This window comes from Akebia trifoliata, chromosome 4 (genome assembly GCF_017979445.1).
Source record: "Akebia trifoliata isolate Shusen 1 chromosome 4, ASM1797944v1, whole genome shotgun sequence".
Classification (NCBI taxonomy): Eukaryota; Viridiplantae; Streptophyta; class Magnoliopsida; order Ranunculales; family Lardizabalaceae; genus Akebia; species Akebia trifoliata.
The window spans coordinates 18291803-18362796 of record NC_141378.1 but is presented as its reverse complement, the minus strand read 5'-3'; the positions used below and the strand labels follow the sequence as shown (position 1 = coordinate 18362796).

The 70994-nt window shown below is 34.3% G+C and overlaps 7 protein-coding genes across 15 annotated transcripts; all 7 read left to right on the top strand.

Moving 5' to 3' along the window:
• The first annotated feature begins 532 nt into the window (after positions 1 to 532).
• Positions 533 to 8464, top strand: ABCG25 (ATP-binding cassette family G25). Its single transcript, XM_086440164.1, has 3 exons — positions 533 to 704; positions 1056 to 1899; positions 7037 to 8464. Exons 1-3 carry the CDS (start codon positions 585 to 587, stop codon positions 8089 to 8091), a joined length of 2019 nt encoding a protein of 672 aa, XP_086296290.1. The 5' UTR covers positions 533 to 584; the 3' UTR covers positions 8092 to 8464.
• A 4630-nt stretch (positions 8465 to 13094) lies between these two features.
• LOC147404289 (subtilisin-like protease SBT3.11) lies at positions 13095 to 17381 on the top strand. Its single transcript, XM_086440163.1, has 3 exons — positions 13095 to 13342; positions 13456 to 13553; positions 17115 to 17381. The coding sequence occupies exons 1-3, from the start codon at positions 13158 to 13160 to the stop codon at positions 17186 to 17188; spliced, it is 357 nt and encodes a 118-aa protein (XP_086296289.1). The 5' UTR covers positions 13095 to 13157; the 3' UTR covers positions 17189 to 17381.
• Positions 17382 to 17582: 201 nt separating this feature from the next.
• On the top strand, positions 17583 to 22152 carry LOC147404288 (disease resistance protein RPM1-like). The gene has a single exon (XM_086437834.1). It carries the CDS (start codon positions 19531 to 19533, stop codon positions 22150 to 22152), a length of 2622 nt encoding a protein of 873 aa, XP_086293960.1. The 5' UTR covers positions 17583 to 19530.
• Positions 22153 to 30718: 8566 nt separating this feature from the next.
• On the top strand, positions 30719 to 35226 carry LOC147404287 (subtilisin-like protease SBT3.11). Of its 6 annotated transcripts, none has more exons than XM_086440159.1 (4): positions 30719 to 30986; positions 31089 to 31170; positions 34686 to 34816; positions 34925 to 35226. In XM_086440159.1, exons 1-3 carry the CDS (start codon positions 30802 to 30804, stop codon positions 34809 to 34811), a joined length of 393 nt encoding a protein of 130 aa, XP_086296285.1. In that variant the 5' UTR covers positions 30719 to 30801; the 3' UTR covers positions 34812 to 34816; positions 34925 to 35226. The 6 variants fall into 6 exon arrangements, 4 of the variants coding, with proteins under 4 accessions (XP_086296285.1, XP_086296288.1, XP_086296287.1 ...); XR_015177727.1 differs by having other exon boundaries at positions 30723 to 30986; positions 31089 to 31186; XR_015177728.1 differs by having other exon boundaries at positions 30724 to 30986; positions 31089 to 31247.
• Positions 35227 to 43142: 7916 nt separating this feature from the next.
• Positions 43143 to 51900, top strand: LOC147404286 (disease resistance protein RPM1-like). 3 transcript variants are annotated; one of them, XM_086440158.1, is made up of 5 exons: positions 43143 to 46238; positions 46946 to 47095; positions 51112 to 51181; positions 51433 to 51531; positions 51620 to 51900. In XM_086440158.1, the coding sequence occupies exon 1, from the start codon at positions 43345 to 43347 to the stop codon at positions 46219 to 46221; it is 2877 nt and encodes a 958-aa protein (XP_086296284.1). In that variant the 5' UTR covers positions 43143 to 43344; the 3' UTR covers positions 46222 to 46238; positions 46946 to 47095; positions 51112 to 51181; positions 51433 to 51531; positions 51620 to 51900. The 3 variants fall into 3 exon arrangements, with proteins under 3 accessions (XP_086296284.1, XP_086296283.1, XP_086296282.1); XM_086440157.1 differs by having other exon boundaries at positions 51378 to 51531; XM_086440156.1 differs by having other exon boundaries at positions 51357 to 51531.
• A 5852-nt stretch (positions 51901 to 57752) lies between these two features.
• Positions 57753 to 61737, top strand: LOC147404285 (disease resistance protein RPM1-like). Of its 2 annotated transcripts, none has more exons than XM_086440155.1 (3): positions 57753 to 60819; positions 61197 to 61310; positions 61408 to 61737. In XM_086440155.1, exon 1 carries the CDS (start codon positions 57908 to 57910, stop codon positions 60800 to 60802), a length of 2895 nt encoding a protein of 964 aa, XP_086296281.1. In that variant the 5' UTR covers positions 57753 to 57907; the 3' UTR covers positions 60803 to 60819; positions 61197 to 61310; positions 61408 to 61737. The 2 variants fall into 2 exon arrangements, with proteins under 2 accessions (XP_086296281.1, XP_086296280.1); XM_086440154.1 differs by having other exon boundaries at positions 57754 to 60819; positions 61206 to 61310.
• A 4423-nt stretch (positions 61738 to 66160) lies between these two features.
• Positions 66161 to 70159, top strand: RPL21C (Ribosomal protein L21). Its single transcript, XM_086440153.1, has 5 exons — positions 66161 to 66539; positions 66639 to 66719; positions 69344 to 69445; positions 69529 to 69603; positions 69890 to 70159. Exons 1-5 carry the CDS (start codon positions 66213 to 66215, stop codon positions 69965 to 69967), a joined length of 663 nt encoding a protein of 220 aa, XP_086296279.1. The 5' UTR covers positions 66161 to 66212; the 3' UTR covers positions 69968 to 70159.
• Positions 70160 to 70994: the final 835 nt, after the last annotated feature.

Below are 70994 nucleotides of genomic sequence, written 5' to 3'. Positions count from 1 at the left end.
AATTAATTGAAGTTCATACTTGTCTACATCAGTTTTAAGGTTATCTAGCTTTAATATTGAGATGATGTTCATTACAAATTCTCATAATCCACGTGGCATTTCCTTTGTGAACCCACAGACCTACACACTTTATGATGTTTTCACCACACCACGTTCTTAGATCACCACACCAAAAACCGAACACTTTGCTAATCTCTTCTCACTAGCTTCGAGTAGTTAAAAAATCTGACGGTTAAAATGTCCCTGATTAAAGTTGCTTAAATCTGGCGGCTAGAAGCAAACAACGACACTGATTTTCAGTGGGTGAGCCAATCAGGTAAGTGGGTCACTTAAAAGGGTTTAGATTTTTTTTTTTTAAAGTACGGCGGCCGAATTGTGTAATTTTCCTAAATTCATTTTAAAGGTCCAGCTGACAGTAGAATGCCACGTAACAGTTTATGCTACAGCCGTTTCAGATTGACGTGGCAAGCATTGAGACCTTCGAACTTTATAAATAGGAGCTTGGCTTGTGCCTTTAGAGAGCCTAACTCTCTCTGTCTCTCTCTCTCTCTCTCTACCTCTATATCTCTCTCTCGTGTGGAAGAATGCCTGTGATCGATGAAGGTGAGGCTCCAAATGGGGGATCATCCAACGGTCCAGATCGATCGCAACATCGAATAAATTTGGATTCATTAATATCTTCTTGTCATCCGATTACTCTCAAGGTATTAGACATCCTAGGGATCTGTATTGTTAAAGAATCCTTCTCATCTCAACGACTCAACCGTTCGTTTAACATTACTTTTCTACCCTCAAACTTACGGGGGAATCAAAACAAAGATTTCCTTGGGATTCGTAATATTTGGAATCCCTTTGACTATCTTCTCATTTCCACCGTATGTTTGAGGCTTACATTTTCCCCTCCTTCTGTTTCTTTTGTTGACACTTGACAATGGCATATCCGAGTCACCGATTTGAATCGGACCTCACGACTCTTGACTCGCGAGTCGAGTTATGATTTGCTGTGGACTTAATTTTATTAACTTACCACCATTTAATCTCTATGTCTTTGACAGTTTATCGACATCTGTTACCGAATGAAGTTGGAGAAGAAAATCACAAGTGGTGGAATCGGACGAATGATTGGTGGTGGGCCCATACCGACTGATCAGAGAATGATCACTAGCATGGCCGAAGAACGAACGATTCTAAGTGGGATCACAGGAATGGTATCTCCAGGAGAGATCCTAGCCATCCTTGGTCCCTCTGGTTGCGGAAAATCAACGTTTCTAAACGCGGTAGCAGGAAGACTACAAGGAAACTGTTTCACGGGATCAATCCTCGCCAACAACCGGAAACTCACTAAATCGGTTTTTAGACGAACCGGGTTCGTAACTCAAGACGATGTTCTTTACCCACATCTCACAGTCAAAGAAACACTAGTCTTTTGTTCGCTCCTTCGCCTCCCAAACACACTATCAAAGAAAGAGAAAACCCAAGTGGCAGAATCGGTAATTTATGAGTTGGGTTTGGGCAATTGTGAGAATACAATAATTGGTAACAGTTTTATCAGAGGTGTTTCGGGAGGAGAGAGGAAACGAGTAAGTATCGGACACGAGATGCTAGTGAACCCGAGTCTACTCATCCTGGACGAGCCAACATCGGGTCTTGATTCAACCACAGCTCACCGATTGGTCTCGACATTAGGTTCATTGGCTCGTAAGGGTAAAACTATTGTGACATCGATGCACCAACCTTCTAGCCGAGTCTACCAGATGTTCGACTCGGTTCTTGTTTTATCTGAAGGGAGGTGTATTTACTTTGGGAAGAGTTCAAACGCTATGGAATATTTCAACTCGGTTGGTTTCTCTCCATCGTTCCCAGTCAACCCGGCTGATTTCATGCTCGATCTCGCTAATGGTACTTTTCTTTCCTCCCATTCATTCTTTGATAAGTCAGTAATTAGTTAATTAAGGATAACTCGAACGAGTCTGACTCGTTCGTGGCGAGATGACTTTGGTGAAGACGTCCCCATCAAAAATCTGAAGTGACACGTGAAAATTTTTTAAAGGGACCGTGTCGTAACGATCTCAAATGGTTCCACGTGCCAATTTGGATAGTTGTTGGGTTTGTTTTAGGCTGATTTAGACATACCCCCACCATTTGTGGGTGAATGTTTAGTGTATTTTCTATCTTCTCTTTTAAAAAATAATATTAAATCACCTAAGTACCCTCACCTTCATCCCCAAGTCAAAAAATTCATGATTCTTCTCTCAAAATTCATTTATTTCATAACTTTAATCATTTGTGACTCAATTTTTATCTAAAATTTCAATATTATCTATATTTTTTTCAAAAATTCTATCTTTTATTGGGATTTGAAGAAAGACAAATCATCCGTAAAGATGGAAAAATTTAAGATTTTAGGCTGCATTGAAGATAAGGGCATTCAAGTCATTTTGTAGTAGTGGACTTAACCTAAGGGGTACATACCATCAGTTTGAAAGTAAAGGAATATTTCAAATATTATTCAAAACTTAAGAGGGGGTATGTGTATAAGACCTTTTGTTTTTAACTTTATCAGGAAAGCTAATGACTTTGACATAAGGGAATGTTTGATCCATCCACGTTCCACTGAATAAAATACCTAATTTACTTTATATTTTTATAGAATTAAAAATTAAAAAATGATAGATTTGTCAAATAAAAAAATAATAAATAACATTGGGAAGCGTGGGTGGAAACTAAAGAGGGAAGTGGAAAATGCACTTCTGTGATAACGTAGTGGATAGACTCGACTAGAGAGAGACGTACTACCGTTGCTTCTGTTATGTTTAGTGGGAAATGATGCTTTGTTGCACCCCTCGTGCCCCTTCACTTGCTTTGGGCGGTTATTTAAAATTTTAATTTTCTTAATAAATTAATTTATTTTTAAATAATATATATTTAAAGAAATTAAATAATTAATTAAAGTTTTATTCACTTAACAAAATCGAAATCGAATTATATTAATTTTGATACATTCTTATTAATTTAAAATATTATGAATCGAACTTATTATATTTAACTAGAAAGGTGGCCTATGCAAACACACATGTATTACAGAAAGATTTCTTGTAATTTGAAATATTAATTTACGGGTTTTTGAAGACTATATAATAAAAAAACATGATTATAGGATTGTGGGAATGTAATTTATGTGATTATCTGACCAAAATGTTATATTAAGTTTAAATGTAAAGGTGGGGGTACTTGTAAGATCCAAATTTTGCCATCAAACCACTTTTACTCCTCCTTCTCTCATTATAGTCGTAAAGATATCGAGTTGTTTTTATTTAAATGTGAGAATTAGTTGGTGGGACACAAACCCCTAACCCTTAACAAGGGAAATGAGTACAAGGGGGATCATTTTGGGTTGTGGGGTTTGAATTACTAAATAGAGGATTCGTAACGTCACCTAGAGAAGAAACTTGCTTCATAGTAGTAGCCACTATCGCCAATATATGCTAGGACGTCATGTCATTGATTGTTAGAGAAAATGTGTCTCGTAGCATTAGGTGTTGGAATTGGAATAAATTTGAAAGTGGATTATGAAATCTCAATTATCTTCTCTATCCAATGAATGGGGATGTTTGTTTTGAAATCGTCATTCTTTGCACCCTCAAGCATATATTTTAGCAGGAATCATACATGAGTGGCATGATGTGTCAACAATAATGTATGGGAGACTGTCATGTTATGTCGACTTGTCTTAGACCATTGAATCTTATAGATTTTTATTTTTTTACTTGAATTATAAAATTTAATGGTGACATATATATATATATATATCAAATTCAAATACTGAGATCTAATAAGAAGACGATTTGAGAAAAGTTTAGTCCAAAAAATATATAGAATCGTTCCTGGCTCGACCCAATGAGTAGATTTTCTCATGTAGTTTTTTTTTTTTTTTTTTTTGGGTATAAATAGATTTAAATTGATGAATAAATATATACTTTTAATACAAGGTGTGGTTGGTGGGCCATTTTTTTTGTTTTTGGATTATAGAATTTGGTGGAGGGGCATTATCTTTTAAAACTAATGCACTTTAAGCAAAGGTGGTCAGCCTTGTTTAGAGATTTATATAATTTAATTTTCTTTGACACCATGATAGTAAGGTGGAGAAGGTGACGACATGGCTGACCAAGGTTTCCTTTATTTTCTAAAGGGGGGATTTGAAAAGGGAAACGTGTCAAAAACCAATTAGCTATAACTTCATTGGTTAATATTTTAGACAGGTGTTAACGGCAACTATAATGCTTGAAGAGTGTTTTAAGAAATTAAATAATTATTAGATTATTATTTATTTTTTACTAAATTAGGCTGCCCAACCAATGTTGCTTAAAGTACTAAGCATTTTTAGTAATATTGTACTAAAATGGCTAAGCATTTTACCAAAAACTAATAATAATATGACAAGCTATAAACGTAGTCGTATGTACATGCTAAGAAAAAGATCTATGATTCTGTACACTTGCCACATCAATCGTCATTTTATCAAACTCTTTACAAAAATTACTAGTTCGACCATATTTTTTAGAATCATGATAAATTAATACGTTAAAACATGAGCGATCTATACACGATTGACGTGAAAAGTGCATAGAATCTTAAATCTTTTTCTTTGAGATATACAAAAAAAAGATTTACGATTCTATGTACTTGTCATGTCAATTGTATTCGTGTTTAGTCAATGTTTTAAATTGAGAGTTTTTACTATCAAACCAAGTTTTTCTAATGCCATCCTTCGATGTGTGCTAATAATATTTATTTAAAAAATATGTATTTATATTCCACGTTTGTGAGGTTTTTTTTATTTATGCTCTTAGATGAGCTAGGATAGTTCGAAGTGAGGAACACGTGTCATCAACATAGCAATCACCCTAAAGTATAAATGTATAAGGTATCCTAGGCAAAGGAAAATGTTTTTAGTGGTCACGTGTCATGTTCTCATTAGTTGTTGGTCTGAATTATTACACGGATTTCAAGATACCTTTTGACCCTTCCCAAAAGCAGGTAGTCAGTCAGCTTCTTGAATTCCCTTTTTGAGTGGAAGATTTTCTTCAATGGAATCACTTCTGTAAAAGATTTTGATCATATTTCGTGAAGTGCTTTTTATGGGGATTAAAAAGCATAGGACCAGCCTATTGCACCCACCGCTTGTGCTCGCTGCACCCTCACGAAGCACATTTTGGGGTAGGATTTATAGAAGAAAGTGGGTCCATTGAGTATAAAAATAGAACGGCCCAAAAACATTTTTAAAAGCTATTGGATATTTGCCGGGAATCAATTAAAAAACTACTTCTTATGACAAGGAAGTGCGAAAATTGGGAAAAAAAATTAGTCGGGAATATTTGTCATTAACCATACAAGTGGAAATGTTTTACAATACCATTTTTGTTTGGAATGGTAGAAGTGGTTCGGCACCAAATTTGACTGGCAATAAATGCCCCTGCTTTTATATTTTAAAGTTAAAAAAAAAACCTAATAAATTTGTGAACCCACATCCCCATAATTGTATTGCTTGGTTTTCAAAATTATAAAATGTCCTTTTTACTATGTAATTTTTAAAATCCTTTAATCAATATTTTAAATTTCAAATAAACCCTTTTGATACATGTGCGTTTGCACATGCCACCTAGATATTGTTAAAGCGAGAAAAAGGTTTAATCAATTTTAATATATGGCTTTTTTTTTTTTTTTTGCTTTTGACCTTTGAATGGGTGAGAAAGCCAAGTGCTTAGCAAGCATGCTTTTGACTTTCGAAAAGTGATTTGATAGGTAGGAAACTAAAAGCCACCACTAAACCTTGTAGCAATCGCAATTTAAGTAGTGTTGAGTTTAGTCCCACATCGAACACTCATCACCTTGTCTCTCTCCTTATAAACTCTTGAGCCTCACTACTCATTGTTAATTAGGTTTGAGTTAGACCTCTAAACTTATCATGGTATCAGAGAGGGACTTTCTCTCTTTCTCGTCACCCAGTTCAGATCTCCACATACTTGACCCAATCCAACCCACACATGTGGGACATGTTGAGTTTAGTCCCACATTGGACACTCATTGCCTTGTCTCTCTCTTTATAAGCTCTTGGGCCTCTTCACTCATTGCCAATTGATTTTGAATTATACCCCCAAACTTATCAAGTAGTTTGAAAGGATTTTATTGTAAATTAACATATATAAGTGTTATGGATTGATCAAATAGTGTGTAGTGTTGGTGGTTAATCCAAAGGTTTTATTCTCAAATCTAATATAACAATGTATTTTGGTTAGGTGAAATGTCATTAAGGTTTAGGGTGAAGTCTCAAGTTTTAAATTTAAAATGGTACCAAAAATTGTGTATTATTTTAAAATTTTGAATCTTTTGAGTAAATATAACTCATTGTCGTAGACCTTTGCAACACTCATGCAAATGACCCGACGATGCTTGAGTAACTGTCATTCCAGTTTATATAGTTGACACATCTTAGAAACTAATACAAGTTCCTTCCTAAATATATCTTGTTTTATTTGGAGTGTTTATTGAGTGCTCGAGTGTCTCATTGAGTTGAGAGAACTCTAAAGAGTGTTGTAAGGTCAACTTGATTACATTGTAAAATTAGCTCGAGTTTTTAGTGGGCACAACCTGTTGAGAGATGAAGTAAATCTCTTTATTTTTTCAATTCTAAGTTTCTCATATTAAATTTGCTTTAGGAACATATGAAAATATATATGAGTTTTAAATAGATGTTTCTAAGAGTTGGTAGAATTGGTTGGGAGAAATCTAAAAGTAGCATAAATATGTGAATAAGGTTTATTATGACATTGTAACATTAAGATATGTTTTGGGTGCATGAAGCTTACTCAAATATTTAAAATTTTAAAAAATAAAACAAAATAAGAAACTTAGGTATCTTCTTCATGGGATAAGACTTTGATGATGATTTAATTTACTCTATCGCGATATTTTGTTTTGTTCATTGGAGTTTATTATCTATAATTTAATGATCAACGCATTGTTATAACTTATGCAGGGGTGTGTCAACTTGATGATCAAAGGGAGGAGAACAAGCCCAACATTAAGCAATCACTAATCTCCTCATACAACAACTTATTAGCTCCCAAGGTGAAGGCTTTAATGGATTCTACCACCACAATTGCCACCAAAGACAAAGTAGTCTTAGACAACAACCAAAGGAACAATGAAGAGAACAAGAGGTGTAGTAGTAGAAGTAACACCAACACCAACATCACAAGTTGGTTCAACCAATTCACCATTCTCCTCCAAAGAAGCCTAAGAGAAAGAAAACATGAATCATTCAATTCCCTAAGAGTCTTCCATGTGATATTTGCCGCATTATTAGTTGGTTTCATGTGGTGGAATTCCAGCATCCATGATGTTCAAGATCGCCTCGGCCTCCTTTTCTTCATGGCCATCTTTTGGGGAGTTATCCCAGCCTCCAATGCAGTTTTTGCCTTCCCTCAAGAACGTGCCGTCTTCATCAAGGAACGATCATCGGGCATGTACACACTTTCCTCCTATTTCATGGCTCAAATAGTCGGTGATTTGCCCATGGAGCTAATTCTTCCTACAGTTTTTATTTCCGCGACGTATTGGATGGCTGGACTAAAACCCGATGTGGGTGCCTTCTTGTTGACACTAGTAGTGGTTCTTGGATATGTCATGGTGGCTCAAGGGTTGGGGCTCGCACTCGGTGCAGCTATTATGGATGCCAAACAAGGATCGATGATGGTAACAGTCATAATGTTAGCCTTCGTGCTCACGGGGGGATTTTACGTGCAAAAGGTTCCAACTTGTATGGCTTGGATCAAGTATACTTCCTTTATTTTTTATTGTTATAGGCTTCTCATCGACATACAATTCGGGGAAGGGGACGAGATCTCGGCCCTATTAGGTTGCTCCCATCCTAGTAGCAACAAAGCCAGTTGCAAGTTTGTCAAAGAGCAAGTTCATCCTGGCGTGTGCATCGCTGCATTGGTTCTCATGTTTGTGGGCTATAGGTTACTAGCTTTCGCTGCCTTGAGACGCGTCAAAGCTTGTAATCAGCGACATGGATCAGGATTTTGAGCAAATTCTTGTTGTGACTCTATGTTCTTGATCAATGGGTTGTTAGTGGATCAAAAGATGTATCCATGCAACTTCAAGATTTGAATCCTTGTGTTGTTGTCGTCGTGATATTTTCTACTGGCAACATAAATGTGATTGCAACAAGGGAAATGAAATTGTTCGTGTAAATAAGCTATTGGAAAATGGTCAAGTATGAGGCAAGAGTTACTTGCTTAGTCAGAGTTAGATATCCATTTTGGTATTTATTTATTTTTACCAAAATGGATTGTAAGCTTTAAATAAAAGACAAATGTATTTTTCTTTTTTTTTTTTTACAAAATTATGAAAAAGTCATAACTATATTTGCAATTTATTTCAGGTAGAAAATAAAGATGTAAAAGTAAATTCAATTTAATGAGTTACGTAGGTACCCATTTTGATAAAAATGAAAAATGCCAAAATGGATATATCCCCATTTCAATAAATATTTCAATAATATTGGCAAAATACTTGACCGTTTTCGTCAAAAACTCATAAGTTATCGTGGGCGCTGTAAAATTCCACTACATCATAACGTAAATGTGAGGGACAAAATGACATGGACTGAATTAAATGGCAAATCGTTCATATATTCATGATAGCAAATAATCAATTATAAACAGAAAGAATCTTGATCGTGGATCAATAATAATTAGATTAGTCCCATGATTAAAGCTAAATCGTGGAATACAAGTCTTTAATTGCCCCCATTAAATCCTTAATTGAAGGACCGACCAACTCTCCCTTGTTCGAAGGATCATGGATAAAACCCAATTGACAATGAGTGAAGAGGCCCAAGAACTTATAAAGAGAGAGATAAGGCAATAAGCGTCCGATGTGGGATTAATCTCAACAGAACGAGAACAAGATTAAAAGAAAGGCACAACTTAATTGAACAAAATCAATTTGTAACAAAAATTTAAGAATCTCAACACTATAACATTGTAGGCCATGAATGGTTGCTAAATAAACTTTAAGAATTTTTTTTTTTTATTTGTTTTTAATGTTAAGGAACAACCTGCATACTCTAAGAAATAAACAAAACTTTTCATTGTGCCTAAAAAAAAATAAAATAAACAGAAATAAAAATAAAAATAAAAACTCCTCACACTCAACAATCATTAAGTCATCTTTAAGAATAAAAAACCTTTCGAAGTCTAGCATTATTTGGGATTATTCCGAATGATCCTTGATCGGACCATAAATAATATGTCAAGGCAACTATTCAAAGGCTAACTCAATGAGTAATAATTAGGCCAACGATAACGATAAAATAAACTGGTAGACAAACGATTAAAAATAACAGAACTAGGTCGTTCTAACAATGCTCCCATACTTAGGATTTTTCAAGTTTGATCCTCAATGTCCCCAGTGGAGTCGCCACTGAAAGCGCCCTCAATCCGCGGGGTGCGCGGATCCACTTTTGACCCTTGAGGTTTAGGAGTCGCCACCTAGTTATTGTGGTCTAGGAACCATACTAACTCTAACATGGATAAAAAGAACTAATCTACCATAAAAAATCTGAATTCGGGGATCAAGTTATGGGGTTGGAAGGTGTTAGGCACCAACCCCGCCCGGCCAAAGCCGGTCTCTACTAAATTCCCAAGTAAATTACATTGCTAAAACCTAGATAAAAAAATAAATAAAAATAAAAACTTACCTTTCCGATGGCAAGGACTTGGTTCCCTCAGATCTGACAAAAAGAGCTCCTTGTACCGTGCTCATTTGCTTCGTTCTGTTTCCGGATTTGACTTCGGATCTCCGAGGCAAGGTATCTCCTTGTTTTTGAATCTGAACTCTTCAAGTTCGTTGCGGATTTGGGGGTGTTTTTAGAAGGCTTTTGGGTGTTTTCTAGACTAAAATTGAAGGAGGGATGTTAGTTAAGGAGTTGGGGCTCCAAAACTAGGGTTTATGGGGGGCTAGGGGAGCTTCTAGACTTATTTCTCTTAGGGTTTATGATTTGATACGAAAATAGAGTGTGAGCACCTTTATTTATAGATATTTTTAGGGGTTGATTTGGATAGAGTTAGTGTTTAATTAGAAATCTTTTAATTAGAGTTGTGTTTTAGTTTGACTTGTTTTAGGTAGAATTGTGTTTTAATTAGAATTGTTTTAGGTAGAATTGTGTTTTAATTCAATTGTTTTAGGTAGAATTGTTTTTAAGTTAGAACTCTATTAGATAGAGTTATTATTTAATTAGATCTCTATTATGACTTTTGGTTTTATTTGATTGACTTTTAATGTTTTGACTTTAGTCTTAATTGATTGACTTTTAATATTTTGACTTCAGTCTTGCTTAATTGACTTTAATTTTGACTGTAGTCTCACTCGATTGACTTTAATACCTTGACTTCAGTCTTGCTTGATTTACTTTTAATTTTTGGAGAACCCCCTTCCATTATTTCTTTAATTCTTTGGACCCCCAAATGGAGGGGTCCTTAAAGAAATATCCCACGAACCCTCAACAATTTTGAGAAATTTTTTTTTATCAAAATAAATTTTGTTTAAAATGTCTTTTATTGAGTTTGCAACTAAAAATTATTAAAAAGAGTGATTATTCAGGCATACCCCTTTTGGTCACATACCCATAACTCAATATACTTTTGGGGCCAAATGGATAATAAATACTTGGGTTTTCTTTAATAGGCTATATGAATCTTATTCTCCATTCATCATTGTCATGGCCAAAATGGTCAATAACTCTTAATAAAACCCTTCATGGGCAATAACTCAATATTTCGGTGTTGTAGAAACTTGGAAGAAGCACTTGAATTTTAGAAACATTTTGGCGGTTTTCAGATTTTTTTGAGGGTGTATTTAATTGTCATTTTTTTTTTCGTACCTAGAAATCATTCAAACAAGAGCCTTGATCGTTGGTATTATTGTCAAAAATTTGAAAGAAATAAAAGAAAATGTGTCAAATGATAATGCACTTAGACACAACAAATTAGTCAAATTGATAATGAGCTTTAAACCCAATGTTTTCATGTATGAGATTAGAGTCATCTCGACTTGAACGAACCTAATTATTCTTCATGTTTAAATTCTTTATTATAAGGTTGATTAGTATATGCTCCGTTACAAAATCATATTTCGTAAAATATAAACATTTAAATTACTAAAATAATTAAATATTTTACATTAAAAAAATAAAATCAGATTGACTTGGTCAATTTTTCTTTAACTTGGCCAACATTTTCAAAATATTTCACAAAATATATCTCATACATTGTAGGAGCCTTTCTATTCTTGGATAGAGCTAATATTGGGCTCTGCGCACAAGCCCACCAATTGCTCCAAATCGGCCCATATTCCATGTCGACTCTCCTTTGGATCATAATTATTTAAATAATTATAATATTTTTCTTATTATGTTGGTGTTCTATCACTCTTATTTTTGTATAAATAAAATTATTATTATTATTTATTATAAAAATATAAAATCTAATGGACACAATCGGGTCAATTTATGGTCCAACTCCAGACGGACCATTATTATATTATAAAAATATAAAATCTAGTTGATCCAATCGGGTCAATTTATGGTCCAACTCGAGAACGTTTCTAGTCCAAATGTCGAAAAAGTATGCCACGTGACATTTCTAAGAAGCGACGGAAACTCCGAGACAAACAAGAGTTAGGATATATAAATGGAAAAAAAACAAAAACAGAGGGTGATTTAGATATACCCCTCTATATTTTGATGAATATTAGAGATACCCCCCTGTGTGTTTAAATGGATGACATAACGCTTGGCCTAGCACTTCTACTCTTAAGACTATTTTAATGACCTAAATGCCCTCATTTTTTAATCTCCACCCAAAAATCCCTTGATTTTCTCTCAAATTTGGTCATCTTCAACTTTCTTACTTTCATTTTGAAGATTACGATTTTAGGTTTATTTGAAAAATGAAGTTGAACGAAAATTGACAATTCTTACAAGTTGCTAAATATTAATTTATCTTCTCCAACCTTTAAATCTCAAGAATTGGACAAGAGTGTGTTTGAAAAGCAAAAATTGAATGTGAGATTGGATAACTCTTGCGAGTAACTAAAGATTGAATGTTTTGAAGGCTCAATAAAAAATCCCTTGGTTTATTTTTATTTCTTCTTAAACTCAATTAGTTGTATCCTGTTATTTATGTTATTTACCTTCATTTTCAACCTAAGATTCTATCTTCTTTAACATTCGAATCTCGAGAATAAGATAATTCTTCTTAGAGAAGTAGAATGATAAAATTTTGAGTAAAATTGAAAATATTTTTGTAAAAAAATAAAAAAAACTAAAAAAGATGGATCGAATGTTAAAATAAGTTTATTCTCAAAATTCACAACTTGAAAATGACAAACTCGTATGTAGAATAAGATAACATTTTTAGATATGAACTATAGATTTTTTATTAAAAAAATAAGGATCTTTTGTAAAGATATTGAATATGATCGATTGAAAACAAGATTGAATAGGTTAAAAATAATTTTTCATAGATGTTAACATCTTCACGATGAAAATTTTTGGGGATGAAAAATTAGGGGTGGCAATGGGTCATTTGTGTGTGATGTTTTTGTCATTTTGAGGTAAGGGTGTTTGAAAATTTACCCAACCCCGAAGCTCACTCATTTATTAAATGGATTATATACCAATCAGATTGTATATAGGTTAATACGACACACTTATAAAATAGGTTGACGTCCCTAGCCAGACATGATTTGTTTAATAATTTGGTTAGACGAGTCGACACGATTAGGCTCAACCCAAACACCCCAACTTCTTGTCTTTTTCGAGTCGTGTTGATGGATTGTGGTAGAATTGCCACCCTTATGAAAAATATCCTCATTGGCTAGATGTTAAAGACAAGGGTATTTAGGTCATTTTTTGATAATCTCTCAAGCAAAACCAAGGTCAAGGAGGCATGCCATCAAATTAAAAAATTACAGGGGACTCCCTCTAATATTGACCAAAATGAAGAGTTTTAAAGTTACAGATAGCTTCGTCACGAAGTCTATAAAACAAATAAATAGAGGGAGAAATCGAAGAGCCAAGAACACAGATGCAGAGAAATTTGTTGATTTCTTCGTCGTTTTTGTTGATATCTTTGTTGTTTCTGATTTCGATCATGGCGGGCACTGTTTCTGGTAATGAAGAAGCTGCTGTTCACATCGTTTACACAGAGAAACCAGAGGGAGAAGAACCAAAAGCTTTCCATATCAGAACCCTTGCTTCTGTTCTCGGCAGGTTCTGTTCTCTCTATCTCTCTCTCTCTCTGAAATTAGGGTTCGGGTTAGTTTCTTTAGGGTTTATGTTTGTTGAAATGTTCTTCGGTTTGATTTGTTTGATGTGTTTGTTAGTGAAGAGAGTGCCAAAGACGCTTTAATTTACAGTTACAGCAACGCTGCTATGGGGTTCTCTGCTAAGCTTACTCCTGAACAGGTTTCAAAAATCTCAAGTAATCATCTCTCTCTGTCACTGTTTAATCATCGAATTTCTTTGGGATTCTCAAGTAATCATCTCTCTCTTTGTTTTGTGTAAAAGATGTTATTTGATGGTTGTTAATCGAATTCTCTCCAATGGTCCATAGAAGTGACTGGAGATTGATGAAATTTGGACACGTGGGTGTTTGTCTGGTTAAAAAATTGTTATAGAAATGGTAGTGTAGGAAAATTTAGTTTGAGTAGAATTCTGTGGGCAAATTATCATTTTAGAGTTTTGAATCGTGGTGTATTAAGAATTGGGTGTTTTTGAGGGAACCTCTTGCTTATAGAACAGTTGGGACTCTAGAGCGTTGAGAGAGCATTTTGTGATTGTTTTTTCATCTTATGAACTTGTGGATTAGCTCTAAAGCATTTGCTGCTGCTTGGGGCTTCAGAGTGCTATTGCTCTCATGCTTTGGTATTTCAAAAAAGTTGGTATTTTTGGTCTATAACACCCTTTAAGGTCTTTTTGGTTTAGCTTTAACTTTTGTAGGGGTAAAATCCAAGCTCACCCTTGACACCTGAAGCTGTGGCTTCAATGTTGTGACCTCCTTCTTTGCCAAGCTATGGCTGTGGTGTGGTACTTAGATGATTCTTGGAGACAAATATGCCGTAAAACAATAGATGTCTAATTCTTCTACCACCCAAAAAGTCCGTTCTTCAGTGGTCTCTTCCCTTTTTATAGGCAATTTTCTTTCCTTAACTCGTACCCTTTGCTATGTAATCCCTTTCCTTACTTTGAGGGATTTGGAATTATGCTATCCCAAAATCTCAGGGATGTGGGAATAATCTTCTCCCAATAAAGGAGTCCGTTAGTGGAAAGAATCCCTAATTTGGAAGCTATCCATTTGGGAAAGGGTGTGATTTTATTTTTTTGATATCGTGGGTATCCCCACCCTTCGGGTAGGACTAATCCTGCAGTCACACGCACTGCCCCCTTGGAAAGTCCTACGTGCAACAAGTTGAATCAAGGGTCCATTGGACCCTGGAGGGTGGCCGCAAGAAATTCATAGCTTCGTGGGGTTTCGAACACTTGACCTACGCTTCCTGAGTAGCTTATCAAGACTCGGCTTGCCACTTGGCCAACTCCTTATGGTTAAGTAAGGGTGTGATTGATGTGGTCAATCACTCCTAGATTCTCGAAATACTCTATCCATTTCTCTACTTAGAGAAGGGGAGAGCTTATCTTGGGCCTCTGCCCTACTCGACTCTACACAAGCTAGACAAAGTGGCTACTCATCTCGATTCAGCTACCATGCTGAACAGCGCTTCCTGCAAAACAAGGTACCACGGGTTTGGGATATATGGAAAACTACCCTGCTCGGTTTTCAAGCCCTTCTCAGATCACGCCACGTGTAGGATCAGGATTCAATTGGAATTCTGCCCTGTATACAACTTTCTTTGTCTCTTTTGCCTTGGGCTTCTGGTATTTTCTTAAACCCTTCATATTTAAATGATAATTTGTCAAATAAATTAATTTATTGTGTTACTTGTTCCTATGGATTGTCGTGCTTATACTATATTTTTATACATGAGATTTTCCTACTATTGGCACAAAATCTTTGTTTAGTAGATAACTATTTTTTGGTAGTTCTCTTTTGTTGGAATCATCAACTATAGTAATTTAATTTGCAGAAGAAAGTTATCTATGTAATGTTGCACCATGGTACTACATGCAAATAATAAGCATAAATGTAGAGTTGGTTTTGTTTGATGCAATGATAAAAGAAATATTAGGCTGCTTATCAAGGAACAAGAAGATTAAGCTTACTTAATAAATTAAAATTAAAATTTTGGCCATTGCTTACTCCACCCATGGGAGTCAATCTCGAGATATCAGACTTTGCATGCACACATTAAAACCCACTAGTCTGCCTTTTTATTGTAAGGGCATGTCTTTGTACGGGCAATCAGATCCACTCTCTACATAAAGAGAATATGAAGAACCTCTTGACTTTGTAATTAGAAGAAGCCTTTTTAACTATTTCTTTACGTATTGTAGAGTTGAATGGGCCCTATCTAGGCCATGAACCCCTCAACCAAATTCCCTTCTTGTTAGTATTAAATTTACTAACAATAACATCAGCTGAAACCACTTTAACTGAAAGTGTAATTGGAAAATCATGCAGATCAATGATCCAGTTGTCGAGGTATTCTGATGTGGTGTTATAAGATGGTCCCAATTCCAACATTCTTTAGTGGCTGTGAGTAATGTGAATAGGCCAGTCTGCTTCTCTATCTTGCTTACATTAACCCATGCTTCCCAATATGAAGGATCTGGGTTATCGTAACTCCTCCAGTGTATGCATATCAACTTAATAGATCAGAAAAGTGGAATTATGAAATAATATGTTATTTAAATAATAATCTCATATACATATATATATAAAGCATGAAGTGAATAAATAGCTCAAATCTATTAAGTAAGATTAATAGAGATTGGCACTCTAATTCTCGCGTTCTAAAATAACATTAAACAACTTTAAAACTAAAAATAACATAAAATTTCACTAAAAGCTAATTGAATTATCAACTGGAAGCTTCATAAAATACACAGAAAACTCTTAATCGAGTATGATTTTTCACGAAGCTTCTCTTTCCCAAAACACCCAGAGATAGGGCAGAGAGAGAAAGAAAGACAGAGAAAAGGAAGAGAAGAAACAGGCTTACTAGTAAATAACCTTGGACACAGACGATATATGGTAGTTGAGGTTATCTAAAGGTGATCTGTGAAGGGCAAGGGGAGAATGAAGAATGTACTACTATGTGAGATAATGAGATACATGCCTCTTTCTTTCTTTCGTTTTTTTTAACCAGAGAAGCCAGACCATTGGTGGTGGATCTCATAGGGAAATCATGTTTTTCAGAAACCTGACACTTACCTAGACAGTTGCCTATGCAATTGAGGGCACTAGCGGATCTACCCATAGTGACAAAATTCTTCAATTTTTTTAAGAAGTCCCAATTAATGCACACTTCTTTCAATTGGCGATTTAATCCCGACTTATTCACAAAGCTTTGAAAGATATATTTTAATAAGAAATCTTGTTTAATATTGTATTAAGTAACAATATACTCCCAAATTTTCTTGAAATTTACCGATTTTGTTGAATATTTTCCCTTGTCACAATTTTTCCGAATCCCGACTTTGTCCCTATGATTCTGCCTAGAAGAACATGTATTCAAATTCATTACATATCTATCCTAGCCTAGATCTATATTATCATCTCGAGAAATTGTGGGCTGTAGAAAAATCAAGAGTGTCTTGGTCAAGAGTCAAGACAATCCACGACTGTCAGATCTTTAAACTCTGATTCTGGCAATGGAGCTACAATGAGTTTTTTGAGTTTTGGGTCAATCATGGAGTTATTGTTCTAATTCTGGTATTGGAGCCAAAAAGACTTCAATGAGTTCTGATCATGCATTTTGTTATATCGCGATCATCATTGGTATTATTATTTGAAAAGAAACTCAATTTCTTCATGGATATCATGCTTCTTAACATTATTATCAACTGAAATTATTTTTTTGGGCAGAGGAACCAGGAGTCCTTCAGGTAATGCCAAGCAGGACATACCAACTCCATTCTGGAGCCAGCAATCTGCACTAAACAACATCAACTTGTCAAATCTCACTTCTAAAGAGACATGCTTTCCTTTACTATTATTATAGAAATTATATTATGCAACCCTGGACACACCATGTATTCCAGATAAATAAGTCTTTTGGACTTCCATCATACTTTATTAGTCAATCTTATATCTTTGAGTGTTAAAATTAATGTAATCTCAACTTTTCTAACATCTATCCATCGCCTCTATATAATTTACATGTATAATATGCCATTATAATAGTTCATTAACTGTGCTAATTAGGTTTGTTTGAATGTTGGGAAAGAAAAGCGTTGAGAATCATTTCTCTTTGATTACAAATGGATTTTTGTGGAAATTGGTTCATTAAAGCCACGGGGATTGGCAATGGAGTAACTTTGTCCCAAACAAACAACTAGAGAAGAAATCTTCATCTGTCGGGTTTGACGTCCTCTTGGCTGATATTTACTTGGAGGAAGAGTTGTATGCTTGATCATCTTCTTGGAAGGACTTATTACCTGTTGGGTGTTGTGGGAAGGGATTGCACATGCCTTTGAGGATTATAATCGGTGCTTTATAGAGGCTTGATGCCTCCAATCAATAAAAGGAAAATCATTTTTGTCTATGAAATCGTGTTTGAGGGTGAATCAATTAGCACGTCTAGATCATACCCAAATCAGATCTGCTCCAACCCAAAAATGGAGGATTTGGACTATGATAAAAAGATAAAAATCATATAATATATCAAGTCGGTTCTAGATTGACCATATCTTGGTCCAATAAGGCCTAATCTGATGAAGTATGAGAAATATAAGTATATTTTTATATGCAAAACACACTTTCCAATTTTCATAAATAGGAGGTTAAGGTGCCCTATAGAGAATTACAAGCATAGAAATTGTACAAAGATAATGGAAATTTACCATTATCGGAATTAAAATGAATAGTCTACTGTTATGTATGTGTGTGTGTGTGTTTTTTTTTCTTTTTTCCTCCACATGTTTTTGGTAGAACTCTCACTCATGGGGAAGGCTAAATCTGTTTCACATCCTCTACCCCTATCCATTTGGAGTTTGCCTGCCCCGCCCATAGCTATATACGAATCGAACCCCTATCGATGTGAACAATAGCAGGCACCCAGCTAGAAAAGCGCTTCCGGCCCAGGGATGTCCCCTAACAGAGAGTTTTCCTTGTCCTTCCACTGATTGGTTAATTAGACTCTCTCTTTCTTGGGATCTATATCTTTTGATACTATCCCTGGCTTTGGTCATAACCCCATCTTAGTCTCAATCTTGTTGCCATTGGTCTTACTCTCGATTTTTATCTAGATCTCTGCATTTTGAGCCCCATTCGCTCGATTAGCTATGTATGAGTCTTAATTCATTTTTTTTTTCATAAATTAAAAAAAATTAGAGCTTAATTTTATTTGTGCCCTTAATTAATTTTTTTAATAAATATTTCGTTGCAACGAGATCATGAAGATGGTTCTGAGAATCTATCATAGCCTTGTAGAGGTGATGAGAAGAAAAATGAATATTAAATTATCTAGAAATATGATTGGAACATAAGAAGTCCAAGTGCCTAAACATAGTCTTAATCAGGTTGGTGTCTTAAATTATTGTTGAATTTTGTTTAAATATGACATATAATTGTAATCTCAAATGTTTTTTTTTTTCTATTTTTTCCTCTGAACCCACAAGGTGTTGGTGTTACATATTCGCTCAAGCTCCATTATATTTTCTCCAATCACCAAGATATGCTACTTTTTAGTATCAATGCCCACATAAAATTTTATGTCGTTACAACTAATTTTATCATCATCGTCATCATCATCATCATCACCATCACTATTAAATCACTATCTTATTATCAAATTTTTGTAATGAGGCGAATAATATACCTATGAAGCATATGTCAGTTATTTTCTGTTTATCCAATCTTCAAAATTGAATAGAACTCAAAATTTTAACAAATCGAATATTTGTTGTATTTGACCTGTGACTCTACCCAACAGCTCATACCTTTAATTATTAGGTTATAATCCCAACGTATAAAATATATTTTCTTCACCACTAATCTTCCATTACTTGCCAGCACAAACAATTACTTTATGTTCCTGTTGGATTTGAGAATGAGTACATTACCATGTGAACGAAGAAAAAGTTTCAGTCACCATGATTTAAGTAAAAAATTTCTTAGATCTAGACCAAGAATTAAGAGGCAGAGTGCAGGTCACATATTCCATGCAAAGAATCTAGAGAGTGTGAACTCAACTTAATTGAGATCAAAATATTTTTCTTTTTCGATTGGTTTGGTTTGATTTGTTCTTCAGTTTGAATCTACATACCAAGAGAATTTGAAAATGGCAGCAGAAGCTTTAGTGAAGTCTGCTATCACCAAATTAAAAGACTTGGCAATTGAAGAAGCTGTGGCAGAATGGCAAATCCAACGAGGAATCAGCAACGACATTAAGTTCATATGTGATGAACTTTCTACGATGAAGGTAGTACTAAGAGTAGTAGAGAAGAAAAGAGTAAGAAATGAGTTGGTGAATCAGTGGGTGGCACAAATGATAGATGAAGCCTACGAAATTGAAGATGTTGTCGAGGAATTCCAATCTAGGATGGAAAGTTCTCTCATCGAGTCAGGAGAACCGGCTGGTGGTTGTCTAAATATTGAGTTCTGCATTCATTATGTGCAAACTTTCTTCAAGCAGATGGGGATTCGTCATCAATTTCATTCTCAAATAGAAATCATCAAGAAAGAGGTTGATGACATCCATACGAGAAGGATGCGATACGACCTTCCACAAGAAGGAACTAGCGGCCCAGACGATGAAGAAATAAGGGGAGGAGATCACGGCGTGTCTGATCCTTTCGTCGAAGAAGATGATATCGTTGGGATTGATCAAGATGTGAAAAAGTTACGGGAGTGGCTGCTAAAAGAAGAAGAGGCTCATCGACGATCAATAATTTCAGTTGTCGGCATGGGTGGATCTGGAAAGACGACACTCGTCAAGAAAGTTTATAAGAGCATATTGGGAGGGGAATTTGACTGTAACGCTTGGGTATCCGTGTCCCAAGATTACCAAGAAAAGGTTTTGCTGAAACGATTGGTTCGAAAATTTCATGAAAGTACGAAGGAGAAAATTCCAGGTGACATAGAGGCAATGGAATTGGACAATTTGCGCGAAATAATGTACACCTATTTGCAAGGGAAGAGGTATGTCCTTGTCCTTGATGATATGTGGGATGTTAAAGCTTGGGATGTTGTTAAATATGCATTACCGCCTCAAAGTGGTGGTAGGGTTATCTTCACGACCCGCATATCAAATGTAGCTTCACCTGTAGGAGAGACTTGTTACATTCACCGAGTTGAGCGATTACCCCATGAGTTAGCTTGGAGTCTCTTTTGTAGAAAGGCATTTAAGAGTGGCAATCTTTTTAGGGGTTGCCCGGAGCACTTGAAAGAAATTGGAGAGAAATTGGTTAAAAAGTGCGGTGGTTTGCCCCTTGCAGTTGTTGTCATTGGTGGTCTCATGTCACAAAAAAACAGTTATGAATCAAAATGGAATGACGTACTTGAAAATCTTGATTGGGAATTGAGTAATAATCAAGATCTTGAAAGAGTTAGTCGAGTGTTGTTACCGTGCTATAATTATTTACCTCATCATCTAAAATATTGCTTCTTGTATTGTGGAATCTTACCGGAAGATTATAAAATCAAGAAGTCAAGATTGATCCATTTGTGGGTGGCTGAAGGTTTTATAGAAGATCATCCTCGGAAAACACTTGAGGAGGTTGCACATGGGTACCTCGTTCAGCTCATTGAGAGAAACATGTTGCAAGCTCCAACTAACCAGTCTTACGAGGTCGGAATAGTAGGTTGTGGAATGCACGATCTCATGCGTGACATGGCCATTCATCTAATTAAGAAGGAAAATTTTGGTGAGATTTTCACAGAGAAAAGAGATACCAGAATCGTCGATGGGCAATGTCGTATAGTAGCAATTCAGAATGGTTCGGATAGCATTCCATTAAACACGTTTAGTGTAAAAACCCGCTCCTTTCTAACATTTGATGTTGACAATTTTTTTCCATTGAGTGTGCTTGAAACGATATTCAAGAGCATCAAAAGGTTGCGGGTGTTAGAATTGTCAGGAACAAAGATTAGACAATTGCCCAGTAATGTGGTTGAATTGATTCACTTGCGTTATTTAAGTGTGAAGGGAACAAAGGTGAATGAACTTCCGGATTTATTATGTGAGCTACAGAACTTGCAAACTTTAGATGCTCGTGACACAAGTGTGGAAAGTTTTCCAATCCATCTACAACTAAGGCATCTTCTCTTTAGTTCGCAGCCTCTTGTGAGATTGTTTACATTGGGAAGGGGAAGGGGAAGCAACTCAAGTAACTTGCAGACACTAGGCAGGGTGGTCCTTGATGAAAGCTTAGTAAGTCAACTTTGTTACTTAACCCAACTCCGGAAATTAAAGCTCCATGAAGTCAAAGAAGAATATTGTGTAAGGCTTTGTGATGCCGTTGAGAAGATGCAATACCTTCGCTATTTGGCAATACGCTCATCCAGTACCAGTGACAAAGAAGACATCCTTGATTTGGAAACCAATATGTCCTCAGCACCTCCTTTCCATCTCCATCTTGAAAAATTGGAATTATGGGGGGTTATGAAGGAAGGGCACTTACCGCAGTGGACACGTTCTTTGAAATGCGTACAAAGAATTAGTTTATGGAACAACAAATTAATGGAAGACCCATTTAGCACCTTAGCACAATTGCCCAATTTGGAGGTACTTTTAGTATATCGGGAAAGTTACTTGGGAAGGCAAATTGGTTGGGGTGGCACTAGCAGCAGCAGCAGCAGCAGCAGCAGCAATGAGGGACGACAATTAAGTTTTCCAAAACTGAAATCCTTAGGGATACGGTATTTGCCTGAGCTGGAGGAATTGAATGAGATATTATGGTGATGGTTGTAAACTATTGTATTCTTGGAAATTCTTAAAATAGAGGTAATTGAAGTTTCATTCTCATCAAACTGACAACGAGAAATTCTTAAAATAGGGGCTTATATGTCAACCTGAGAGAAATAGATTTTCCAATTTTTTTGAAAAAATCATGAATTTTGTGACAGTGCTTCTATATGTAAGGGAGATGTAGAATGATAAATTGATGCTATTAACAATATGTCGAGTTGGTAGTTATTAACAATTACAATCTCAAAGATTAGAGAATTGGTACTGTATTTTGAAGTTATAAGAGTTATGGATGATGGGGCAGAGGATGGTGCAAGGTGAAGATCGATTTATAACTACAGTGAGATGAGATGGAACATGTTTGTCCATACTTCTAAATGAGTGAGTAGAGGGCTTAAAAAGACTAGAGATCCAGTAGTAGGGCGTCGACACAATCTTATTTCTTAGAATTGAATGGAGTCAAATTCATTTGGCCGATCCTAAATAGTTGTGAATTGGGTTCAAAAACCTGTTTTCTTGTTAAAAACCCATCAACTTCAATCCCCTTAAAAACTATATCTTGTTATTGAGATTTGAATGTTGAATAAGATATAATAATTCATTGATTAATCAATTTAATTGGTTGGTCCTCCATTTGGAATTTTTTTTATCTAGAGTGTTTTTCTTTTCTCGGATTTTTTTACAATTTATGGAATGTGTGATGGTGAATTTGCTAAAGACATGTATATACATATTTCAATAGGTTTTTATTTAAAACCACATTCAACCATAAATTGCTTGAACTTAAGGTACCATGAGCTGCCATGACACGAGGCATGCTTTAATCCACAAAGAAACTTCTTAAAACTACCATTATATATTAAGTGAAACAAATTTTTGAAAAAGACCATTATACCTTTAGTGTAAGTTAAAATGAATTTTCGTCCTTGATGACACCTTACAATGGACGGGGCTCGTATATAGGTTTTTGCCCAAATCATAGACCATTGTCTTGTCCAAGGACTAGTCCTGGGGTATGTGCAACACATGCACCAGGTTTGTTAAGATGCGTCCTCACAAGTGGCCCCTGAGTAATTAATGCTCATTGGGCAAGTTTGGGCCCGACTTAGATGAGCCCTAACCCACTCGTAAAATGGTGAGATGTATCTTATATCAACCCTTAGCCTCCATTGAACCAAAGTCAACTAAGCTTATGCCTGGTCGATATATTCAGACTTGACTCGGATTGATTTTTATATTTAACAACAAATATATCATATTCAACCATCTTTGGGAGTCGTTTGATACTATTTTCACCAAAATAGGAATCTAAATCCATTCTAAATAAAGAAAAAGCTTTGTTATAAAAGACTCCAACTAGCATTATGTGTGGAGAGAACCGTGAACGTGCCTTAAGTGTATATGACTCGTTTCTCAAGAAAAAAACATCTATAGGTTTTGGCACACTTTGTTCTCAAGTAGTGCTAATTGGAATGTTATTTCAAGTAGTTCATTTTTTTTTTCTTAACAAAGGTAGAAATGAAATAACTTACAATTTTATGATGTTCTTAATTTGAATGTGCCCAATACTAAAAATTGATTAAAGTCTACTAGTGTGGGTTAAAAATGAGAAATTCTATTAACACACCAACTCTAACTTATAACACACCAATCCATGTAAGTTCAATTTGGTGTGCCAAGAGAATCTCTCTTAAAAATTCACCCCCACATCATGGTTTTAAATCCCATCCGGGATCAATATGACTCACCTGAATCATCTTGATCTCATTCAACAACAGATGCAAATATACACATCTCAACATTCACATCATCTCCCAAGATAAACGAGATGTTTTGAAAGTTATTTTGCAAATCTCGGCTGAGTTAGTAAAACTAAACCAAGTCAATTGGAATTTTGTAGATTTTGATTAAAATAATTTTTTTTAAAATTTAAATATTTATTATATAAATGAATCATAATTTTAAAACTCAAATGTTTATCTAGTCAAGTCAACTTTAAAACTTGCAAGTAAACTTGAAGAAGTCGAACAAAAATTTATTAGTTTTATAAATATTTATAATAAAAAATCTTTTAAAATAAATAAAAGATATTTAATTTTTCTCATACAAGAACACCTAATTTTGGGGCTGAGTAATCTTGAAATTCAATCCAGTTGAGTTGTCTTGAGGAGTTTTAAAATTGTCCCCAGATGTGACATGTGCTAGAATCATAAATTTTTCCCACAAGATATATAACCCTCATAAATATGTGCAGGTGTGTATCCCAAGAAAATGAATCTATAGTTCTAGCACAAGGAGGCATCCAAATATTATTATTCTTCACAAAATCCTAAATGAAAGAGTGAGAGCGAGAGTCTGATGGGATCTCTCTATCTCTTTCACTCATTCATTTTAACAAGGATTGGAATCCGTACCTTCATTTAAAGGTCATTTTACCACTTTACCCTCTTATTTTATTTTTTATTAAAAATATAAAATAAAAATGACCTCATCTAAACTTTTTCACACTCTCACGCATCAACCCATTTTTTCAATAAAAAAAAAAATTATTTATGGAAAAGACAACATTATAAAATGGGCATAATAGTCTTTATAAAATTAAAAATCTTATTTTAAGTGTAGTTGGATGGCAAGTAGACAGAAAGTGGGTAAGTGAGCCCGTTACATAACTATAGGGGAGGTAATTGCAATCATCAAAATGTTAAGGGGGTCAACATAGAATTATGCCAAGCCATATGGGATGAAAGTGTAATTTATCCTATTATAAATAGAGAATTGCTATTGGCACCCCAACTTTTACTTATCACACCCCAATAACGAAAAAATGTAAATGGTTGAGAATAAGTAAAAGTTGGAATGCCAATATAAGGTCGCTCCTGTTTGTTTTTTTTTTTTTTTTTAAATTTTCATAAATAAAATTGTTTGATGCTCTTAAATGGGCTAGCACAAGGATAGTTCGAAGTGAGGAACACATGTCATTAACAGAGCAATCACCCTAAAGTATAACTGTATTAGGTATCCTAGGCAGAGGAAAAGGTTTTTAGTGGTCACGTGTTATGTTCTCATTAGTTGTTGGTCTAATCAATTTTGATTTATGACTTTTTTTTATTTTTTTATTTTATTCTTTTGACCTTTGAATGGGCGAGAAAGCCAAGTGCTTACCAAGCATGCTTTTGACTTTCAAAAACTAAAAGCCACCACCAAATCATGTAGCAATCGTAATTTAAGTAGTGTTGAGTTTAGTCCCACATCGAACACTCATCGTCTTGTCTCTCTCCTTATGAACTTTAGGGCCTCACCACTTATTGTCAATTAATTTTGAGTTAGACCCCTAAATTTATCATGGTATGAGAGATGGCCTTTCTCTCTTTCTCGTCACTCAGTTCATATCTCCACATACTTGATCCAGTCCAATCCACACGTGCCGGGGTGTGTTGAGTTTAGTCCCACATTGGACACTTATTGCCTTGTCTCTTTTTGCTCTTGGGCCTCTTCACTCAATGTCAATTGTACCCCCAAACTTATCAAGTAGCTAGAAAGGATTTTATTGGAAATTAATATATATAAGTGTTATGGATTGATCAAGTAGTGTGTAGTGTTGGTGGTTAATCCGAAGGTTTTATTCTCAAATCTAATATAACAATGTATTTTGATTAGGTGAAATGTCATTAAGGTTTAGGGTGAAGTCTCAAGTTTTAAATTTAAAATGGTACCAAAAATTGTGTATTATTTTAAAATTTTGACATAAGGGATCTTTTGAGTAAATATAGCTCATTGTCGTAGACCTTTGCAACACTCATGCAAATGACCTGACGATGCTTGAGTAACTGTCATTCCAGTTTATATAGTTGAAACATCTTAGAAACTAATACAAGTTCCTTCCTAAATATATCTTGTTTTATTTGGAGTGTTTATTGAGTGCTCGAGTGTCTCATTGAGTTGAGAGAACTCTAAAGAGCGTTGTAATGTCCACTTGATTACATCGTAAAATTAGCTTGAGTTTTTAGTGGGCACAACCTGTTGAGAGATGAAGTAAATCTTTTTATTTTTTTAATTCTAAGTTTCTCATATTAAATTTGCTTTAGGAACATATGAAAATATATATGAGTTTTGAATAGATGTTTCTAAGAGTTGGTAGAATTGGTTGGGAGAAATCTAAAAGTAGCATAAATATGTGAATAAGGTTTATTATGACATTGTAACGTTAAGATATGTTTTGGGTGCATGAAGCTTACTCAAATATTTAAAAATTAAAAAAAAAAAAAACAAAAACAAAATAAGAAACTTAGGTATTTTCTTCTTGGGATAAGACTTTGACGATGATTTAATTTACTCTATCGCGATATTTTGTTTTGTTCATTGGAGTTTATTATCTATAATTTAACGATGAACGCATTGTTACAACTTATGCAGGGGTGTGTCAACTTAATGATCAAAGGGAGGAGAACAAGCCCAACATTAAGCAATCACTAATCTCCTCATACAAGAACTTATTAGCTCCCAAGGTTAAGGCTTTAATGGATTCAACCACCACCATCGCCACCAAAGACAAAGTAGTCTTAGACAACAACCAAAGGAACAATGAAGAGAACAAGAGGTGTTGTAGTAGAAGTAACACCAACACCAACACAAGTTGGTTCAACCGATTCACCATTCTCCTCCAGAGAAGCCTAAGAGAAAGAAAACATGAATCATTCAATTCCCTAAGAGTCTTCCATGTGATATTCGCCGCATTATTAGTTGGTTTCATGTGGTGGAATTCCAGCATCCATGATGTTCAAGATCGCCTCGGCTTCCTTTTCTTCATGGCCATCTTTGGGGAGTTATCCCGGCCTCCAATGCAGTTTTCGCCACAGGGGGAAGATTTTATGTTATAATGTTAGCCTTCGTGCTCACAGGGGGATTTTATGTGCAAAAGGTTCCAACTTGTATGGCTTGGATCAAGTATACCTCCTTTATCTTTTATTGTTATAGACTTCTCATTGACATACAATTCGGGGAAGGGGACGAGATCTTGGCCCTATTAGGTTGCTCCCATCCTAGTAGCAACAAAGCCAGTTGCAAGTTTGTCAAAGAGCAAGTTCATCCTGGCGTGTGCATCGCTGCATTGGTTCTCATGTTTGTGGGTTATAGGTTACTAGCTTTCACCGCCTTGAGACGTGCCAAAGCTTGTAATTAGCGACATTAATCAGGACTTTGAGCAAATTCTTGTGTGACTCTATGTTCTTGATCAATGGGTTGTTAGTGGATCAAAAGATGTATCCATGCAACTTCAAGATTTGAATACGTGTGTTGTTGTCGTCGTCGTGATATTTTCTACTTGCAACATAAATGTGATTGCAACAAGGGAAATGAAATTGTGCGCATAAATAAGTTATTGGAAAATGGTCAAGTATGAGGCAAGAGTTACTCGCTCACTCAGAGTTAGATATCCATTTTGGTATTTATTTGTTTTTACCAAAATGGATTGTGAGCTTTAAATAAAAGACAAACGTTTTTTTTTTTTTTTTTTTTACAAAATTATGAAAAAGTCATAACTATATTTGCAATTTATTTCAGGTTGAAAATAAAGATATAAAGGTAAATTCAATTTAATGAGTAACGTACATACCCATTTTGATAAAAATGAAAAATACCAAAATGGATATATGGCCCTTTCAATAATATTGGCAAAATACTTGACCGTTTTGGTAAAAAACTCATAAGTTATTGCGGGGGTAGGTCGTAAAATCCCACTATATTAGAACATAAACGTGAGGGACAAAATGACGTGGATTGAATTAAATGGCAAATCATTCGTATATTCACAAGAATATTCACTCAAGATCTGAACAATTGTCATGATAGCAAAGAATCAATTATAAACAGAAAGTATCTTGATCGTGGATCAATAATGACTAGATTTGTCCCATGATTAAAGCTAAATCATGGAAAACAAGCCTTTAATTGCCCCCATTAAATCCTTAATTGAAGGACCGGCCAACTCTCCCTTGGTCAAAGGATCATGGATAAAACCCAATTGACAATGAGCGGAGAGGCCAAAGAGCTTATAAAGAGAGAGAGAGAGAGAGAGAGAGAGATATATATATAAGGCAATGAGTGTCCGATGTGGGATTAAACTCAACAGAATGAGAAGAAGATTAAAAGAAAGGCACAAAATAAATTTTGTTTAAATTAAAATTATAAAAAAGACTAATTATTTAGGCATACCCCTTTTGGTCACATACCCATAACTCAATATACTTTTGGACCAAATAGATTATAAATACTTGGGTTTCCCTTTCATAGGCTATATGAATCTTATTCTCCATTCGTCGTTGTCATGGCCAAAATGGTCAATAACTCTTCTTGGGCAATAACTCAATATTTCGGTGTTGTAGAAACTTGGAAGAAGCGCTTGAGTTTTAGAAACTTTTTGACGATTTTTAGATTTTTTTAGAGTGTATTTGATTTTTTTTTTTTTCATAGCTAGAAATCATTAGAACAAGAGCCTTCATCGTTGGTATTATTGGAAAAAAATTGAAAGAAATAAAATAAAATGTGTCAAATGATAATGCACTTAGACACAACAAATTAGTCAAATTGACGATGAGCTTTAAAGCCAATGTTTTCATGTATGAGATTAGAGATTCAGTCTCGACTTGAACGAACCTAATTATTCTTCATGTTAAATTCTTTATTTTAAGGTCGATTAGTATGCTCTGTTACAAAATCATATTTCGTAAAATATAAACATTTAAATTACTAAAATAATTAAATATTTTACATGAAAAAAATAAAATTAGATTGACTTGGTCAAATTTTCTTTAACTTGGCCAACATTTTCAAAATATTTCACAAAATATATCTCATATATTGTAGGAGCCTTCCTATTCTTGGATAGAGGTAATGTTGGGCTATGCGTACAAGCCCACCAATTGCTCCAAATCGGCCCATATTCCATATCTCCTCTCCTTTGGATCATAATTATTTAAATAATTATAATATTTTTCTTATTACAAGATGGATATGTTGGTGTTCTATCACTCTTATTTTTGTATAAATAAAATTATTATTATTATTTATTATAAAAATATAAAATCTATTGGACACAATCGGGTCAATTTATGGTCCAACTCGAGAACGTTTCTAGTCCACATGTCGAAAAGTATGCCACGTGGCATTTCTAAGAAGCGACGAAAACTCCGAGACAAACAAGAGTTAGGATATATAAATGGAAAAAAACACAAACAGAGGGTGATTTAGATATACCCCTCTATATTTTGATGAATATTAGAGATACCCCCCTGTGTTTTTAAATGGATGACATGGCCCTTGGCCTAACACTTCTACTCTTAAGACTAATTTAATGACCTAAATGCCCTCATTTTTTAATCTCCACCCAAAAATCCCTTGATTTTCTCCCAAATTTGGTCATCTTCAACTTTCTTACTTTCATTTTGAAGATTACGATTTTAGGTTTGTTTGAAAAATGAAGTTGAACGAAAATTGACAATTCTTACAAGTTGCTAAATAATAATTTATCTTCTCCAACCTTTAAATCTCAAGAATTATACAAGAGTGTGTTTGAAAAGCAAAAGTTGAACGTGAGATTGGATAACTCTTGCGAGTAACTAAAGATTGAATGTTTTGAAGGCTCAATAAAAAAATCCCTTGGTTTATTTTTATTTCTTCTTAAACTCAATTAGTTGTATCCTGTTATTTATATTATTTACCTTCATTTTCAACCTAAGATTCTATCTTCTTTAACATTCGAATCTCGAGAATAAGATAATTCTTCTTAGAGAAGTAGAATGATAAAATTTTGAGTAAAATTGAAAATATTTTGTAAAAAAATAAAAAAAACTAAAAAAGATGGATCGAATGTTAAATAAGTTTATTCTCAAAATTCACAACTTGAAAATGACAAACTCGTATGTAGAATAAGATAACATTTTTAGATATGAACTATAGATTTTTTATTAAAAAAATAAGGATCTTTTGTAAAGATATTGAATATGATCGATTAAGGACAAGATTGAATAGATTAAAAATAAATTTTCATAGATGTTAACATCTTCATGACAAAAAAATTTGGGGATGAAAAATTAGGGGTGGCAATAGGTCATTTGTGTGTGATGTTTTGTCATTTTGAGGTAAGGGTGTTTGAAAATTTACTTAACCCCTAAGCTCACTCAGTTATTAAGTGGATTATATACTAATCAGATTGTATATAGGTTAATACGACATGCTTATAAAATAGGTTGATGTCCCTAACTAGACATGATTTGTTTAATAATTTGGTTGGACGAGTCAACATGATTAGGCTCAACCCAAACACCCCAACTTCTTGTCTTTTTCGAGTCGTGTTGATGGATTGTGGTAGAATTGCCACCCTTATGAAAAATATCCTCATTGGCTAGATGTTAAAGATAAGGGTATTTAGGTCATTTTTTGATAATCTCTCAAGCAAAACCAAGGTCAAGGAGGCATGTCATCAAATTAAAAAATACAGGGGACTCCCTCTAATATTGACCAAAATGTGGAGCGGCATAACTAAATCGTCCAAAAAAAATATAGAAGAGTTTTAAAGTTCAGATAACTTCGTCACGAAGTCTATAAAACAATAAATAGAGGGAGAAATCGGAAGAGTCAAGAACACAGATGCAGAGAAATTTGTTGATTTCTTCGTCGTTTTTGTTGATATCTTTGTTGTTTCTGATTTCGATCATGGCGGGCACTGTTTCTGGTAATGGAGAAGCTGCTGTTCACATCATTTACACAGAGAAACCAGAGGGAGAAGAACCAAAAGCTTTCCATATCAGAACCCTTGCTTCTGTTCTCGGCAGGTTCTCTTCTCTCTATCTATCTCTCTCTGATATTACGGTTAGGGTTAGTTTCTTTAGGGTTTATGTTTGTTGAAATGTTCTCCGGTTTGATGTATTTGTTAGTGAGGAGAGTGCGAAAGACGCTTTAATTTACAGTTACAGCAACGCTGCTATGGGGTTCTCTGCTAAGCTTACTCCTGATCAGGTTTCAAAAATCTCAAGTAGTCATCTCTCTCTGGCTCTGTTTAATTATTGAATTTCTCTGGAGATCTCTTGCATGTGGTGGGTGTCCTATTGAAATCAACTATTAAAACTGAATATTTGTTGTGGTTTTAAGTTTTGTTTTGTGTAAAAGATGTTTGATGGTTGTTAATCGAATTCTCTCCGATGGTCCATTGAAGTGATTGGAGATTGATGAAATTTGGACACGTGGGTGTTTGTCTGGTTAAATTGTTATAGAAATGGTAGTGTAGGAAGATTTAGTTTGAGTAGAATTCTGTGGGAAAATTATCATTTTAGAGTTTGAATCGTGGTGAATTAAGAATTGGGTGTTTTTGAGGGAACCTCTTGCTTATAGTTGGGACTCTAGAGCGTTGAGAGAGCTTTTTGTGATTGTTTTTGTATCTTATGAACTTGTGGATTAGCAAGCATTTGCTGCTGGTTGGGGCTTCAGAGTGCTATTGCTCTCATGCTTTGGTATCTCAAAAAAGTCGGTATTTTTGGTCTATAACACCCTTTAAGGCCTTTCTGGTTTAGCTTTAACTTTTGTGGGGCTAAAATCCAATCGCACCCTTAACACCTCAAGCCGTGGCTTCAATGTTGTGACCTCCTTCTTCCCCTGGGGCACTGGTGTGGTACTTGCCAAACACCTTCTGACGCCCAACTTAGAGGATTCTTGGAGACAAATATGCCGTAAAACAATAGATGTCTAATTCTTCTACCACCCAACAAGTCCGTTCTTCAGTGGTCTCTTCCCCTTTTATAGGCAATATTCTTTCCTTAACTCCTACCCTTTGCTATGTAATCCCCTTCCTTGCTTAGAGGGATTTGGAATTATCCTATCCCAAAATCTCAAGGATGTGGGAATAATCTTCTCCCAATCAAGGAGTCCGTTAGTGGAAAGAATCCCTAATTTGGAAGCTATCCATTTAGGAAAGGGTGCGATTTTATTTTTTTGATATTGTGGGTATCCCCAACCTTCTGGTAGAACTAATCCCGCGGTCACACGCACTGCTCCCTTGGAAAGTCCTCCGTGCAACAGGTTGAGTCAAGGGTCCATTGGACCCTGGAGGGTGGCCCCAAGAAATTCATAGCTTCGTGGGGTTTCAAACACTTGACCTACTCTTCTTGGGGAGCTTATCAAGACTCGGCTTGCCACTAGGCCAACTCCTTATGGTTAAGAAAGGGTGTGATTGACTTGATCAATCACTCCTAGATTCTCGGAATACTATCTCCATTTCTCTACTTAGAGAAGGGGAGAGCTTATCTTGGGCCTCTGCCCTACTCGACTCTTTACAAGCTAGGCAAAGTGGCTACTCATCTCGACTCAGCTACTATGCTGAACAGAGCTTCCTGCAAAACGAGGTACCATGGGTTTGGGCTATACGGAAAACTAACCTGCTCGGTTTTCAAGCCCTTCTCAGATCACCCCATGTGTAGGGCAGGATTCAATTGGAATTCTGCCCTATGCAACTTTCTTCGTCTCTTTTGCCTTTGGCTTCTTGTATTTTCTTAAACCCTTCATATTTAAATGATAATTTGTCAAATAAATTAATTTATTGTGTTACTTGTTCCTATGGATTGTTGTGCTTATACTATATTTTTATACATGAGATTTTCCTACTATTGGCACAAAATCTTTGTTTATTAGATAATTATTTTTTGGGAGTTCTCTTTTGTTCATCAACTATAGTAATTTAATTTGCAGAAGAAAGTTATCTATGTAATGTTGCACCATGGTACTACATGCAAATAATAAGCATAAATGTAGATTTGTTTTGTTTGATGCAATGATAAAAGAAATATTAGGCTGCTTATCAAGGAACAAGAAGATTAAGCTTACTTAATAAATTAAAATTAAAATTTGGCCATTGCTTACTCCACCCACATCGAGATATCAGACTTTGCATGCACACATGAAAACCCACTAGTCTGCCTTTTTATTGTAAGGGCATGTCTTTGTACGAGCAATCAAATCCACTCTCTACATAAAGAGAATTTGAAGAACCTCTTGACTTTGTAATTAGAAGAAGCCTTTTAACTATTTCTTTACTTAATGTAGAGTTGAATGGGCCCTATCTAGGCCATCAACCCCTCAACCAAACTCCCTTCTTGTTAGTATTAAATTTATTAACAATAACATCAGCTGAAACCACTTTAACTGAAAGTGTAATCAGAAAATCCTGCAGATCAATGATCTAGTTGTCGAGGTATTCTGATGTGGTGTTATAAGATGGTCCCAATTCCAACATTCTTTAGTGGCTGTGAATAATGTGAATTGTCCAGTCTGCTTCGCTATCTTGCTTACATTAACCCATGCCTCCCAATATGAAGGATCTGGGTTATCGTAACTCCTCCAGTGCATGCATATCAACTTAATAGATCAGAAAAGTGAAATTATGAAATAATATGTTATTTAAATAATCTCATATATATATATATATATATGAGATTGGCACTCTAATTCTCATATTCTAAAATTACATTAAACATTGAACTATCAACGGGAAGCTTCATAAAATACACAGAAAACTCTTAATCGAGTATGATTTTTCACTAAGCTTCTCTTCCCAAAACCCCAGAGATAGGGCAGAGAGAGAAAGAAAGACAGAGAAAAGGAAGAGAAGAAACAGGCTTACTAGTAGATAACCTTGGACACAGACGATATATAGTAGCTGAGGTTGTCTAAAGGTGATCCGTGAAGGGCAAGGAGAGAATGAAGAATGTACTACCGTGTGAGATAATGAGATACATAGAACTGTAACAAAATTAGGTTTATTTGTTTTAACCCCTTTTTATACACCTTTTTTAATGTCCATGTGCCTGCGTGTGTGCTGTTTAATTAGGGAAATGAATAATTTGTCTGAAAGTTACAAATTTTCTATATATTTAAATTGTTCGCTTGTTTTAATCGATTCTTGTATTATTCAGTGGTATAATTCGCATATTTGTTGAATAGTTAATTATGCCCTTGGCATCTCTGTTAATGAGGCAATGATCTAGTCCCAAAGGATGGATTTGGGGTATGACACAGCATACCTCTTTCTTTCTTTCTTTCATTTCTTTTTACCAGAGAAGCCAGACCATTGGTGGTGGATCTTATAGGGAAATCGTGTTTTTCAGAAACTTGACACTTACCTAGACAGTTGCCTATGCGATTGAGGGCACTAGCAGATCTGCCCATAGTGACAAATTCTCCAATTTTTTTAAGAAGTCCCAATTAATGCACTTCTTTCAATCAGTGATTTAATCCCGACTTATTCACAAACCTCTGAAAGATATATTTTAATAAGAAATCTTGTTTAATATTGTATTAAGTAACAATATACTCCCAAAATTTTCTGAATTTTACTGATTATTTTAAATATTTTCCCTTGTCACAATTTTTCCGAATCCCGACTTTGTCATTATGATTTGCCTAGAAGAACATGTATTAGAATTCATTACATGTCTATCCTGGCCTAGATCTATGGTATCATCTCGAGAAATTGTATTGGGCAGGAGAAAAATCAATTGTGTCTTGGTCAAGAGTCAAGACAATCCACAAGAGTCAGATCTTTAAACTCTGATTCTGGCAATGGAGCTACAATGAGTTTTGGGTCAATCATGACGGAGTTATTGTTCTAATTCTGGTATTGGACCTACAAAGACTTAAATGAGTTCTGATCATGCATTTTGTTATATCGTGATCATCATTGCTTCTTAACATTATTATCGACTGAAATTATTTTTTTGGGCAGAGGAACCAGGAGTCCTTCAGGTAATGCCAAGCAGGACAGTCCAGCTCCATTCTGGAGCCAGCAATCTGCACTAAAGAACATCAACATGTCAAATCCCTCTTGTAAAGAAACATGCTTTTCTTTACTATTATTATAGAAATTATATTATGTAACCAACCCTGGACACACCATGTATTCCAGATAAAGAAGTCTTTTGCACTTCCATCATACTTTATTAGTCTTATCTTTTTATCTTTGAGCGTTAAAAGTAATGTAATCTCAACTTTTCTAACATCTATCCATCACCTCTATATAATTTACAAGTATAATAGTCATTATAATAGTTCATGAACTGTGCTAATTAGGTTTGTTTGAATGTTGGGAAAGAAAAGCAATGAGAATTATTTCTCTCTTTGATTACAAATGGATATTCGTGGAAATTGGTTCTTTGAAGCCATGGGGATTGGCAACGGAGTACCTTTGTCCCAAACACACAACTAGAGAAGAAATCTTCATCTGTCCTCTTAGCTGAAATCTTAAGAGCATGATTTTCTTAGAAGATTTGGATTCCTTGTGTTTTACAATATTTACTAGAAATAATATTTTTCTCCTATAAACATGTAAGGGTTGGTGAGGTGGCCTAGATCACACCTCAAGTAGTGGAGGTCTTGAGTTTGAATCGCCCCCTTAAGCCCTCCCACCGCCAAGAGACTAATACCAGAAATTATCTGGTGGGTGTCGTGGGGAGGGATTGCATGTGCCTTGAGGATTAATCAGTGCTCTAAGAGGCCTGATGTCTCTGTTCAATAAAAATAAAATCATTTGTCTATGAAATCGAATTTGAGGGAGTATCAATCAGCATGACTAGATCATACCCAAATCAGATCTGCTCCAACCTAAAAATGGAGGATTTGGATTATGATAAAGATAAAAATCATATAATATATCAAATTGATTCTAGATCAACAAATAAGGCCTAATACGATAAAGTATGAGAAATTAAAGTATATTTTTATATGCAGAGCACACTTTTCAATTTTCCTAAATAGGAGGTTAAGCTGACCTATAGAGAATTTACAAGCATGGAAATCGGACAAAGGTAACTCCCACCAAATAAAATTGAAATGCTACATGTCCGAAGTCCAATTGATCCAATGTAACTCTAAAATAAAAAATAAAAATAAAAAATCCAAAATGTATGTTGTAGATAGTGCAAAATGAATTATAAAGATATTTAAGTCATCTTAATTAGTTTATATCAAAACATTTGGCAACCATTTGCATAGTATCGTCTTCCCCTCTCTTCTTATGGTTGCATTTCCTTACTCTGGGTTAAGTTCTTCCACCGTAAATTCTTCAGTTGAGCTATTAGTGGACTCTCTCTCTCTTATCTCTTTGCCCTTGGAGGGAACCCTTCCCCTTTAATCTGAGAAGCCACCATCTTCTCTCTGATGATAATCTCCATTAACATCACTCAAGAAAGACCTCATCCTCCATTTAAATTCTCTACACTTTTAAATCCAATAACAAGAGCATCAAATGGTTGCGGGTGTTAGATTTGTCAGAAACAAAGATAAAACATTTGCCAAGTAATGTGGTTCACTTGATTTACTTGCGTTATTTAAATGTGAGGGGAACAGAGGTGAATGAATATCCAGATTTATTATATGAGCTACAGAACTTGCAAACTTTAGATGCTTGTTATACAAGTGTGGAAAGTTTGCTAATCTATCCACAACTAAGGCATCTTCTCTTTAGTTCTTGGCGAAAATTGGTTCATGAAGACAAAGAAGAATATTGCGTAAGGCTTTGTGATGCCGTTGAAAATTTGGATTTAGTTGGGGTTATGAAGGAAGGGCACTTACCTCAGTGGACACACTCTCTGAAATGCCTACAGAGAATTGTATTATGTAATAACAATTTAATGGCAGACCCACTCACCACCTTGGCACAATTGCCCAATTTGGAGGTACTTTTCTATATTAGGACAGTTACTTGGGAAGGCAGATTGGTTGGGGTGGCATTAGCAGCAGGAGCAGCAATGAGGGACGGCAATTAAGTTTTCCAAAACTGAAATCCTTAGGGATATGGGATTTGCCTGAGCTGGAGGAATTGAGTGAGATAGATGAGTGGATGATGCCCTTCTTAAAAGTACTTTATATAGGAGATTGCCCAAAGTTGAAAAAGCTTCCCGATGGCTTTCAACATCTCAAATCCCTTCATGAACTCCGAATAAGAGACATGTCGGAAGACTTCACCAAGAGGTTGTGCCGCCACCACCATCACCATCATCGTGAAGGAGAAATAGTAGTAGAAGGCGACGGAGGAGTGGACCATTGAATGATCCAACACATTCCTATTATCACAGCTATTCATCAACATAGAATTATGACGCCCCTCAGATGCACGTCCCCATCCACTGATGTGACATGTGCTCAAATCATAAATATTTCCCTCATAAGACATAACTGTACATCCCCATAAACATTTGCAGTTGTGTATCTTAAGAAAAAGAATCTATAATTCTAACACATACCACATCCGGCGTCAAAATATCATTTATCTTCACAAAATCCTAAATGAGAGAGTGATTGGGATCTGTACCTTCTTTTAAAGGTCATTTTTCTAGACATTTTCACTCTCACGCATCAACCCATTTTTACAATAATTTTTTTTATTTATTTATGAAAAAGATAACATTATAAAAAGGATAAAATAGTCTTTATAAAATTAAAAATCTTATTTTGAATGTTAGGTTGATGGCTAGTGCAGAAGGTGGGTAAGTGAGCCCGTTACGTAACTATAGCAAGAGGAGGTAATTGTAATCATCAAAATGTTAAGGGGGTCAACATAGAATTATGCCAAGCCATATGGGATGAAAGTGTAATTTATCCTATTATAAATAGAGGGTTACTATTGGCACCCCAAATTTTACTTATCACACCCCAATTATGAAAAAAAAAGTAAATGGTCGAGAATAAGTAAAAGTTGGAATGCCAATAAAAGCTTACTTCTATTTGTTTGTTTTTTCGTTTTACTAGATTTCTATTTTTTGGATTTAAGATTTTATATGAGCTTAAACATAATTGTAAACTACATTTGAAATTGTTTGAAGGAGTGTTATAATATTTTGTAATGTTGATCCTATAATTTGAGCCAAAACATTGTAATGTTTGAAGAGTGTGTTTTAATTTTTAATCGGGGTGTGTTAAATAATTTAAAAAATTGAGGTGTAATAAGTAAGAGTTGAGGTGTAATTATTATAAATTCCCTCTGGTTAAGTTGGCACGACTTCTGGTTCGTTTTCTTTTTATTCTATGACTTTGGTGGTTCTCCTATAGAATTTGGACCTTGTTGTTGTTGATGTTATTGTTCCTTTCCTTTCATGTGCATTGTGTACTTAGTAAAATCATATTCTTCCAAGTCTACTATTTATAACAAATCCTTCTCGGCTAAGTAATATATCAAGGAAGACACACAATCTAATTCTTGATTTAGTGATGTACACCCAATCATTCTTTCTATCTTATCCCCATCTTAATAACCAAGGAATGAACATAAATGGGACCTTAATCATTCGAGGCGTTATGACCTTGGCAGAAGACATCTAAGGGTTCGACATGTTGGTTAGGTAAAGGTATTTTCCTTGACATGTCTTTCTGCCATTCAATGGATTGGAGTTGGTCGCCAACAATGTCAACACATGGGCAATGACGGATTAACTGTTTATTATTATTTTTATCTTGAAAGGGAAATATTCTTTGCCACTAAATTATTTTAATTGAATACTTTAAACTTTGTGGACATTTGATTTGGATTTTGAATCCATATTCTCTTATTAAAATTTTCAAAATCTAATTATTGCAATTGATTTCTCACATATCTTTTAGCTATTTCTGATGACTGATTTTAGAGTTGAGAGTCACAAATCTCATTTTCTTCACCTTATTTTTAAATTTGAAAAATGATATATTATATATCAAAGTTCAAAAGCACATTAAACCAATTTCAAATTTGTAAGAAACAAGTTCTGCCTTATTTATGATTTTTCACTGATTTCTGATTCCATTGAGAGTAACTTCAAAATCCAAACGAAGCATTGGATTCTAAAATTTGACTATGAACAATAATCAGATTTTCAAGTATGAATCAAATTTCCCAAGTAACAAGAATCTGATTTATTATTATAATTATTATTTGAAAAATATATATTTTTTTAATTTTAAATTAGATTTACTGTAATTTTATTTACTGTCACACTAATAATTCCAATATTATTAGCATTTTTCCTTAAGACATTGTACAACTCAGTCATGATGGTCAAATATGATTAACACATATCTCGATCAAAAGTCAAACTTATTGAATTATACGTTTTTTTTTCTCTTATTTGCACTTAAGTGTGTCGTCAAATAAAGCATAACATGATTAGTGCACACTTGCATCATATCTCATGATTGGTGAGATCTATAGGTGAGCGAAAGACCATCCAGTTAAAAGAGATGAGAGGTAATTTGAATTTTTTCTAAAGATTTTATTGAAAATACCTAGGCTTTAAGATAAATTTACCCCAAGGATCTCCCAAAATCCTATAAACAGGACCCCCATCCAAGACAAAGAGGAGGACCTCAAGTGATCCAAAATTCTGTCGAAATCTCTCCTTAAAATACTCTAGCCTACTTAAATTCTATCCAAATTCTTTCTCAAACTCTTAAGAAGTTATAACCAAGAAGAAGAGACTAAGGTGGGGTTTAGTTGTGATTCTTCCCGTGTAATCCCCTTCTAAACCTTTATTCTCTATTTATTATTCTTCTTTACATTTATACAAATTTATTTTTATGTTTTCTTTGCTTGTAACGACGTATATCGTAATTTGTTTTAGTGAGACTCAAATGTAGAGAATAAAATCTCTTAGAGGTAATCTCTTCCTATAAGCTCTCAAGAGCATTATAATATATGTTTTTTATTTTCCTTATAAATTTTAAAATCTTATATTAGTTGTTCTTTACTCTCCTTACAAGTTTAAATTTATAGAATAAAGATTTTCTTAAGTTCTTTCTTAATGACTTAAAAATTAGAGAGTAATTCCTCTTTAGAGGTAATCTTCTATTTCTAAGTTTATTACATACACATCACAATATCTTATTTAAAATAGTTAATGGTCAAAGGTGGGAATCTACTTAGATCTACACCTAACTCTCTAAGTTAAAAAAAATAATCCCAAAGAGGACATATCTCATACATAAGGTTCATAATCTTTTCATAGTGGTGTTTAACTCATGAATACCTCCTGAAGGCTAAACCAATAAAAAGATACTCCAAAGTGAGCATATAAATTTTTAAAAGAACCTTTGGATCAAAGAAAATAAAATCCATATGAAGATTCCATCAAAATCCTAGATTCATAAAATTTTAACAAGTGCCTTATTTCATTTTTAGCTTGCTCATTGGCTAATTACTTAGTTTTCTAAATTTGAACTATAGTTCATTCCCTTATAATTTTCTTTATAATATCTTTTTATTTTCAAAATCCCAAAAAGAGTTTCCTTATCACATTATTTAGTCATATATTTTTTTTTGAAAAGTATAATATTTTCAAGGAGAAAGAAAAAACAGCATACAAAGAGGCCGAGAAAGCCTCATAGAAAGTAACAAAGAAGAGAGAGCAAACAACATCAATGATTACATAAAGAGTTCCATTTAAAAACAAAATCATCAAACGAAGTTCCCACGAATTCTATATTTTGTTTGGACCAAAGGTATAAGAAGCCCAAAATCTCTAAAAAACTTGTGTGAGAGCTTCTAATCTTGCCATTAAACACCCTGTTATTCCTTTCATTCCAAATCCCCCAAGCAATAGCCGAAGGTAGCATAGCCCACAGGTAACGTTTTCTGGTGTGAAAGACATTACTGGTCCACTCTTTCAACAACGATGAAAACTTATGAGGGAAAACCCAAGTCATACGGAATAAACCAAGGAAACTTGACCATAAATTATAGGAAAAAGGGCAATGAATTAAAATGTGATCAACAGATTCCCCTTCCATCAAGCAAAGGGGACAACAATTAGGAGTGATCCAACCCCGAGCAATCAAGTTATCCATCGTAAGAATTCTACCAAGGGAAGCCAACCAGACAAAGAAAGAGATTTTAGAAGGCACTGACCTAAACCAAATGATGGAAGCCGAGATGGTACGCTCAGCACTAGGAGTGAGCCATTTATGGAAGGATCTGACAGAGAATCTCGAATCCTTCGCTCTAATCCATTCCCACCTATCCTGTTCACTTTCGTTGCGATGAAGCGTATGCAAGAGATCGAGGAAAGATGTAACCTCGGTTAGCTCCCAATCATTAAAATTTCTCCTGAACCCCAAATCCCAAGTAGGATCGGACTCGTTGTGAATCAAACATTGCTGGATTGAATGATTCTTCTTAACAGAACAGACGTATAAAGATAGAAATTGAGAAGCTAGCGACGAAGGTCCGCACCAACAATCTTCCCAAAATCTAATTCTGTCCCCCACACCTGCTTTGAATCTAATCCCTTGCTCAAAATCCTTGCTAACTTTCAAAATTCCTTTCCATAGGCTACACCCATACGAGGTTTTAGACTCACCGCTATACCAACCTAGACTCCTCTCCCCATATTTAGCCATAATAACTTTCCTCCATCTTAGGATGGGAAGGACAATGCGACTAACATTTTCCTTATCCTTCAATCGAACCTCCTTACCTTAAATTTCTAAGTAGATCATTTTCCTTTATCTTTTAGATATGTGAGTCACTACAAACTAAAAAAAAAAAAAAAAAGATTTCAAAATATTTTTATAATATATCCATTCACACTCTAATAGAATGGTGGCAACTCTTTAACTCGTGTAGATGAGTTCAAACCCCCCCCCCCCCCCGGCGCAAAGTTTCGAAACCCGCGCATCTACTATAATAATACATAATAATAATATTTTTATATTTTATATTAATTACACATCACCCCTTTAACACTTTAATAATTTCAAATCAATCCCTTTTATATAAATAATTACACTTAAATTCAATTTTATAATAAAAATTTATTTTAAGATTTTAATAATAAAAAATAATTAAATAATATTTTCATAACTTATCATATTAAATTCGAATTTAAACATGTTGATAGTCTAAATAATGTTTTTGATATTTTTGAAGTCAATGGTAATGTCCATTTGACCAAAAGAACTTCATATAAAATTTTGAGTTTTATCTACTTTTACTAAATATTTTAATTATCCTTTCATAATCATGGTAAGATCTTCAAATTGTATATTTCATTTGTCAAATTCTCCTTCTAGCAAATCCTTATTTTAGATCAACAATATCACAATTTATTTTTAATAATTAAAAAAAAAAAAACAAAAATTAAGATGAAATTATGTCAATATAGTTGATTTAATTCCTTGATATACATAATAATGGTGTTACAACTAATTTCATCATCACCATCACTATTAACATCACTATCCTATTATCAAATTTTTTATTTTCAAAATTTTAAAATGAGATAGATAATACACATCTGAAGCATATCTCTTATGTTTTCTGTTTATAGAATTTTTTACAATCCAAAATCGAATATAACTTGAATTTTTCACGAATCAAATTTTTTACTATATTCTGAATTGCCATCAAGGCCTGTGACCCTACCTGACAGCCCATACCTTCAATTATTGAGTTATGGTCCCGACAGCACATACAATTACTTTGTGCTGCTGTTGGATTTGACGAGAATTGGTCCGTGAATGAAGAAAAACGTGCCATGTTATGCACATGTTGGACCCACTAACTAATAAAATTGTACACCAAATTTTTTTTTGTTTGATTAGTGATTTTAGTCATCCTGATTTAAGTATTGATTATATGTAAAAAGAATTAAGAGTTGAAATTTTCTAAGATCTTAGCCAAGAATTAAGAGAGTAGTTTCAGCTGTATTACAGAACAAAGTATTGTTTGAATCTAGGAAGAACAATTAGGATCAACCATTTCCTAATTCATTAGGGCCTTAATCCTATAAAATTTGTCAAATTATATTAGATATTTTATTTAAATAATATTTGAAATTTATTTATTTTACATATAATCAAATTTGATGGATTAATTCGATCTTGATCCAATCCAATTATTTTTTGAGTATTTTTTTTTTTTTTCTCAAGATGTTTAGACCATGGACTGGACACAAAGGTTGAGAATGTGTGGCTGCAGATAGGACCTTCTCGTTTTGTTTGACTAAGACGGTCAACAACTCAACCCACAATTATTAAGAGGCAGAGTGGAGGTGGTCACATATTGCTTCAAAGAATCAAGAGAGTGTGAGCTCAACTTAATTGAGATCTAAATATTTTTCTTTTTCGATTTGTTTGGCTTGGTTTGTTCTTCAGTTTGAATCTACATACCAAGAGAAATTGAAAATGGCAGCAGAAGCTTTAGTGAAGTCTGCTATCACCAAATTAAAAGACTTGGCCATTGAAGAAGCTGTGGCAGAATGGCAAATCCAACGAGGAATCAGCAACGACATCAAGTTCATCTGTCATGAACTTTCTACGATGAAGGTAGTACTAAGGGTAGTAGAGAAGAAAAGAGTAAGAAATGAGTTGGTGAATCAGTGGGTGGCACAAGTGAGAGATGAAGCCTACAAAATTGAAGATGTTGTCGAGGAGTTCCAATTTATGATGGAAAGTTCTCTCATCGAGTCAGGAGAACCGGCTGGCAGTTGTCTAAATATTGACTTCTGCATTCATTATGTGCATACTTTCTTCAAGCAGATGGGAATTCGTCGTCAATTTCATTCTCAAATAGAAATCATCAAGAAAGAGGTTGATGACATCCATACGAGAAGGATGCGATACGACCTTCCACAAGAAGGAGCTGGTGGCCCAGACGATGAAGAAACAAGGGGAGGAGATCACGGCGTGTCTGATCCTTTCGTCGAAGAAGATGATATTGTTGGGATTGAGCAAGATGTGAACAAGTTACGGGAGTGGCTGCTAAAAGAAGAACAGGCTCATCGACGATCAATAATTTCAGTTGTCGGTATGGGTGGATCTGGAAAGACGACACTCGTCAAGAAAGTTTACAAGAGCATATTGGGAGGGGAATTTGACTGTAATGCTTGGGTATCTGTGTCCCAAAATTTCCAAGAAAAGGTTTTGCTGAAACGATTGGTTCAAGAATTTCATGAAAGTAGGAAGGAGGCAATTCCTGGTGACATAGAGGCGATGGAATTGGTCAAGTTGCGTGCAATAATATACACCTATTTGCAAGGGAAGAGGTATGTCCTTGTCCTTGATGATATGTGGGATGTAAAAGCTTGGGACGTTGTTAAATATGCATTACCGCCTCAAAGTGGTGGCAGGGTTATCTTCACGACCCGCTCATCGCATGTAGCTTCTCCTATAGGAGAGACTCACTCCATTCACCGAGTTGAGCGATTACCCCATGAGTTAGCTTGGAGTCTCTTTTGTAGAAAGGCATTTAAGAGTGGCAATCTTTCAAGGGGTTGTCCGGAGCACTTGAAAGAAATTGGAGAGAAATTGGTTAAAAAGTGTGGTGGCTTGCCTCTTGCAGTTGTTGTCATTGGTGGTCTCATGTCAAGAAAAGACAATTTTGTATCAGAATGGAATGACGTACTTGAAAATCTTGATTGTGAACTGAGTAATAATCAAGATCTTGAAAGAGTCAGTCGAGTGTTGTTAACGAGCTATAATTATTTACCTCATTATCTAAAATATTGCTTCTTATATTTCGGAATGTTTCCGGAAGATTATGAAATCAAGAAATCAAGATTGATCCGTTTGTGGGTGGCCGAAGGTTTTATAGAAGATCATCCTCGGAAAACACCGGAGGAGGTTGCACATGGGTACCTCGTTCAACTCATTGACAGGAACATGTTGCAAGCTTCAACTAACAAGTCTTACGAGGTCGGTCTAGTAGGTTGTGGAATGCACGATCTCATGCGTGATATGGCCATTCATCTAATTAAGAAGGAAAATTTTGGTGAGATTTTCACAGAGAAAAGTGATACCAGAATCGTCGAGGGGCAACGTCGTATAGTAGCAATTCAGAATGGTTCGGATAGCATTCCATCAAACGCCTTTAGTGTAAAAACCCGCTCCTTTCTAACATTTGATGTTGACAAGTTTGTTCCATTGAGTGTGCTTGAAACGATATTCAAGAGCATCAAAAGGTTGCGGGTGTTAGATTTGTCAGGAACAAAGATAGAACATTTGCCAAGTAATGTGGTTCACTTGATTCACTTGCGTTATTTAAGTGTGAGGGGAACAGAGGTGAATGAACTTCCGGATTCATTATATGAGCTACAGAACTTGCAAACTTTAGATGCTCGTGCTACAAGTGTGGAAAGTTTTCTAATCTATCCACAACTAAGGCATCTTCTCTTTACTTCTTGGCGAAAATCAGTTCGTGTGAGATTGTCTACATTGGGAAAGGGAAGGGGAAGCAACTCAAGTAACTTGCAGACACTAGGCAGGGTGGTCCTTGATGAAAGCTTAGTAAGTCAACTTTGTTACTTAACCCAACTCCGGAAATTAAAGCTCCATGAAGTCAAAGAAGAATATTGTGTAAGGCTTTGTGATGCCGTTGAGAAGATGCCATACCTTCGCACTTTGGCAATACGCTCATCCAGTACCAGTGACGAAGAAGACATCCTTGATTTGGAAACCAATATGTCGTCAGCACCTCCCTTCCATCTCCATCTTGAAAATTTGGATTTAGTTGGGGTTATGAAGGAAGGGCACTTACCGCAATGGACACGCTCTCTAAAATGCCTACAGAGAATTAGCTTATGGAAGAACAAATTAATGGAAGACCCACTTAGCACCTTAGCACAATTGCCGAATTTGGAGGTATTGTTTCTATATGAGGACAGTTACTTGGGAAGGCAGATTGGTTGGGGTGGCACTAGCAGCAGTAATGAGGGACGACAATTAAGTTTTCCAAAACTGAAATACTTAGGGATAAATCGTTTGCATGAGCTGGAGGATTTGAGTGAGATAGATGAGGGGATGATGCCCTTCTTAAAAGTACTTTATATAGGACATTGCCGAAAGTTGAAGAAGCTTCCCCATGGCTTTCAACATCTCAAATCCCTTCATGAACTCCGACTAGGAAACATGCCGGAAGATTTCATCAAGAGGTTGGGCCGCCACCACCATCATCATCGTGAAGGAGAAGGAGTGGACCATTGGTTGATCCAACACATTCCTACTGTTATAGCTAGTCAACATGGGAAACTTGAAGCATTGATCTCTCAAGAAAAACATCAATAGAAACCCATAATTGGTTGGTAAGTTTCTCAATTTCTAATATTTAATATATCTAAAGCTTTCCTTTCTTATTTTCTTTTACAAGTGTCATTGCCTATATAAATATTAATTTCTATGATTTAATAGTTTAATTCATGGGGAAAAAATTCCCAAAACAGTAGACCATTCATTTTAGAGAGATTTACAGGGAAGACCTGTCTATTGCAGTTTTATTACAAAACTCCCTTACTCTATCAATTTTGTTACTGAGCAAACCTTACTTTAATAATTAGACTAGCATGCCTGTCTTAGTAAGATTTCAAATCTTACCAAGTGTTGTTGGGCTCACAGGGATTATCAAATTGGAAATCTAACACCACAGCCTTCTAGATTTAATGGAAAAAATTCAAAAAACAATTCTAAGAATTTTTCAGATTGAAAATATTTTGGTTAAAGTGAGAATTTTTTTTTCCTAATCTATAAAATAGTATTTAAAAAAAAAAAAAAGTTTTGTTTTCTAAAACAGTAAAATTTTCCCCTCTTTTACTAAAATGTTTTAATTTTGGAAATGACAATATACCATTATCGGAATTAAAATGAATAGTATACTGTTTTGTTTGTGTGTTTTTTTTTTTTTTTTTAAATTTTCATTGCATGCTTTGGTAAAACAGTCTTAATTCATAATTTTTTTCATGAATTAAAAATGATAGAGATTAATTTTGTTTGTGCTCTTAATTAATTTTTTCAGTAAATATTTTGTTGGAACGAGATCATGAAGATGGTTCTGAGGATCTAACATAGCCTTGTAGAGGTGATGAGAAGAAAAAGGGCCATTAAACTATCTACAAATATGATTGGAGCATAAGAAGTCCAAGTGCCTAAACATAGTCTTGATCAGGTTGGAGCCTTAAATTGTTGTTGAATTTTTTTTAAATATGACATATAATTGTGATCTCTAATGCTTTCTTTCTATTTTTTCCTCTTAACCTATATGGTGTTGGTGTTACATATTCGCTTTTTCTATTAAATTTCTAAAGTTAGTAGAAATTATCTCTAAAGCTCCATTATATTTTCTCCAATCACTAAAGTATGCGACCTTTTGGCATCAATGCCTATATGATAGCTTTATTTATTATTGTATAAGTGTGTGTAATCCAAAACCTTATGTTATACAGACTGATAATGTGTGTGTATGTAATGTTACCACTCTCTACATATTGGATTTGATTGGTTTTTTACTTATGGATTGATCCCACAGTTGATAATTTAATCATCAAATATGACTACATTTTTATCCTTCACCATAAATTTTATGTTGTTCTACATTCAAATCTCAACTTTTAAATGAGGATTGGTCGTATGGGGAGTTGTGGTCACTCAGGAAAACATCAACAAAATTAATTGTTTGTTAAGTATGATTATGTTGCAAACCCAACTCCTTCAAATACATAAGCACTTTGTCCAACTAATTGATCTTAAATTCTCCAAAGCTTTGGCCCTGCTTGGTATATATGCTGCAAATCATACCAAAAGTCTATGATTCAAAGACAGTATGATGAAATGATGCATATTATGACAATTAAAAAAAGCCCAACACTTAAATCAGTAGGGATAAAAGCCTTCTTGGGTGACAAATTCCTAGTATTATGGTGATGGTTGTAAACTATTGTATTCTTGGAAATTCTTAAAATAGAGGTAATTGAAGTTTCATTCTCATCAAACTGACAACAAGAAATTCTTAAAATATGGGCTTATATGTCAACCTGAGAGAAATAGATTTTCCAAAATTTTTGAAAAAATCGTGAATTTTGTGACAGCGCTTGGTGTTATATGTCAGGGAGATGTAGAATGATAAAATTATGCTATTAACAATATGTCGAGTTGGTAGTTATTAACAATTACAATCTCAAAGATTGCAGAATTGGTAATGCATTTTGAAGTTATAATAGTTATGGATTTATAACTACAGTGAGATGAGATGGAGCATGTTCGTAGATGGTTCTAAATGAGTGAGTAGAGGGCTTAAAGAGACTAGAGATCCAGTAGTAGGGCGTCAACACTATCTTATATCTTGGAATTAAATGGAGTCAAATTCATTTAGTCAATCCTAAATAGTTGTGAATTGGGTTCAAAAACCTGTTTGCTTGTCAAATACCCATCAACTTCAATTCCCTTAAAAACTATATCTTGTTATTGAGATTTGGAGGTTGAATAAGATATAATTAATTCATTGATTTACCAATTTAATGGGTTGGTCCTTTATTTGGAATGATATACCAGAGGGTTTTTTTTTTTTTTTTTTTTACAATTTATGGAATTTTGTGATGGTGAATTTGCTATAGACATGCCATGATGAGCCACATTCAACCGTAAATTGCTCCAACTTAAGGTACCATGACATGCTTTAATCCTTGAGAACAAACTTCTTAAAACTACCAAGTCAAATGTTCTTTAGCATTTTGTTCGCATTTCATATAATCTTAGTAACACAGAATCATCTTTTCTTTATGTAACAAGTGACAAAACTTGAACCCATCATATATTAAGTGAAAGAAAAATTCAAAAAGACAATTATACCCTTAATATACATTAAAACGAACTTAAGTCCTCGATGACACAGAAAGTTGCCCAAATCACATGGCCACCCTTTTTTTTAATTTATATAACTGGGTATCCCTGTAGACATTAGACTGGGCCAGAATTTGGGTTTTTGCCCAAACCATAAACCATGGTCTTATCCAAGGACTAGTCCCGGGGCATGTGCAATGCATGCACATCACATGCACCAGGTAAGTAAGGTGCATCCTCACAGGTGACTCCTGAGGAATTAATGCCCATACTGGGCAGATTTAGGCTCGACTTAGATGAGCCCTAACCCACCCGTAAAATTGGTCAGATGTATCTTAGATGAGCACTTTGGAAACAAAAAATATTAGTCAACTAAGCTTGTGCCTACTTTAGATATATTCAGACTTGACTCAGATTGATTTTTAGATTTAACAAAAAATATCATATCCAACCATCTTTCGGAGTCGTTTGATACTATTTTCACCAAAATAGGAATCTAATATCCATCCTAATTAAAGGAAAAGTCTTGTTATGAATGACTCAAACTAGCGTTATGTGTGCAGAGAACTGTGAACGTGCCTTAAGTATATATGACTCGTATCTCAAGAAAAAAACATCTATAGTGGTGCATAGAAGTATGTTTTTCCTTTAGTAGAAACCTATATGAATCTTTTTGGTTTAGTTATTATCATGGATATGATAATATCGTTGGATGGCACATTTTGATTAGATGAAATTGGAACGATACTCTTTATACTTAAATTTAGGGAAAATTACATGAAGATTCCTTGCAGAAGGGTTTCTTTCTAAATAGTCCCTATGTTTTGCCCAGTTGCTTAACTGGACATTTAGTAAACCTTTTCTTTCTCAATGGTCCCTCATACTATCGAGTTCAAAAATTTTACTGTCGAACTCGACACTTTTTTATTTAGTGTCGAGTTCAAAAAATTTATTATCAAACTCACCACTATTTATTGTCGAGTTCACCACTTTTTATTTACTGTCGAACTCGACATTTTTTAATTACTGTCGAGTTCACCACTTATTAAATAAAAAATGATGAACTCAACACTGGTAAAACCCACCCATTTTCAATTTTCGAGTTTTCCCGACTAAAATACATGGAAAGTTCCACTAAAAACTTGAGATAACGACTTGTTTAGATGGTTTCAACCCAAAAGAACTATTTTTGATCAATTTTCATCCAAAAATTAAGAAGAAAAAAAAGTGAAAAAATCATTATTTGTTACATATATCTTCAAAATATTTGAAAAAGCCCTTGAAAATGGCTTCTTCTTCTTTTTTTTAAATCCTTTCTGCTGGAAAGGAGTCTCTGAAACTCAATTGAAATGTCAAAAATCCAATTTTTGACTGAAAATGATGAGTTCAAACAGTTAGGACATTCAATCATGAGAAATGTGGAAGATGAGGTCCAGGGACCATTTCGAAAGAAAAAGTTTACCAAATGTCTTGTTAAGCTACTGCTGAAAACTTATGAACTATTTAGTAAGATGCCCTTCTGTGAGGGTCCTTCAGCTAATTTTCCTTCAAATTTAATATAATCAAAGTCATTTTGGTCAAAAAATTAAGAAAATTGTAATCTCATTGCCTTAAAATCATGATAGTGTTCAAAATTACAAACTGTCCTTTTTACTATGTAATCTTCAAAACCATCCCCTTAATTAATATTTTAAATTACAAATGGGCACTTTTGATACATGTGTGTTTGCACATGCCACCTTCTAGTCGTCGATAAAGAGAAAAAAAAAAAAGAGTGAGTTGAATGGAATGGGAGCAGGACAAAGTGGAAAAGTGTTTAATCCATACAAGAAAGAAACTCTCTCTCTCTCTCTCTCTTCTCTCAATTTTAGCAAGGATTGGAGTCCGTAGACTCATGAAAAGAATCTTATAAATGAAGACGCAATTCCAACCATTAAAATATGAAATCCAATTCTCGTGATCTATCTAAGGGATAATAAGTGATGTATCTTTAAGATATGTGTTTTGTTTGATTGAATTTTTGTTTAAACAATCAGGATTGCTTGTTTATTATGAATTATTTTTTGATTAATGCTGGAGTGACCTCAGTGGGAGACACATGGGGGACATCTTGACGTGGTGGCTTGTGCATGTCCATAGATGAATTTTTGTTTTAACAGTCAGGATTGCTTGTTTATTACGAATAATGCCAGTGTTCTTCATGATATCTATGTGTAACTCATGTATTTTGTAGGACTACTAACTGATGATGATATTTATGAAAATAAACTATTTACTTTATTGATGAATGCTTGGAATATCCTTGAATCATTTTCCTTGATTTTTATGTTGGAACATTCTCTATAGGTTCTTGGCGAAAATACTTGCACCTGAAGGTTCAAAAGATGTTCTCGTGGGACAACCTAGTGCAATAACTGTAAGTTCTGATAAATGCTTATAAGAAATTCCTTCCCTTGTCTTTCTTATTTAGTGTTATGTGTAAGTATTCCTATTTGATTGGTTAAGATTGAGGCACACTTAGTAGATTTCTTTCCGTTTACATGATTTTATTATGTTGTAATATACTCTTATTTTTTTGTTATGTTTATAAGTTCATTTGGAGCAATTCTCAGGCATCTTATAGGTTGCAATCTTAACTCTTGTTGGTTTGCATGGTTGAGGAGCTAGATGACATAAAAAATGTCCCAACTAATATATCAAGTGGTTCTGAGACCAAAGAGGAAAAACCAACTCATCAAGATGTTAGAACTCAAATTTCTTCTGTCGGTACAAGATCTTCCCTTTCTGTTTGAATCATGCATTATCCTCTATCATGGTAAGAAATTGGGAAAATGACTTGTATATTTCTTTGCAGAACCAAGGTAACATTGCTAAGTGGAGGAAGAAAGAAGGGGACAAGGTCAGCATGCATAAAACATGCATACGTGGGATGGCAGCATGCAATGAGCTTCTTTAGACGTCAGACCAAAGCGGCTGTTATTATCCAATTTATTTTTTTGATTGAATGTTTCGGTTGATGAATCTTGTATTTTAGTTCCTTTTTTGTACTAAATTTTTGAACCACTATTTGTGCCGAATGTAATGATCCATTTTTTAAATTATAAATCCAGAAAAATAATTTTTTTTAATTATAAATTCAAAAAAACAACTATCTAAGACAGTCGTTTTTACGATAGACTAAGACAGTCATTTTTTACAATTGTCTAAAATCGTTGTTTTTTTCCAATAGTCTAAAACCATTTTTTTTTTCCGATATTTTTCGGTAGTCACGATTTAAACAAGACTCCTTTTGAAACGACTGCTCTTCCAACAGTAAGAGCAGTCATTATTTTCAAAAATAATTATCTTAGACAGTCGTTTATTGCGCATTATGATGTAGTGCTTGCTTCTCCATTCTACTTTGTTTAGAGTCAAAATTCTTTTTTAGTTACCCAAACACCAAACCCAAGCTGCATTAAAGGGTACTTAGCATTTAAGAGGGAAGATTTTGGAAAAAAAAAACTTGGGGTGGTTAGTTAAATGAATGTTGCTCCTTCGTTCCACTTTTTTTAGAGTAAAAAAAAAAATTCTCTTATTGAAGGTAATTTTATATCTACTATCAAAAGGTCGGAAATGAGGATGGACTAGACATCCTTATTTACAAACTTTAGAAAACAAGTGACACTACCAATTGTAAATCTTTCATTTGAAGCTCACTATTTTTCCTTGGGTAGATCGAATGATTGTGTTTGGTTTGTCTAGGCAATTTTTTTAATAAATATGAAGACAAAAAGAAAGTATCATCCACAAATAGAAGATGCTAAGGCTCTTCCCACTATTTTAAATATTGTGAATTTTCTTTGACTCTTCAACTTTTAGATGCATTTTCGAGAGGACTTCTAATGGATGGTTTTAAAACTCAATGCATACTCAAATGGCATAATAGGATCCACCTGACTAGGGACGGTGGTATTAGCGAAGGATTTTTTTGTGTTCCATCGATGTTATCAATCGCAATACATAAAAAATCCTTATAACTTTTTTTTTTAAACCTTGTGGATGTAAGTGCCCTCATTGCCCCCACTATAAATCCGGCACTACACTTGATCGGTTATTATTATGGTGAGAGAAGGCCCGATTGGTTTTGCTAACACCAAAATTTGAAAGATAAAAAATCCCCTCATTTATATTAATCATACTATTATCAAGGTCATTTTCATTAAAACAAATATAATTCCAATCCAACAAACCCTATGACCACATTAGTTAGCTTTTTAAAGTTACAAAAATAATTTTTCATTATGTTATCTTCAAAAATGATTTAGTTAATATTTTAAATTATAAATCATGATATAAAATTAGATTAACCATTTTGAAATAATTATAAATATTTTAATTATGCATAAACTCTATTTTTTTATCATAGAAAATGGAAGAAAGCACAAACAACGATAATTATAATAATACTATAGTTTGTTTGTGCCCATGGCGTGGTCATCTACTCATCCTCTTTGGGGTTAAGGATGTAGAAGAAGAAATACAATTAAGTTGTACAGGTATTATTAGAAAATAGTACAAAGGTAAAGGCATTAAAATGTTAAGTCTTGTGTTATCCGCCTCCGCTCTAGGGTGTCTTGTGTTCACGTATCGTGCCTAGTTTGACCTGTAACCCTCTTATATTCATAGTTACACCTTTCCCAGAAGATCGATCTTTTGGGGTAAATGGCTTATCAACATGGTATTATAGCACTAGATTATATAAGTTACGGGTTCGAATCTTTTGATGAGTGGGTTTTATACATGTGAATTAACCACTTTCAAATATAATATTTTGTTAATTTTAGAGTCTTTTAGTTGTTTTTATTTAAGTTTAGTTTGTTTTATACTTTTTATGTGATTATATGTTTCTATTTGATTTTTATGCTTATTTTGCAGTTTAGGAACAGTATGGAACATTAAGATATTTGTCAACATTTAAGAGAAAATTCTGACTCAAATTGGTTCACTCTCGGAAGAAGGAAGATAAGTATACAAGCTAAAAAGTTTTCTAGCCGTAGCTTGATAGAAAACGAAGCCATGACGGGAATTTAAGAATTGCACAACAGAAATATAAAAATACAAACCGCGACATGACATGTTTGGAAGTCATGGCCTGCTTACGTTTCCAGCTTTACACGTTAATTTTGGTGTCGAATTAGAGACGGATTTTGCGATTCTTAAACCCTAATGACTCCATACTTATAAATAGGAACGATTAACCCTTATTATAGGAAGAGAAGTTCTGGATTTTTCTAGGAGGCAGAAGATTGAGAAGAAGGACGGGAATTGAAGATTGACTTTTGAGTTTTATCTTCCTTAACTTTAACTCTTCTCTTAACTTTGTAATCTAAGAATGGCCAAATACTTTTGTGATTTTATTTTCTTTTCAATGATAAACTAATTTCTATTATAGGGTTATAATGGAACTCATTCATGATATTTGATTAATTTTCTGTCTTTCTTCTTTAATTACTTTCACATGTGATGGTTTATTCTATCCTATGTTTAATGCGATTTAATTAACTGGCCATTGATTGAATTGATTTGGTAAACCTTAATAATATCGACAGAGTTATTTTGTGTTCATGACCTAGATAGAATAACATATGCTAATTTGAGATAGGCATATACTCACGTTGCATGTGTATTCCTTATAAGAACTTATTCTTAATGAATTCTTCTTGATTTAATTCTCATAGGCATATAGGGAGTTAGCCTAGAATGGTATTTTTACATGACCATCGGAAGAGACTTGTAGAGAATTTAGTACTCTTGGATGACAATCATAGTGGATTAATTTATCATAGAAGGAAGGAGAATTTAATCAAGTTGGGAAAATTATAAACTTAGGTTTCATTACTCATTGATTTTAAATCTACAAATTTATTCTCTACATTATTTTTCTTGTTTATTTTTTAAATCCTATATTTACTTTTGTTTGGATAAAATTAGAGTGAGATAAATTGATAATTATAAATAAATTGGTATTTGGTTTCCGTGAAAATAATATTTTCTTATCATTTTATTACTTGTTTTGATACGTATACTTGCGTGCGTAAAATTAGATAACATATTTCCATCATTTTGGACGAGGGGGAGTGTTGAGTGTATATTTTCTTCCGCTCTTTGGTGTTGTTAACATGTAAATGGTTTGTCAACATGGTATCAGAGCGCTAAGTTCGTGTAGGTCATGGGTTCGAATCTCCTTTAAAGAATTTTCCACCTTTACAGATGAGAGGAAGTGTTGAGTGTTGTATTATCCGCCACTGCTCCCGGGTGTCACGTGCTCACATATCTTGCCCCAGTTCAACTCATGACCCTTTTATATTAATAGCTGCACCTTCCTCATAAGATCAATCTTTTGGGATAAATGATTTGTCAACATAAAGTTAGAGGGGTATTATTGAAAAAGATGAGAAATTTGTGAAAGAAAATAAAGCTAAGAGGAGCATTATTGAAAATAGGTAAAAATAAAAATGCAGTAAAGTTAAAGGGTATTTTCGAAAAAAGATGAGAAAATGGAGTAAATTTAAAATAATTCATCGAGATTTATGAAGAGATAAACTCCTAACCTTGGCCATGGGGAAGGGAACCGTTGTGTTTTATTGTGATTACAAGTTTCACAGTGATACTCAAAGTACAATTCACCTAGCAAAGAATTCAATATTTCATTCGATGACAAAGCATATTGACATCAAGTATCACTTTATATGTTTAATTATGAAAGATGGGGTGTTTACTTTGAAAAATATTTACATAAGAGTGAATCCTGCAGATATGTTCACCAAGGTAGTTACTATTAAGAAACTAAAAACTTGTCCAACTTCTATAGGTCTTCAAGCTTAAAAGACAAGAATGATTCACATCGAGTTTGTTATGGATACGTTACTTATCAGATGCAACATGTTTAGTGAGAGATACTCTTGATCAATCTCCAAGTGGGAGATTGTGGAGCATGATAGTACTAGTCAATAAGGAGGTACTCTAAATTAAGCCACGCTTCTCAAGGGTATTGTTCATAATTTCACTAATATAATGTAAAATCCTAGTTAGGTTCTTGGGGTATTTATATTTCTCATTTTTGGTGAAAGGATGTAATATGTAACCACGAGTTTTCTTTTCATAGTGGATTCAATGTGATCCATGGATGTACCTCAATCTTGAGGGAACCACGTAAAATCTCTATGTTTCTTTGTGTGATTGCATCTTGTCTTTTTTTTTCAATTATACCAGTTTTCTTAACAAAATCCTTACTAACTACTTAGTAAGGCTAGACGTACTCGTAAAAAAAATACCAAGTTGAGTAGCCTGATAGAGAATATTATTTAGTCTAAGGGACAAGATCAAGAGCCAACCAAATGGCCAACGTGTTTCGCTCTATATGGGTTATAGTTCATGATTTTCTTCGACTTGTAAATTGGAGTTAGAAGTTTCAACATGGACTGGTCTTTTGTAAGGATGATCTCCTGGTCTTTTGTAAGGATGATCTCCTCACTATAGAGATCATCCTCACAAAAAATCAGCCAGTTCTAAAACTTCTAACACATAAAACTAAACACGTTGATCATTTGGTCGGCTCTTGATCATGATCCTTAGATATTTATTTTCTTTATCATTAATCACACATGTAGTGGAGATTATTACTTGCAATCTCCCGCTTAATTCTTGAAAAATTCATGAATTTTTCATTTTTTTTCAATGAAAATATTATTCTCTGGATTATTGAACTTTCTGAATAATTCATGCATTTTAAATTAAAAAAAGAATAAAACGCATTTTTTACAAATTTTTAAAAAACTCAATGGAAAAAAATGTTATTGTAACTTGTCAATTGCAAAGTGTAACCTTGTAAGTTGTGACATGTAATACAAGTCTACTTCGCAGTTGCCATGCTTTAAAATTTTCAAAGAATCCACCTTTTTACGTGACAAATGTCATTTTTATCTTTAAAAAAATAATTACATGGCCCTCTACATTTATTTGAGATTACACCTTAATTTTTCAAATTAATGATTTATCCATTGAAATTGATCTTTTTTTATAAATCAATATTGGAACAATAACCTCAATGCTCTCATTATCACCACCATCATTATTACCATCACCATCACTATTAACATCACTATCATATTACTAAAATTTTAAAATGTGATGGATAATATACATAAGAAGCATATGCCGTATATTTTTTATTTATCAAAATTTTTACCGAATTTTTGCAATTCGAAATTTAATAGAACTCGAAATTTTCACGAATTGAATTTTTACCATATTCTGATTTGCCAATCAGGCCTGTGGCACTACGTGACAGCCCATTTCTTCAATTATTGATTATGGTCCGGCGTCTAAAAACTATTTCCTTCAAGTCTTTCAGGTAGTGGAGATTATAATTACTTGTGGCCCTACCTGCCTGCACATATTTGTAAAACTATTTCCTTCAACTATTTGTGCTCAAGATTTGATAACATGTGAATGAAGAAAAAAGTGCCATGCGATGCACCCGTTTGCCCACTAACAAATTTAAGTGTGATTATATGTAAAAAGAATTAAGACAGTTGAAATTTTCTTCCTCCCATAAAATTTGTGAAATTATATTCCATATTTTATTTAAATATCAAAAATTTATTAATCAAATTGATGGATTGATTCGATCTGGATCCAATGTAATTATTTTTTGGTAATTTGTTTTCACTAATGCTGGAGTGACATTTTTGGCGGTGATAAAAATGACATTTTGACGTGTTGATGCACACATAACCATAGATTTCCTTGAGATACGAGTAAAAAACATCTACGGTTATGTGCACGCCACCACACAAAGGTTAAATAGAAAATGTGTGGCGAGAGTATTACTTAAGCCTATCATTTTGTTTGACTAAGACAGCCAACAACCCACCCACAATTATTAAGAAACATTTTGTTAATTATTAAGAAACATTTTGTTTGACTAAGTCAGCCAACAACCCACCCACAATTATTAAGAAACAGAGTGGAGGTGGTCACATAGTGCTTGCAAAGAATCAAGAGAGTGTGAGCTCAACTTAATTGAGATCAAAATATTTTTCTGTTTCGATTAGTTTGGTTTGTTCTTCAGTTTGAATCTACATACCAAGAGAATTTGAAAATGGAAGCAGAAGCTTTAGTGAAGTCTGCTATCACCAAATTAAAAGACTTGGCAATTGAAGAATGGCAAATTCAACGAGGAATCAGCAACGACATTAAGTTCATCTGTGATGAACTTTCTACGATGAAAGTAGTACCAAGGGCAGTGGAGAAGAAAAGAGTAAGAAATGAGTTGGTGAATCAATGGGTGGTACAAGTGAGAGATGAAGCCTACAAAATTGAAGATGTTGTCGAGGAGTTCCAATCTATGATGGAAAGTTCTCTCATCGAGTCAGGAGAATCGGCTGGCGGTTGTCTAAATATTGAATTCTGCATTCATTATGTGCGTACTTTCTTCAAGCAGATGGGAATTCGTCATCAATTTCATTCTCAAATAGAAATCATCAAGAAAGAGGTTGATGACATCCATACGAGAAGGATGCGATACAAACTTCCACAAGAAGGAATTGGCGGCCTAGATGCTGAAGAAACAAGGGGAGGAGATCACGGCGTGTCTAATCCTTTCGTCGAAGAAGATGATATCGTTGGGATTGATCAAGATGTGAACAAGTTACGGGAGTGGCTGCTAAAAGAAGAAGAGGGTCATGGACGATCAATAATTTCAGTTGTCGGCATGGGTGGATCCGGAAAGACGACACTCGTCAAAAAAGTTTACAATAGCATATTGGGAGGGGAATTTCACTGTAACGCTTGGGTATCTGTGTCCCAAGATTACCAAGAAAAGGTTTTGCTGAAACAATTGGTTCGAAAATTTCATGAAAGTAGGAAGGAGAAAATTCCAGGTGACATAGAGGCGATGGAATTGGACAATTTGCACGAAATAATGTACACCTATTTGCAAGGGAAGAGGTATGTCCTTGTCCTTGATGATGTGTGGGATGTTAATTCTTGGGAAGCTGTTAAACATGCATTACCGCTTCGAAGTGGTGGTAGGGTTATCTTCACGACCCGCATATCGAATGTAGCTTCTCCCACAGGAGAGACTTGCTACATTCACCAAGTTGGGCGATTACCCCATGAGTTAGCTTGGAGTCTCTTTTGTAGAAAGGCATTTAAGAGTGGCAATGTTTCGAGGGGCTGTCCGGGGCACTTGAAAGAAATTGGAGAGGAAATTGTTAAAAGGTGCTTTGGTTTGCCTCTTGCAGTTGTTGCCATTGGTGGTCTCATGTCAAAAAAAGACAGTAATGTATCAGAATGGAATGACGTACTTGAAAATCTCGATTGGGAACTGAGTGATAATCAAGATCTTGAAAGAGTTGGTCGAGTGTTGTTAACGAGTTATAATTATTTACCTCATTATCTAAAACATTGCTTCTTGTATTGTGGAATGTTTCCGGAAGATTATGAAATCAAGAAGTCAAGATTGATCCGTTTGTGGGTGGCCGAAGGTTTTATAGAAGATCATCCTCGGAAAACACTTGAGGAGGTTGCACATGGGTACCTCGTTCAGCTTATTGATAGGAACATGTTGCAAGCTGTAGTTAATGATTATAAGCAGGTCGGTATAAGAGGTTGTAGAATGCACGACCTCATGCGTGACGTTGCCATTCCCATAATTAAGAAGGAAAATTTTGCTGAGATTTTCACAAAGCGAAGCGATACCAGAATCGTCGAGGGGCAACATCGCGTAGTAGCAATTCAGAATAGTTCAGATAGCATTCCATCAAACACGTTTAGTGTAAAAACTCGCTCCTTTCTAACATTTGATGTTGACAAGTTTTTTCCATTGAGTGTGCTTGAAACGATATTCAAGAGCATCAAAAGATTGCGGGTGTTAGATTTGTCAGGAACAAAGATAAAACATTTGCCAAGTAATGTGGTTTACTTGATTCACTTGCGTTATTTAAGTGTGAGGGGAACAGAGGTGAATGAACTTCCGAATTCATTATATGAGCTACAGAACTTGCAAACTTTAGATGCTCGTTATACAAATGTGGAAAGTTTAATAATCTATCGACAACTAAGGCATCTTCTCTTTGGTACTTGGCGAAAATCAGTTCGTGTGAGATTGTCTACATTGGGAAGGGGTAGCAACTCAAGTAACTTGCAGACACTACGCAAGGTGGTCCTTGATGAAAGCTTAGTAAGTCAACTTTGTTACTTAACCCAACTCCGGAAATTAAAGCTCCATGAAGTCAAAGAAGAATATTGTGTAAGGCTTTGTGATGCCGTTGAGAAGATGCCATACCTTCGCACTTTGGCAATACGCTCATCCAGTACCAGTGACAAAGACATCCTTGATTTGGAAACCAATATGTCGTCAGCACCTCCCTTCCATCTCCATCTTGAAAAATTGGAATTAGTAGGGGTTATGAAGGAAGGGCACTTACCGCAGTGGACACGCTCTCTGAAATGCCTACAGAGAATTAGCTTATGGAACAACAAATTAATGGAAGACCCACTTAGCACCTTAGCACAATTGCCCAATTTGGAGGTACTTTTACTATATCGGGAAAGTTACTTGGGAAGGCGGCTTGGTTGGGGTGGCACTAGCACTAGCAGCAGCAATGAGGAACGACAATTAAGTTTTCCAAAACTGAAACACTTATCGATATCTGCTTTGCCTAAGCTGGAGGAATTGAGTGAGATAGATGAGGGGATGATGCCATCCTTAAAAGTACTTCTTATACGAATTTGCCCAAAGTTGAAGAAGCTTCCCCATGGCTTTCAACATCTCAAATCCCTTCATGAACTCCGACTACGAAACATGCCAGAAGACTTCATCAAGAGGTTGCGCGGCCACCACCATCATCATCATCGTGAAGGAGAAATAGTAGTAGAAGGTGAAGGAGAAGGAGTGGACCATTGGATGATCAAACACATTCCTACTGTTACAGCTTTTGATTTACAACATGGCAAATTTGAAACATTGATCTCTCAACAAAAACATCAATAGAAATCCAAAATTTGTTGGTAAGTTCCTTTTTAATTTTCTTTTACAAGTGTCATGGCCTATATAAATATTAATTTCTATGATTTAATAGTTTGATTCATGGGGAAAAAATTCCCAAAACAGTAGACCATTCATTTTAGAGAGATTTACAAGGAAGACCTGTCTATTGCAATTTTGTTACTGAACAAACCTTACTTTAATAATTAGATTAGCATAACTGTTTTAGTATGATTTCAAATCTTACTAAGTGTTGTTGGGCTCACAGGGGTTATCAAAATTGAAAATCTAACACTACAGCCTTAATTCATATTTTTTTTTCATGAATTAAAAAAAATAAGAGATTAATTTTATTTGTGCTCTTAATTAATTTTTGTGGTAAATATTTCATTGGAACGAGGTTATGAAGATGGTTCAAAGGATAGAGATGATGAGAAGAAAAAGGGACATTAAACTATCTACAAATATGATCAGAACATAAGAAGTCCAAGTGCCTAAACATAGTCTTGATCAGGTTGGTGCCTTAAATTGTTGTTGAATTTTGTTTAAATATGACATAATTGTGATCTCAAATGCTTTCTTTCTATTTTTTTTTTCCTCTTAACCTACAGGGTGTTGGTGTTACATATTCGCTTTTTCTATTAAATTTCTAAAGTTAATAGAAATTATCTTTGAAGCTCCATTATATTTTCTCCAATCACTAAGGTATGCGACCTTTTGGCATCAATGCCTATATGATAGCTTTATTTATTATTGTATAAGTGTGTGTAATCCAGAACCTTATGTTATACAGACTGATAATGTATGTGTAATCCACTCTCTACATATTTGAGTTTGCTTGGCTTTTACTTATGGATTGATCCCACACTTGACAATCTCATCATCAAATATGACTACATTTTTACCCTTCACCATAAATTTATTGTTGTTCTACATTCAAATCTCAAGAATAAGATTGAGTTTTTTGGGAGGTTGAAGATGACGGGTTTTGATAAGAACCCACCTCCACCCCTAAAAAAAATCATTTGGTATATTCATCGCAATTTTATCTATTTTTCTGTTAAATATTTACCCAATTTATGTGAATTAACTGAGTTGAACCCCTACCGAATAATTAGTGAATCCAACTTGATTACTATGCTTTAAAATATGGTTTTAAAAGTTTTCGAGTCGAGTCGACTTGATTGGATTGGATTTTGAGATGATTTGGATCCTATTGCACCCAATCGTGAAGGTGACATATTAGGAGCAGAGGACCAGCGCATTCCTATTGTTTTAAATGAGTATTAAGGTGATGGTTGTAAACTATTGTATTCTTGGAAATTCTTAAAATAGAGGTAATTGAAGTTTCTTTCTCATCAAATTGACAACGAGAAATTCTTAAAATAGGGGCTTATATGTCAACCTGAGAGAAATAGATTTTCCAAATTTTTTGAAAAAATCATGAATTTTGTGACAGTGCTTCTATATGTAAGAGAGATGTAGAATGATAAATTGATGCTATTAACTATATGTCGAGTTGGTAGTTATTAACAATTACAATCTCAAAGATTACAGAATTGGTAATGCATTTTGAAGTTATAAGAGTTATGGATGATGGGGCAGAGGGTGGTGCGTGGTGAAGATTGATTTATAACTATAGTGAGATGAGATGGAACATGTTCGTCAATAGTTGTAAATGAGTGAGTAGAGGGCTTAAAAAGACTAGAGATTCAGTTGTAGGGCGTCGACACGATCTTATATCTTAGAATTGAATGGAGTCAAATTCATTTGGTCGATCCTAAATAGTGTTGAATTGGGTTCAAAAACCTGTTTTCTTGTCAAAAACCCATCAACTTCAATCCTCTTAAAAACTATATCTTGTTATTGAGATTTGAAGGTTGAATAAGATATAATTAATTCATTGATTTACCAATTTAATCAGTTGGTCCTTTATTTGAAATTTTTTTTATCCAGAGCTTTTATTTATTTTTATTTTTTCTCAGATCTTTTCACAATTTATGAAATTGTGTGATGGTGAATTTGCTAAAGACATGTATATATATATATATGGGAAATGTTCAGCACCCTAAGTTTTACCACACACTTTAACAAACGTTTTTTGTCTTACATGGGTTAGAAGTCTTGGAATGGGCTGATTTTTGGTGAGGATGATCTCTATGATTAGAAGATCATCCTCCCCAAAAATCAGCCCATTCCGAAATGTTTAGCCCCATGTTTACACGTTGAAAAATTGTGGACCGTCCATTTTTTGTAAATCATTTTTAATGGGGTTAGAAGTATTGGAATGATCTGATTTTTGGTGAGGATGATCTCCTCACTATAGAGATCATCCTCACCAAAAATCAGCCCATTCCAAAACTTCTAACCCATGTAAGACAAAACACGTTTGTTAAAGTGTGTGGTAAAACTTAGTCTGCTGAACGGGACCTTATATATATATATATATATATATTCATTAGGTTTTTATTTAAAACCACATTAAACCATAAATTGCTTGAACTTTAGGTAACATGAACTGCCATGACATGAGGCATGCTTTAATCCATAAAGAAACTTCTTAAAACTACAAGTTAAATGTTCTTTAGCATTTTGTTCTATAAAAATTTCTTCTACATCCATTTGATGTATCTTCGTGCTAATCATTTCATATAATCTTAGTAACAAAGATCCATTTTTTCTTTCGGTAACAATTGACAAAACTTGAACCCATCGTACACTAAGTGAAAGAAAATTTCAAAAAGACCATTATACTCTTAGTATAAGTTAAAATGAACTTATCGTCCTCAATGACACCTTACAATGGACCGGTCCGTATCTAGCATTTTGCCCAAACCATAGACCATGGTCTTGTCCAAGGGCTAGTCCCGGGCCATGTGCAACGTATGCACATCACATGCACCAGGTAAGTGATGGTACATCCTCACAGGTGGCCCTTGAGTAATTAATGCTCATACTGGGTAGGTTTGGGCCGACTTAGATGAACCTTAACCCATTCATAAAATGGTGAGATGTATCTGAGATCAGCCTTTAGCCTCCATTGAACCAAAGTCAACTAAGCTTATGCCTTGTTCAGATATATTTAGATTTGACTCAGATTGATTTTTAGATTTAACAACAAATATACCATATTCAACCATCTTTAGGAGTCGTTTGATACTATTTTCACCAAAATAGGAATCTAATATCCATCCTAACTAAAGAAAAAGACTTGTTATGAATGACTCGAACTAGCATTATGTGTGCAGAGAACCGTGAACGTGCCTTAAGTATATATGACTCATATCTCAAGAAAAAAGCATCTATAGTTTTCTACATACTTTGTCCTCAGAGTAATGCTAATTGGAGTATTATTTCAAGTAATTCACTTTTTTTTTGTTAACAAAGGTAGAAATGAGATAACTTACAATTTTATGATGTTCTTAATTTGAATGTGCCGCCTAATACTAAAAATTGATTAAAGTCTACAAGTGTGAGTTAAAAAATGAGAAATTCTATTAACATGCTAACTCTAACTTGTAACACACCAATCCATGTAAGTAAAATTTGGCGTGCCAATATAATCTCTCTTTAAAATTCATCTCCACGTCATGGTTTTAAATCTTGTTCAGGATCGCAATGACTCACTTGAATCATCTTGATCTCATTCAGCAACCGATACAAATATACAAGGCGTCTCAACATTCACATCATCACTCGAGATAAACGAGATGTCTCGGAAGTTATTCTACAAACCTCCGTCGAGTTAGTAAAACTAAACCAAGTCAATTGAGATTTTGTAGATTTTGATTAAAATTATTAATTCTTTTTAAATTTTAAATATTTATTATATAAATAAAACATAATTTTAAAACTCAAATGTTTATCTAGTCAAGTCAACTTTAGAACTTGCAAGTAAACATAAACAAGTCAAACAAAAATATATTAATTTTATAAATATTTAAAAAAAATCTAAGTCCGACTAGCAAGGGCGAGGCAACTCGTCTCTTACTATATCTCCCAAATCTCTCAAGCACTTGTGGTACCTGACCTAGTATGAACCCTATAAGTTTAATTTTTATCATAGGTTTGATATTATTTCGGACGACACATTTTAATTAGATGAAATGTTGGAATAATATTCATTGTCATAACGAGAAAAAACAGAGGTGAATAGTTTTTGTTTTCGTCTCCGTCTCTCGTGCTAAAACTTCACAACTATTAGAGACATTCACTCTTGAGTCCAAAAAACTCACAAGTTGATCCAAATTGGTAAATTTAAGGAGCAATATGTGTTATTCTTCAAAAATTATGTTTTATTGTCTAAACAAGTTTTTATAGGTAAATTTGATATCGTAGACCTATATTTGTTTTAAAATAGATTAATTCGACGAATAAAAAAACTTTTTGCTCCCCGTCATAAAACTTGATTTGAGTTCGAGACTCTTGAATATGTGTGCATTTATTGGTATATTCGAGGATTTCAAACCTCTTTGCTCCGGGTCAAAAATTGATCTGATGCTCATATGCACCACGAAATTCCATTGGTCCACCAAATTTAAGTCAAAATTGGCAAATATTCAAAAACTTAGACTCCCTCTATTTTTGTATAAACTAATTTGAGGTTATGATCTCTTTTGCGTGAAAAAAAATTTTACGTCTTTTTTTTTTTTAGCTACATCTTCGAGTATTTTCTTCGATGCTTGAACCCCTCTCAAACTTGGGATTACTGACAGATTCAGGTTCCTATACCTCCCCTAAGTTCATTCTCGAGCTTTTATCGTTTTACTTGCTAAATTTCAGCTTGTTGTCTTTCTTTCAAATGTTCAAAAATTTTATATTTTAACAAAATTTTATTTATTTTTTTTCCAACTTAATTAAAAGAGTTATGAGACTCATAAGTAGTGTTTTTTTTTTTTTTTCATGTTGAAAGTATGCAAAATACAAAAGAATAATAAAAGAAATTAAAAAAGTATCTCATGACACTTAATAATCAACCCAACAATTAATCAAACTCGAATGTAGAAAAGGAACCAGTAGTAGACATTTAACTGTTATCAGATTAGATTTGGATCCAATTATTAAGATACAATAAAACACCATCAGACAAGTATCTGACCCGATTCTAGTCTGATCGATTATAGATCAAACCTGATGGATTGATCATTGATCCCAGATCAACCAGACCGATCTGGACCTGACCCATTAATAGCACTCTCAGCTCGAGCCATTATGAAGATATATTCTATTGGCACACCAGATTTTACTAAGAGCACCTCGTTTCATGTGATGTCATAGGAAAATTTAGCGCATATCTTGGGGTGCTCTTAGTAAAAATTTGTGTGGAAATAGAACCTCTCCATGAATTCAGAAATCAGAATAGATAGGGCATGTAGGGGATAAAGGAGAGAGAGATAGAGAGCAAAGAAACCCAGTAATGGCGGCATCTGCAGCACTTAGCTTCTTCTCTGCTCTAACAACAGCAACAACTACAAGAAACACTCGAAACCAAAGTCTCATTCTCTCCAAACCCAATTTCAATTTCTTCACTCAATCTTCCTCTCTTTCTTCCAACAGACTCACCTTCTCTCCTGCTTACTCTTCTCCTCTCATCTCTCGAAGCTCCACTGTTTCGTTCATACCCAAATACTCTGAATCTGAAGCACCCATAATTGAATCCGTCGAACCCGATTCTGAACCGACCCAGATCTCCGAAACAACGAAAGAAATTCCTAAAGGAGAAGAAGCTTTTGCAGTCGTCATGGTGAGTGAACTTTCATGTACAATTTTATTGAAAAATTTTCAAAAATAATTTCTTCAGTTTTATAATCTGGGTTCTTTTTTTTTTTCACTCGAAATTTAGATTGGGTCTCGCCAATATATTGTTTTCCCCGGACGATTCCTCACCACTCAGAGGCTCAAAGGTGCCAATGTCAATGATAAGGTAAATAATTTGATTTTTTTTTAATTAATTTTTTTATATTGGATTTGTTTTACTAGAAGATTGAGTTCTTGAAGGATAAAATGTATGAATTTGTTCTTTAGATGCAAGTTTTTCGACAAGTTCAAAAGGGTATTTTTTTAGATGGAATCTTATATGTTTGAATGCCTTTTAAATTCTTGTTCTCCTCCCCTTTAATCAATAAATTTATATATACTTAAAATAAAAAATAATTGTATTTTATCCTTCTCGCATTATTTGTCTGAATTGTTGAAGTGTTTTCGTTGAATTTGATTTAGTTTATAAATTCTTTTTGGTAACTAAACAAATGTCTAATTGATGTTTATAAGAACCATAGTAACAAAAAACTCATTTTTTTTTTTTTTTGTTGTTGAAAAAATCGTTTAAAACACGTTTCATACCTAACGATTAAAACAATAAAAAAACTCGATTTAAAAATAAAAAAACACACACACACACATTCTAATGTTTTAAACGCGATTTTCACGTTTTAAACACGTTTTTTTTTTCTTTTTTAATAAATTAGAAGCCAAAATAACCCATTTTTTGCAGGTCTATGGTTAATTTCTATGGCCTTGTGGTTGTTTGTACTTTGGTTCATTGTTTAATGTAGGATTTGATGATAATGCTTGATGCTATAAACTTATCGAAATGTGTTATTTTTCTCAAAAGATAATAAATGAGTAAATGGTTAGTCTTTTTTTTCTTTTAAATCATCATAAAATGTATAATTATGTGTAGGAACATGTTATCATACGTAGAAATTCAATAATATTTTTTCACTAAAAAATATTTGTAAACTTAAAGTAAATGTCTAATGTATTATACTTTAAGTTATGAATACATTTTATTTTCATAATTTTTAATATATTTATCTCGTTTTTTCCCGATTTTTTCTCATTTCTTTCCAGTTTTGTCCATTTTTTTTCCGAAGTTTTCCCATGCCGTTTTAAACCCATTCTCCGACTTGGTGACTATGATAAGAATAGCTTCAAGGAATTCAAAGCCTCAGATTTCCAGTTTAAATATTATGATCGAGTATAATTCAGGTCTTACTATTAGAGTTTATGTTGTTCTAAGATACTGTAACTAAATGGAAAATTAAATAATAAATACATTTTGTTGCTTTCCAATTTGGAGAAAATTTTCTGATCTAGACTGGATGAAATATAGAATAGGGTTTAGTCATGGACAATGAAATTCTATTTAAGTATTTTTGTGTCTTGGAGAAATGAACTCTTGATGCAGAAGATTATGGCCATGTAGCCCCTAAGATTGTACAACTTAATTCACCACTTATGTTCTCTCGTTTCTGCACGAAATAGAGAACACCAACTAAAGCGTCTTTGCTTCTTTGCCTGAAATAAAGTATAAATAAATCTAAATAATAGATGAAGAAGTGGAAAATAAATCTGCTGTTTGAAGCCTGAACCTGGATTGGCTTGTACCAGCCAGACAAAGTTGTTCTTCTGCAACAAACATTGAGAAAAGAGAAGACATTTTATCATATAAGATTGAAGACAAATTTGTTCCCACTTACAACTAGTTTACATTTGAGATTTGCTTTGAATCTGTAAATTTTTCAATAGTAGGTCCCCTAGGGTCTTTTTTTTCTTTTTTCCTTATCGTTAAAGATAATTTTATTGAGAAGGAAAAGAAAACAAGGGGGGGTCAAGGGGACCAACCCAAAACAACAAGAGAAACAAAGCAAAAAAAGAGAAAAAGAGAAAGAACAACGGAAACACCCCCCCACCCCAAACAACTACTCTAGCGACAAAGTACAAACCCTATTCCATCTAACTATAAAATCTTCAAAGAAAACCCCTTTGAATTCCTTGTAATGTCCTCACTGATTTTAATGGGACCGACTAGTTGCACACCACCCATTACCAATTGCACTCCATTACTTAAAAACTCCCTTCTGCACTCCATTTGGTTGATTATAATATAAAAAAATATTGCACTCATTTTCTTCTTCTCCAACCATGTCCACATAAATTATTGTTGGTTCAATCATTTTGTATACTCTATTCTATGTGCAAACATCACAAATCCCTTGTAATCACCATGTATCCAGATAGATAAACCGAGGAATGCCTGGTTTTGGTCATTTTGAAGTCAAAACTCATTGGAATCCATGTCAACACTTCGGGGCTTATCAGTGACCATGGAATTCCAAGAGATAAGATCCAAGCATAGCTGTTTATCAGTTTCTAAACAAAGTCTAAAAAGAGGACAAACATAGAAGAAGTCATGGGAAGAAGAATAAGACCCTAAACAATAAGATTATCTTAATGAAGTACAATTAGTAAGTAAAAAATCGAGGTTTAAAAAAAAGCATTTTTTTAAGGTTTGAATGTGACCAACAACTGGTGGTGTGCAACTAGTCCATCCCATTTTAATTCTTCCATTTGTTATGTCATTATATTTTTTGTACCCTTGGGTTCCTTGGTACCTACAAAGCACTTTGAAGATTTTTATAACCAATATTTCAAGATGGTGTGGTGTGTGTGTCTCAGCTTATAGTTCCTCCATAGTTCAATTCATGTAGTTTTTACCAAGACACCTTGTGATGCTTGTATTCAAATTTTAAATTATTGGTGCAGATTATTCTGAACAAGGTATTATTAGTAGGAACCAAAACAAGTACCTACATCGGAAAACCAGTCGTGCCTAATGCTGCTGTACATGCAGTAGTTGAAGATCAGGTAGGCTTCTACTCCTTTTGTGAGGAGTTTTTCGAACCATTATACTTGCTTTTTAACTCAGGTATGCTCCTCTTCATTCTCAGGGATTGAATCCTAAAGTGATAGTCTTCAAGTACAAGAAACGAAAGAACTATCGAAGGAATATTGGCCATCGTCAGGTATTACAGAGCTCTTCACTTTCAATACACCCTATATTTCACTTTTATATTTTTGGGTAAGAAATTTCAATTACAAGTAGAACTACTTCACGATTCAGGAGTAAAATGTGTTTTTTAATGCCAGAGATGTGCCCTCTTCATTTGAAAATATGAAAAACATCCCTCGAAAACATTGACTATAAAGACTAAATTAAATATGCATTTATTGTTCGATGTCTTGTTCTTGATGGTGCCATCAGTTGATGAGAAAAAAAATTCTGATTTTTTTTATGGATTCTTTTTGCAGCCAAACACTCGGATAAGGATAACAGGCATCACTGGTTATCAGGACTCCCCAGTTGTGACAATGGATAGCTTAAAGTAGCAGATCGGGTTACGGTTGTGTGCACAATGTTCATTTTTCCTAACCAGATTTCTGGATCGATTCAAGGTGGTTGTAAATGTAGTTCCTTCCAGAATGTAGAATTTTCAATGTACTTTTAAGTTTATGAATCTTGGCATTGTATTTTGGAGTCCAAATACCAAAAATCAAGAATCTATCCCCCTTGAAGATCAACTTCATTACTTACACGTAAAATTTCCTTTATTTTTTCTGATGGTCGTGGGGATGGTACGATGTATGCAATATTCCAAATATGTTGTAAGGATGTGACCAGGGGCGGAGCCAGGATTTTCTTATAGTGGGGGCAAACTACAATTAGTTGTATAGTTGAAGAACTTGAATGGAGAGAAGTGAGGTTGTGGGGGCAAAAATTGGAGGGAGGTGAGGGTGTGGGGGCAAATGGGGAGAGAGGTGAGGGAGTGGGGACAAATGGGGTATGTAATTAGTTGAAAATATAGGGGTGTCTCAAAGTTCTGTGGGGACAATTGCCCCCACCAGCTCCGCCCCTGGATGCGACAGACAACATGTGTTTCATCTTTCATACCGTAGGCCCTACTTGGTAGCATGCAAATCATTTGCAAATGCAGAAGTGGACTGCAAATGCCAGAAGTTGTGGACTGCAAATGATTTGCAGCACTTTTTGAGCTTACTGAATTTTTAAAGGGTTTAAGAAATTCATGCAAATAATTTGCAATGCAAAAAAAATACAGGATGTAATCAAGCATTTGTAAATTAGATTCCAACAAATCATTTGCATATTAACAAATGATTTGCTTCCTACAAAGTAGGGCCATAGTGACAAAAATCTGCAATTTAAAAAAAAAAAATCACAATTTTAATAGTTGTCGATTAAATCACAAAGTTTTTGAAAAAATCTTTGATTTGTCAAAAAATTCATGATAAATTGTGATTTACTGACCATTTTTGAAAAATCACATTATTTTTTGGTTTTAACATTTTTAAGTATTGTTTTATTTTTATTTTTTTTTAATATGTTAAATTTATAATA

Excerpts from the sequence above, each read along its gene's own strand:
- LOC147404287 (XM_086440159.1), top strand. The coding sequence starts at position 30,802 with ATGCAGAGAAATTTGTTGATTTCTTCGTCGTTTTTGTTGATATCTTTG. Across the intron at positions 30,987-31,088 it reads CTTGCTTCTGTTCTCGGCAG|TGAGGAGAGTGCGAAAGACG; the intron begins GTTCTCTTCTCT and ends TGTATTTGTTAG. Across the intron at positions 31,171-34,685 it reads CTAAGCTTACTCCTGATCAG|GAGAAAAATCAATTGTGTCT; the intron begins GTTTCAAAAATC and ends TGTATTGGGCAG.
- LOC147404288 (XM_086437834.1), top strand. The coding sequence starts at position 19,531 with ATGGCAGCAGAAGCTTTAGTGAAGTCTGCTATCACCAAATTAAAAGAC.
- LOC147404285 (XM_086440155.1), top strand. The coding sequence starts at position 57,908 with ATGGAAGCAGAAGCTTTAGTGAAGTCTGCTATCACCAAATTAAAAGAC.
- ABCG25 (XM_086440164.1), top strand. The coding sequence starts at position 585 with ATGCCTGTGATCGATGAAGGTGAGGCTCCAAATGGGGGATCATCCAAC. Across the intron at positions 705-1,055 it reads GTCATCCGATTACTCTCAAG|TTTATCGACATCTGTTACCG; the intron begins GTATTAGACATC and ends TGTCTTTGACAG. Across the intron at positions 1,900-7,036 it reads CATGCTCGATCTCGCTAATG|GGGTGTGTCAACTTGATGAT; the intron begins GTACTTTTCTTT and ends TAACTTATGCAG.
- LOC147404289 (XM_086440163.1), top strand. The coding sequence starts at position 13,158 with ATGCAGAGAAATTTGTTGATTTCTTCGTCGTTTTTGTTGATATCTTTG. Across the intron at positions 13,343-13,455 it reads CTTGCTTCTGTTCTCGGCAG|TGAAGAGAGTGCCAAAGACG; the intron begins GTTCTGTTCTCT and ends TGTGTTTGTTAG. Across the intron at positions 13,554-17,114 it reads ACAGGTTTCAAAAATCTCAA|AGGAACCAGGAGTCCTTCAG; the intron begins GTAATCATCTCT and ends TTTTTTGGGCAG.
- RPL21C (XM_086440153.1), top strand. The coding sequence starts at position 66,213 with ATGGCGGCATCTGCAGCACTTAGCTTCTTCTCTGCTCTAACAACAGCA. Across the intron at positions 66,720-69,343 it reads GTGCCAATGTCAATGATAAG|ATTATTCTGAACAAGGTATT; the intron begins GTAAATAATTTG and ends TTATTGGTGCAG. Across the intron at positions 69,604-69,889 it reads GGAATATTGGCCATCGTCAG|CCAAACACTCGGATAAGGAT; the intron begins GTATTACAGAGC and ends TTCTTTTTGCAG.
- LOC147404286 (XM_086440158.1), top strand. The coding sequence starts at position 43,345 with ATGGCAGCAGAAGCTTTAGTGAAGTCTGCTATCACCAAATTAAAAGAC.